At 32.0% G+C, this 72,089-nt stretch overlaps 3 protein-coding genes and 2 long non-coding RNA genes across 11 annotated transcripts in view; 1 reads left to right on the forward strand and 4 right to left on the reverse strand.

Moving 5' to 3' along the window:
* The first annotated feature begins 16,695 nt into the window (after nucleotides 1-16,695).
* Nucleotides 16,696-19,661, forward strand: LOC107959870 (uncharacterized). 3 transcript variants are annotated; one of them, XM_041114186.1, is made up of 4 exons: nucleotides 16,696-16,842; nucleotides 16,978-17,312; nucleotides 18,241-18,457; nucleotides 18,746-19,661. In XM_041114186.1, the coding sequence occupies exons 2-4, from the start codon at nucleotides 17,091-17,093 to the stop codon at nucleotides 19,228-19,230; spliced, it is 924 nt and encodes a 307-aa protein (XP_040970120.1). In that variant the 5' UTR covers nucleotides 16,696-16,842; nucleotides 16,978-17,090; the 3' UTR covers nucleotides 19,231-19,661. The 3 variants fall into 3 exon arrangements, with proteins under 3 accessions (XP_040970120.1, XP_016751528.2, XP_040970121.1); XM_041114187.1 differs by adding an exon at nucleotides 18,559-18,596 and having other exon boundaries at nucleotides 16,842-17,312; nucleotides 18,928-19,661; XM_016896039.2 differs by having other exon boundaries at nucleotides 16,832-17,312.
* A 9,041-nt stretch (nucleotides 19,662-28,702) lies between these two features.
* On the reverse strand, nucleotides 28,703-31,374 carry LOC107959871 (actin-58). Of its 2 annotated transcripts, none has more exons than XM_016896040.2 (5): nucleotides 31,079-31,374; nucleotides 30,528-30,597; nucleotides 29,855-30,248; nucleotides 29,014-29,627; nucleotides 28,703-28,927 (listed from the first exon to the last, which is right to left on the reverse strand). In XM_016896040.2, exons 2-5 carry the CDS (start codon nucleotides 30,585-30,587, stop codon nucleotides 28,862-28,864), a joined length of 1,134 nt encoding a protein of 377 aa, XP_016751529.2. In that variant the 5' UTR covers nucleotides 30,588-30,597; nucleotides 31,079-31,374; the 3' UTR covers nucleotides 28,703-28,861. The 2 variants fall into 2 exon arrangements, with proteins under 2 accessions (XP_016751529.2, XP_040970122.1); XM_041114188.1 differs by having other exon boundaries at nucleotides 31,019-31,274.
* A 633-nt stretch (nucleotides 31,375-32,007) lies between these two features.
* On the reverse strand, nucleotides 32,008-34,768 carry LOC107959873 (very-long-chain enoyl-CoA reductase-like). The gene is made up of 4 exons (NM_001327704.1): nucleotides 34,586-34,768; nucleotides 34,419-34,458; nucleotides 32,564-33,318; nucleotides 32,008-32,284 (listed from the first exon to the last, which is right to left on the reverse strand). Exons 1-4 carry the CDS (start codon nucleotides 34,652-34,654, stop codon nucleotides 32,216-32,218), a joined length of 933 nt encoding a protein of 310 aa, NP_001314633.1. The 5' UTR covers nucleotides 34,655-34,768; the 3' UTR covers nucleotides 32,008-32,215.
* A 17,950-nt stretch (nucleotides 34,769-52,718) lies between these two features.
* On the reverse strand, nucleotides 52,719-53,682 carry LOC107961472 (uncharacterized). The gene is made up of 2 exons (XR_001701301.2): nucleotides 53,388-53,682; nucleotides 52,719-53,028 (listed from the first exon to the last, which is right to left on the reverse strand). It is a non-coding gene; the product is annotated as an uncharacterized lncRNA (long non-coding RNA).
* A 17,210-nt stretch (nucleotides 53,683-70,892) lies between these two features.
* Nucleotides 70,893-72,089, reverse strand: part of LOC107959874 (uncharacterized) — a 3,305-nt gene continuing 2,108 nt past the window's right edge. For 3 of the 4 annotated variants that reach the window (XR_001700996.2, XR_005927333.1, XR_005927334.1), the window contains exons 4-5: nucleotides 71,452-71,726; nucleotides 70,893-71,153 (exon numbers count right to left, since the gene is read on the reverse strand). This is a non-coding gene — a long non-coding RNA (uncharacterized lncRNA). Of the gene's footprint in view, nucleotides 71,154-71,451 lie in introns of all 4 variants that reach the window. The other variant, XR_005927332.1, reaches the window with a different exon arrangement.

Below are 72,089 nucleotides of genomic sequence, written 5' to 3' on the forward strand. Positions count from 1 at the left end.
CGATATCTCTTCTTTTCAGATCCGCATAGGATTTCTATCTATCTGAAGCCGCCTTTAGACGATTCCAAATCAGTCTAACCTTATCTTCAGTCTCAGAAACCAACTTAGGACCCAAGACCCGACACTCACCCAACTCAGTCCAACATAGGGAAGTACAACACTTATGACCATACAAAGCCTCGTAAAGTGCCATCTAGATGCTAGACTGGAAACAATTATTTTAGGCAAACTCATCTAACGTAGAAAATCCTCCCAACTATCTAGGAAATCAATCACACAACTCTGAAGCATATCCTCCAGTATTTGAATCACCCTCTTAGATTGACCATCAATTTGAGGATGGAACGCAATACTAAAGTCCAATCTTGAACCCAGAGCCTTATACAATTTCTTCCAGAACCAAGAAAATAAGCGAGGATCTCTATAAAAATTTATCGAGGTAGGAACCCCATACAGTCTTACAATCTTAGAGATATAGAGCTTCGCTAACTTCTGTAAAGAGTAGTCCGTCCGAACTGGAATAAAATGAACGGACTTGGTTAATCGATCCACGATGACCCAAACAGAATCCTTCTTAGTGGGTGTTTAAGGTAACTCACTAACGAAGTCCATCGTCACTCGTTCCCATTTCCATAAAAGAATCTTAACAGGTTGGAGCAAACCCAAAAGCAACTGGTCCTCAGCTTTAACCTGCTGGCACGTCAGACAACGAGCAACAAAATTCGTAACCTCACGTTTCAAATCCTGCTGCAGTACAACTCATAAAGATCGCGATACATTTTATTACCATCGAGATGCATAGCATAGGGGTTACCATGTGCATCTATCAGAATCGACTATTTTAGATCCGAATCATTCGTTACACAAACCCTACCTCGAAAACACAGAACTCCATCCTTATTCAACCCAAAATCAGATGTATTGCCACTCTCAACTTGACAGAACCGCAGAACCAAAGACTAATCCCTCAACTGCTTATCCCGAATCTGATTAATCAAAGTTACCTTAACTTGCAACTTGACTAACAAACCTCCATCATCGAATAGACTAAGACGAGCGAACATCGCTCTCAAATCAGTCATCACTCTTCGACTGAAAGCATCGGCCACCACATTGGCCTTACCAAGATGATACTCTATTGTGCAATCATAATCTTTGAGCAGCTCAATCCACCGACGTTGTCTAAGATTCAACTCCTTCTGAGTAAGGAGGTACTTGAGGCTCTTATGATTAGTGTAGATGATACACCTCTCACTATACAGATAGTGCCTTCAGATCTTTAACGCAAAAACTATAGCAGCTAACTCGAGATCATGCATCGGATAATTCCCTTCATATGACTTAAGCTGACAGGACGCATAAGCCACAACTTTACCATCCCGCATCAGTACACATCCCAAACCAACGTGGACATATCACTATATAATACTAACTCCTTACCAGATTCAGGTTGCATCAGAATAGGAACCTAAGTCAAAATAGACTTAAGCTTCTCAAAGCTCGATTGTTGCGCATCAGCCCAGACAAAAGGAACACCCTTGTGTAGAAACTTAGTCAAAGGAGCTGCAATCAGAGCAAGCCCCTCGACAAACCGCCGATAATATCCCGCAAGACCCAGAAAAGTTCGGATCTCAAATACATTCTTAAGCTGTTTCCAATCAAGTATAGCCTCAATCTTTCTAGGATTAACTCAGATCTTCTCATCAAAAACCACGTGCCTCAGAAAAGTTACCTCTCGCAACCAGAACTCCCACTTGCTCAACTTAGCATAGAGTTGTTTCTCTCAGAGTATCTGAATCACTACTCTAAGATGCTCATCATGCTCGTCTTCAGTCTTAGAGTAAACTAGAATATCATCGATGAAAACCACGACGAACTGATCTAGATATGGTTGAAAAAGTCAGTTCATCAGATCCATGAATGCAGTCGGAGCATTCATCAAACCAAAAGGCATAACTAGGAACTCGTAGTGCCTATAACGAGTTCTAAATGTTGTCTTATAAATATCCATTTTCTTAACTCTTAGCTGATGATACCTAGATCAGAGATATTTTAAAAACACTGAAGCCCCTCGGAACTGATCAAACAGGTCGTCAATACTTAGAAGTGGATACTTATTATTTATAGTCAGTTTATTCAACTGTCAGTAGTCAATGCACATTCTCATGATACTATCCTTTTTCTTTAAAAACAAAACTGGTGCCCCACATAGAGAAACACTAGGACTAATGAAACCAGGATCCAAAAGCTATTGAAGTTGAGCCTTAAGCTCTGTCAGCTCCTTCGGTGTCATACGGTATGGAGCGATGGACACCGGAGCTATACCCGATAGATGCTCAATGTCAAACTCAGCTTCTCAATTCGGAGGTAAACCCAGTAACTCTTCAGGAAAGACATCCAAAAATTCTCTCACTGTTTTGATATCCCCGACAAAAGAGTCCCTAAAAACTGAAACACTAATGAATGCCATATACGCCTCACACTCTTTTCGAACTAATTTCTCAGCCACAGGAGTAAAGATCATATTGGACAGATAATCTTGATGCTCTCCGATCACAACCACCTCTTTATCATTCTCAATCCTCAGAACGACCTTCTTAGTCATGCAATCAAAGCTAACTCGGTGCTCAATTAACCAGTCCATACCCAAAATCAAGTTTAACTCCCCAAACAGTAATTCCATCAAACTTTCTAGAAATACAACCCCTTGCACTTCTAACGGTACATTCCTATAAAGTCTACTTACTCGAATAGATTGCCCCAATGGACTCAGTACGGTAATCTCACTAGTCACTCCACAGAAATCCCTAATTTTTCAGAAACAGTACTAGCTACATAGGAATGTTTAGAACCTATGTCTATCAGAGCAGTATAAGGAACATAAAAAACTAAGAACGTACTAGTGATCACATCAGGAGTATCTTTATCATCTCGATATTAAGTAGCATAAACCAGTGCAGACTGTCCCGTCGTAGTCTGAGTAGCACCTCTGTCCGGTACTCTCTGTCCTCAGCCCATACCATTACCACCCTTAGCCAGTCTACGGTCCCTAGGTGGCTGCTGAACAACCTTTTAAGGCTGTACAAAACTCAGTCCTAAAGCTTGCATTTGATCAGCACGCTGTGGATATCCCTAATCTAATACTCCAAAGACCCACACCTCAGACAAGTCATTAACCTCCTCCAACACTCACCCGGGTGGCGTCTACCACAACCACCATATGTCTGAATCCCAGTAGGAGCAACAGGAACCCTCACTCTAATAGGCCCATCAGGTCTGGCTCATTTCTTAAGCCTCTGAACAAAACTAGAAGGCTTCGAATCCCTCTTATTTTTTCCTCTCTTATGATCCCTATTTTAGCGCTCCACACGCTCAACCTCTTTGACGATCTTCGCTTTATCTACCAGAACTGCAACTCACTCTCCCACTGCAGAGCAATCAGAACCCTCAAATTGTCCCTCAAATCATCCTTAAAGTGAACGCATTTCTCATACTTGGATGCCACCATGCCACGAGCGTAATGGCTCAACCTTAAAAACTCAGCCTTATACTCAGCCACAAATTTATCACATTGCGTAAGATTCATGAACTCAAGCCTACGAGCATCAACATAGCTCGCCCCCACATACTTCCTCTAGAAAGCAGTCTTAAAATAATCCCAGTTCAGACGATCTGGTTGATTACCCTCATCAACCGACAACCACCACTGATATGCCTCGTAGCGAAGCAGAGAGACTACACCATTTAATTTCTGCTTTGGAGTACAGTCGATGTCACTCATGATCCTCTCGATGGCCTCCAACCAATACTCGACCATAGTAGGGGCGACTCTAGTGACACCCTTGAACAACTCAGCTCTATTAGATCAGAGCCGTTCAGTTACCAACCCATGGCCCCCAGATTTAGAATGGGGTCCAACGACCCTCTCCAACATCCTCAACATGGCTTGGGATAGTGCATCATCCCCAGCTAAGCGATTTTGAGACCTAATCTTAGTAGCAGGTAAAACCAATGTCTCATCCGTGTCTAAGTTTGGCATACTACTCAGAGAGAAAGACTCAACTCGAGCCCCCTACGGCCCCTACCACGTCCACGAATACCACGACCGCGAGTTCCACAAGTGCTCATTGTATATTCAAATTTGTCTACATTATAAAATTTTATGTATCAGTTCCAATATTTATTAGCAAATATTTTATACGCAAATTATCAAAAGTTCAGAATTATTCTAGAGGTTTTAGTCTCTAACTAGCTCAGTATAGTTTCAAAAAGTGCTAACTACAGTGTTTTCAGAATATTCTATCTAAGTTTAGAAATACTTACAGGATCAGCGCCGGAGACTCAGTGTACCACATACTTACTTAGAATGATCTAAATTATTTGAAAACCAATTCTTTTTATAATACAATTTTCGAACCCAAAAATTCATATCCTGAGTTTTATACCTGGCTCTAATACCACCAAATGTAACACCCCAAATTCGGTCTAGCCATTATGGTCGAATCCGGAGATGTCACAAAGAAGTGTTTTGAAAATAGATTCGTTTCGAATAAATCATTCAAGTTTTATAACCCATATTCATTTATGACTATTACCAAAAATGTTATTTAGATAATTCATTTACCAAAATATAATTTACTACGAAAATCATAAAAGTCGTTGTATTTGAAAATCTTGTTCGTATTTTCAAAAACCTTTGTTTTAGTAAAAACTAATGTTTTTAACTAACCGTCTCAGATAATGTGTTAAATCGAAAACCCAAATCCAAAACAAAACCAAACAGTACAGAGAGTCCATTAATTACAAAACTTCCAGAAACAATCTTTAATTAAACAAAATCTTTATTTAAAGTCAGTTCATAGTCTAGTGGTCACTATGAGACTCCGCTACACCGATTTGCCTAAGTCTGTAAATTATCTAAACAGAACAGACAAACAGATGTGAGTTTTCATAACCTCAGTGTGTAATCCAACAGAAATAGCCTTGTTATACATACAAAAATCACATATATAATCAGATTCATATTCGAACTTAAGTCTTTTACAGATACAGATAACAGAATCAAATATACAGAACAAGTATACAAAATCCTACCCCTATGCTCTACATACCAACTCCGACCATCCCATCACACCATGTGAGGTTAAAAACACCCACCATCCCTACACACCATATAGTGTCAATACGACACATAACAGATAGTATGTAGTCAAGCTGTCAGAATATAGGCAAAAAGTTGTCGTACAAATCACTTCTTCCTCATATACGATTCTCATCCCAATCGTAATTGTAGAATACAGATACAGAAATATCATGCTTAATATGCTTGCATACAAATATCATATATATAACAGAATAGTAAGACATACATAACGGTGTCTTACTCAGAGCAAACTATCAAAATATCAGTTTACATAATTTAGGGTTTGGTTAGCCCTTACCGCCCCTACGGTAGGCTCACAGTCGATCAGAACGACCTTTGCAACCTTAGGAAAAATTTTAAAATTATGGGCCAACCTGCTCGTGTGGCCCACATGGCCTGGCCCAAAACCCACACGCTCGTGTGGCATGCTTGTGTAGTCCTCCACAGCCACACCCACACCATTACACGGTCGTGTCTAGCGCACGGTCTTGCCTTCGTCAAACACAAGGCCGTGTCTTGCACATGGCCAACCACACGGCTAGGCACACGCCCGTGTAGCGTCGACAGTGCTCTTTTTTGGCTTTCGCCAAACATTGATTTTTAGTATTTAAGATACACACCTAGTTCATTTTAGATGCTACAGTAATCCCGAGCCTACCGAAACCTAAGAAACAGTATCCTATTCACCAATTAGCAATCAATATACGAATCGACATATAACCCAAAATAATGCACAGACCTTACCGACAACACAAACAACCACTAGCGTGATTTAGGTTGTCGGAGTAAAACTTCTCTACTCACAACCTTCTCCTACACCACAAATTTGCAGAAAACAAACCCTTAACTTACACACCACTTCACTAAAACAAAAGATATGGCTCTAACCAGTGTTTTGTAAATCAAGGTTACAGAAACCAAAATCTCACTTACCAGAATAATACGAAGAACAGCGAAATATCGATAAATAAAGATATGATAAAAATAGATAGAATCGCAGGAAATGAGAGGAAAACGAAAATGGCAGGGAACAAAGAAACTAATGTTAGATTGTTTTGGGGAAAGAGAAAAATTAATTAAAATTTTGAAAAGAAATAAAAATTTTAGATATGACAACATATCCCTTATTTTTATCCCACTAACCCACTAACTCACAATCACCTCAGAATTTTAGCTTTACCGAAACTCTATCAGACAACTGAGCAAAAATTAACACCCTCGCTCACACAGGGATTCGAACACAGGACCTCCAATACACTAACCCCTTACCACTCGAACCAGCAGGCTCATTCTAATATGAGTTTACCAAAGATAAAATATAAGGCCAATCTACCAAGGATAAGGCTAGGATTAGAAAAATAAAAAAATTCACAAAAATGAGACTTGAACCCAAGACCTCTCGCACACCCCCGAAATACTTAGCTACTAAAGTAGGTACACAATTGTGACAGATATTTACAGATACAGAAATAATTTAAGCAAGGCATTACAGTTTTAAGATTCTTTAAATTCTAATATTTATTAGAATTAGATTTCTACTTCTTTTATACTTCTTATGCCTATAAATAGAGATTCTGATGAAGCATTGTAATCATCCATTTTTATCAATAAAGTACATTTTTATTGCTTTCATATTTTTTTTGTTCTTTATTCTCTCCATCTCTCTTTATTTTATAACATTTTATTATTTATTGTATATTATTTTTAAATACACTTCAATTTCTAAATACGTAGTTTTCACATGCATATGCATGTAATACATATTCTACTTAATTATAATTTTTTTATAAACAATATATATAACTATTTATTTATTGATTGGATCGTGCTTATTATCAAATTGAATAAATTATCAATTTTGGATTCAATTGAGTTGAATTTACATTATTCCCCCCTCTCTTCTCTTTCCTCATGTAAACTATACAGCTGCAGTTAAAACAAACTCATAAGTGACATTAGGTATAGTAAAAAATTTTAAAAACAATAAATATATAATTAGATAATTACCTTGTTATATATTTTTAGGATTATTATTTGATACACAATTTTTCAATTTTATTAGAGGGGCTAAAAAATTATCATGTTGTCGCTAGGTGGCAAGGCCATTTTATGTAGGTTGTCGTCGAGTGTGGTACTACTCTGACATTATTCTTTCTGAGGTAGTACGAGGTTGCTATACCTCATTGGTCCTCTTATGATGGAAAAGGTGTTCTCAATAAAAATGGGTGACCTAACAGTAGGCGAGATGCTCGGGCGACTAGTCACTGGTCGGTGTGAGTCGAGGGCCATCCACTGATGCTTTTTAGGTAGCTCTTTGTGGTACCACCTGTCCATGCGGGATAAGTGTATACAATTTTAATTATAATTTATTTCAATGTATTATTTATAATTATAATTGTATTTAAAGAAAATAATGTTCAACTTTTGTTTTTGTTGAAATCGAGAAGAATTTTGGTTCACGGATTCAAATATTTTCTTTCATTATATAAATATAATCGAATATTTTATCTATAGTATTTATAAATTTTTTTATTGAATTGGTATCACTCATCAACTGTGTCCTAGTTCAGTTAGGAAAATTATTTTAATTTCTCTTCAAATTTAAAATAAATTATATTATTTGATATATTTTAGATTTTTTATTTAAAAAAATAAAAATATGCATATGATGAGATTTGAACCCATGCTAATTGAGTTAGTAAAACCTTAAATTTACTCCTCAACTAAAATTTTATTTTGATATTTTTATACATTTTATTTTCGAATCATATATTTCATTTTTTTATGTATTATATTTAAATACAAATATATATTCTAAATACATTATTTTCACAAATACATGTGTTAGAGTTTCTAGTTTTAATAAACTTCAAAATTTTAAGTAAAAAATAGAAATTACGCAAATTGCTATAAAATAAAAGGACAAAAAGTAAAGAACAAAAAAAATGGGAGAACAATAGAGAAAGCATATTTTATTGATCAATGAGAATAATTTACAATGCTTCTCCGAAGTCTATATTTATAGACATAAGAAATATAAATGAAATAGAACTCTACTTCTAATTACTACTAGAATTTAAAGTATATCAAAACTTATCTTGATCTTGATGAACATTGACATAGCACTCCCCCTTGGATGTCCATTGGTAGATAATGGGTCTTGTTAAAACCTTACTAACATAAAAACTTTTGGGAAAAAATTCCTAGTGAAGGAAAAAAGAATATACATATCTATAATACGCATAATATGTTGTCTCGTTAAAAATCTTACCAGGAAAACCCAATGAGACAAAACCTCAATTAAGGAAAAAAGAAAACAATGCGTATTTACTCCCCCTCATGAAAACATCACATAATATCTCATATTCTACATATTCAATCTTAAATACTAGCTTTTCAAGTGACCATTTGAACGTATCTGCTAAGCATTTATATTATCATTTTTTTGTAAGTCATGAGTGATGAAAATTTTGGAGAAATATATTTTGATCTCTTCAGAATTTCAACAATAATCATAACAAACTTGAATCATAATTCTTTTATAAAAATACAAATAGGTATTTTGGATTATTTTATAATCCTCCTTCAACTAATATTCACTAAGTCAAATTTGCCACATATGTTCAACTTATTTCAATTCATATAAATGAACAATTTTCGATAATTTTAATATGCTTCTAGCATTCTAAATCCGTCAAAGATTTTAATATAAAATTTACTATATAGTGATTCATAAAAAGTTGTAACAATAACAATCATTAGACGCAAATTAAATCTTTTATGAATTATCAGTTTAATAATATATCTAAAGGTTATTACATCTACCACAAAAGAATATTATATCTTTTCATACTCAATGCCAAAACTTAGCAAAAAAAACTTCATATTTTATTCCAGTTTTGCAAAACTAGTTCATTTGTACCATCACTGGCTTTATACATTTAGATATTTGGATTATTGGTCTAAAAATTTCACGAGTTTAATTGTACTTGAGTTGTGTCTTTCTATTTTGACCAATCTATTTCATATCTATATTTTTCAATAGATTTATTCAAGATTATCCTTTTATTTCATTATTTCAACAATAATATTGCATGAAAAACTATTGTTGACATATTTTATTATCGATTCCACATTTTCTCAAATTGACATAACTTATCAAGATTTCTTTATTTTCACTATTTTAATCTTCAGTTTCAGATACCTTAATCTCTTCTGGAGTTTTAGTTATTAGTTACGTCTTGAGTTTCTTATGGAACACCCGCCTCCACTATATGACCATCTAGAAGAATTTTAATTTTTGGAACTGATCAATCTATTATTTATTCTAACTGATTTTCATACTAGGACTTTGATTGAAATATTTGATTGTCCTACCGAGACCCCTAAGATATACAAGTTCGCAGCTATTTTGGGTGTCACCACACCAATGCCTAATGGGTGACAGCCACCAGATGTGCAAATGTCTGGACTGGAAATACTACAATAAAAATATATAAAATAAATAGTGGTGTCCGCAAGTGTACGAGCCAAATTATAATATAGGAAAGTTTACAATAAAACATTTCGGGAAGTATTCCGAGGATCGTACCCAAGGGAGATTAAATCAAACCAAAAACTACTTTCTATACTAACAAAGCTAAACAGTAATGATCTAAAATTATAACACAAAAAACCAAATCAAAATTAAGCAACAAAGATAGCATAAATCAAATGAAATTAATAATCGAAATTCACTCAATTGACAGACAGAAGATTGACTCATGTTAGTGTTCATAATTAACTTCAGAATTTAGGTTTTAATGAATCTGCTAATAATTAACTAGTTATTACCTTTTGGCCTCTAACTGATTAACTAATAGACAAAAACCACTTATCTAATTAACTAATTCTAAGGCAAACCCTAATTCTTCTGTCAATTAATCCTACCTCCGATAGTTAATCTTCCTACGAGTTTAGCTACTCATGGATCTAAATACAAATTTTCCTAACTTCAATTTAAACATACAAATCAAATATTAAACTAAAGACAAGGGAAAAGAGAAATTGATCTATTTCGATATGGGACGCACTCTAGAGCTGAAAACCCTTTAACAATCATCGAGATAACGTCAATTGCAAGTGAAAACCAAAGAAAAATTATAAATTTCTAAAGAAACAAAAGCTTGGAACCAAGGCAAATTCAAGTTTGAAACAAGAACAAAAATTATGCTAACTAAAACTAAATTGAAACTAACATGAAACTAAAATTAAATCTCCAAAATCTACTCTAAAAAAGGCCCCTTAGCATTCTGCCTTAATTAGGTTAAATACAGGCCATTAAATTGAATAAATTACATTGTGTAGATGAAAACACCTTCAGCAATATTTTGATCTCTGTCACAGTGGTGTCGCGACACCACAAGACCAATGTTACGACACTGAACTTTACAGGGGTTGCTACATTGCATACTGGTATCACGACACTAGCGTCGTACCTAATGTTCCTTGGCCTGAAATTGGTGTCATGCAGACTAAATTGGCTCATCAGTCCTACCCTATGCCTATATTGGCCCAATGAGTCATCATAACACCAAAATATGTGTAAAAATGCTTATTTTACCAAAAGTAAACATTAAAGACTAAAATGTAAAACTAAAAACAATAACACTATATTATCCCGAAAACAAGCTCATTAAGTATCGAAAAGAACCTAATTTGCCACCATGAATTGTGGCAGATCAACGGGTGAAAAATTGCAAGGGCAATTTTGTATCCAAACAAGCTCAAGTCTTTTTCATTTAGGGCATAATAGTCAATGTAAGGTTAAATGTTAGCAGACTATAAATACTAGTTTATAATCTTTTGAAGATAGATTTTTTGGTTGAATATTTGTTCTTTACTTTTCATATTTCTTAGCTTAGTTTTTCACTCTTTTTTTTCTTTTTGTTTTAGTTGTAGTATTTTTATTTCTTCATTTTTGTAGGAAGATTGTGGATGGAGATGTATTAGACACTCGCACTTCATCAGATTTTTATCTATTAATGAATATTTTTTCAACCCTTATCTTTTATATTTTATGCCTTCCATGTGTTTGTTAAAATACTTGTGTGGAATTTCAGTTTAATCATGTGTTGAATTGTTTATTGGTTGATTGATAAGTTGGTTACTTAGTTAGGCTATTATCTATGCTTTGAGTGGTTGTTTGTTCAAGTGTATTAAATTGCATATTACACTAGAATTGAAGCCTCTAGTGGAAGATTTAGATAGATGAGACTGAGAGGAGACTCTATTGTGTAGGACTTTGATACACTTATGCTGAATAGTGAGACTGAGAGGAGATCTATATGCCTAAGTGAGACCGAGAAGAGATCTTAGATGGTATCTTTTAGTTTAAAATGAGATCGGGAGGAGATTTCTAGCTAAGAGTAGCAAACAATATAATCATCATAGGTTTATTAGCTTAGTTAGAAATCCATGACTCATTCAACCATCATTTTAATTCATTTGCATTGTTTCTAGTAAAAAGGAAGAAAGTTAGTTTGGTACTTTTATTTGTTAATTTAGATTCAGCTCAAATCTTATTTTATTTTAACTTGCACTAATAATTTCCAACTCGATTAGATTAGTAATTGTTTAACTTGTAATTAACTTAATAAACACATTTACCAATTTGGCAATCCCTTAGGTTCGATCCTTGGAATACTCGGGTGTTTCATTGTAACACTATAAAAATTACAACTGACATTTCACACTTATAGTAAAGCCGCTAGATATTCAAGTATAATAGTATTGATTCATAGCCCCGGTGCACGCATGCTGGGTCGCGGTCAACTCTACCCGAACAGTGAATAGGATACCAACAATCCAATTTCATTTTATCAATTCACATTCAATATCATAATCTCATTTAGTTCCATCATCAATTTATATATATCCAATTTCACATAACATAATTCATATCACATATCATATATCAATTATATCACACTTTTTTATACAATATTCAAATCAATCCAATTTCTCGTCATTCGATATCATTCTACACCAACTTATCTTGTGCTTGTGAGCACATTACCAACCTGCGAAAATCAATACAAAACATGCATATATTTCTATTCACCAACTTCCCAACTCATTCAATAAATTCATACATCATATAAACACTAATTCACATAATTTCTTTACTTGTAACCTTCTCATCCATTCCCATTATATCATCAAATCCCTAATATCATAGTCATGCTAAAGACTACCAAAATGTGCCATTCAAGTGATACATGTGTAACCACCATCAAATACTCAGTTTCATATAACCATTACTGTACCAAGAATAAGCATTCACCAAGGTTCAAGTCAAAAACTACCAATCAAAGCAAGTACATACATTAACCCTATATACATTCCAAACCATTTGTAAAGCATGCCAAATTCAACAAGATAATTAACATAATAAACATCATGTTTCAATCTCAAAACTTCTCAGCCATAATCACTCTCATGCTATTATCATTTCATAATAGTTACCTAAAATATGTCATTAAAGCATTTCCATTTCAACCACTTACCACACATTTCAATTCATGCTTTTACTTAATTTCATGCCATAACCTTATTCAAGCTATCATATACCAAGATCATTACAAGTTACCAAAACTCAACATTGGCAATTATACCTGTTTGTACATAGACCAAAACACTTATAAACATTATATTCACATCCAAACATCCTAGACATATATTCCACAATCTAAATTAAAAAACCTTTAAGCATTTACCAATAGGTATGAGATAATGTGAGCTTCAAAAGTTGATTTGGCTTGACATGTTCTACAAAGCGACCTACAAGGAAAAAGAAGGTAAATGGAATAAGCATATCGAATGCTTAGTAAGTCCATATGAAAATAACTTAACATACCTTGACATTTCACCTAATTTAAGTAATTGAAACACAATTGTACAAAACATGGCATTCATTTGACTTCTTTATGCATACATATACAATTTCACAAGTCGCCAATAGGTTAGTTAATTAATACAACAAGACCATGATACTCAATTCATATACAAATACAATTTATGCCATTTTTTATCATGCTATTCAAATTTTCTCATGTTGAAAACATATCAATCCAATAATTTGATACAATTTAGCTTGACATAGTAGTTTACAATGATAAGGTAAGTTTAATGTATAACAAAGTAATATATTATGATCGCATGTAATGTACTATTCAATAATTACCTTACAAATGAATTCCATAATACAATACCATTTATATAATTTATTCATCATATAAGCATGTGAGCGTGAGACTCATATCATTTCACTGTCATTTCTCTTTTCCATTAATCCAGTAGTCTGATGAACTATAATAAATATATTCGGATGCATAGGTAACTATACCACACCAAATTTTCTTGTAAGAGCTCAAACTACAACACACCAAAGCACTGAAGTGCAAAGCCTATAGGCATCTTATAATCAGTATCAATACATCCCTTCACCATACCAATATAACTTGGTAATTCATAACAAATGTTGGATTTCGGTATAATCAATAATATCTTTGTACCATCACATATATCCCATACAACACGAACATAAATCTATTGGCATGTCTATTGGCATGTTAATCGTATCCTATCCTTTAATACGTTCACTCGGGTATTTTTACCATATACAATTCATTACAATCCCTGTAGCTATGTACACACTTTTCACATTTCAAATAGCAATCCGTTTACAATTTAAACTTTGTAACATCATCATATACACACTATCCAATAATATAACAATGTCACATCCATTTGATATCACGTATCTATTCATATTTGTCATGTAATTCAGATTTTATGATTTAGTCCATTTGATGCCAAAAGACATTATTTACATAACAATTCAACTAAAAGTAAAACAATACAATACAAACATATCATGAATTAATAAAGTAAGTCTCATATGACCTTTCCTGGAAAAAAACAACATCAAACAAGGTGTTAAGGACTAATTTGTATTTTTTTATGATTATCCTCTGATTAATTCAATTCTTGATCTATAATAATTTATTTCAAATTATCCAAACATCTTATAATAGCCTGTTATAAACATATATCAATTCAATTTCATTTTTTAGATGTCCCCTAAGGTTTTGCATTTTATTCAATTTAGGCCCTAAAACCGAAATAGTCATGACTTTCAAATTTGAGCTTTGATTTACAATTCGATTCAATTACATCCATTATGGAGTCTCTGCTATCTATCTTTATCAACATTTCACAACATTATTTTCAATTTTTATATTTTAGTCCTTTTTTACAAAATTGATAATTTCACTTTACAAAATAGTTATTTGTCACATTTATGCTTAAAATCTAACTATTCAGTACAAAAAACTTCAAGAATTCAAAAACGATAATTTTAGAAACTTTAACAATTTTCGAAAAATAACATATGAGTTAACTAAATCTAACTATCACGATCACAAAATCATAAATTTTACTAAAAACCGATCTTAATTTCCTTATCAATGAAAGACGAAAATGTTGAAGCTCCAAGTTCTCTTCTTCCTCTTTCATTCTGCCAAGAATGATGAATGGAAGAAAGTTATGGCTTTCTTTTCTTTTTAATTATATGGTAGACTATATATTTCATTACTTTAAGTTATAAATATTATATAATTTAATATTTTTTAACGTACAAAGCCATTAACTGTCCACTATCTTCTAAGGTGGAATTATTGCCACTTTAATCCTTGGTTTAATATTATTTAACCTTTTTAATAAATAAAAATCAATAGGGATTAACTTTTGTAACTTTTACGATTTAGTTCTTATACTTTACTTAGTCACAAATTCGACGAAATTACCTATCCAAAATTCAATTCACCTATATAATAACTTTATAAATATTTAATACGGAAACGTGGTCCCGATACTTCACTTTCCAACACTACTGACTTTAGAGTTGAAACACTTATACCTTAACAAACATTGAATTAACAAATTCGTCAGACCAAAATTTAATATAATACTATAATTGAATCATAAATATTAATTAATAACATTTAGGACTTGAGCATTGGAGAAAGGGTTTTTGAAACCACCATTTTCGACACCACTGAATTTTGGGTCGTTACATACATAATCTCATACACAAAGCAATTTTATGGCATGCCAACTATATATGACTCAACCCGACTAGTTAATATGGTACCAATGTTCAATTCCATTTACAATTTTGCACATATAACATTTCTCAATCATATTCACTATCACAATCCAATTTATTAACATATCATATATATTTCACTTCATTCAATAAATTGTCCACATCTCTTGTGAACCTCATCCACTTAAACACTTCCGGCTTGGGGTATCCATTTTATGCTGCTTAGGGATTGAAGCCAACATCCCTTTTCCTACAGCAGCTCTGCACACAATAAGCTCTCCCTCGATCTCCTCAAATTTTGCCATCATGGCCTCAGTTTTTTCCTTCAAAGTCACGGTTATAGCTTCGACAACATCATTCTTCTTAGTCAACTTCTTGGTGTAATCATCCATGGCGACATTTATAGTCTTTCGCATTGCATCTCGATTGGAATTGAGAGTCTCCATGACATAGTCCTCAAGCTTCTCTCTTATCGAGTTTAACTCATCAGTGCATCCCTTAACTACCACGAGTGTTTCCTTCACACCACTTATGGATTCCTCGAGATTGGTAACCTGACCTTCCAAAGTCGACAGCATATCCCTTGATCTGCTATTTTTCCTGGTCTTTCCACAGGTCTCCATCGGGACATTCTGTTCGTCTCTTCCTTTTGTCATCTCAATCGACACCTTCGAACACTGCCTCTAATACCAACTATCGTGGGACTAGAATTTTAGTCTGGCAAACTGCGCAGCCTTAGGCAATTTCTTAGGTTTAAATTCGCCTAAGTCAGCCTTACTCTAGAAAAATGAGAGAACTCACAAAAATTCTCTAAGGAACCAAAGCAAAGTGGAAGCAAACTCAAAAAAAGAAAAAAGAAGCCACGAATGAATAGAAAAATAGGTGCACACCAAGTGTTTGAGTAAATGCTCTCAAAAGTATTCTATTATTTTGAAGGTTTATAACTGAGTGATTAAAATGAGGGGAATGCCTCTATTTATAGTTGAGTTCTCCCAGATCCAATGATACTAATTGAATTAGATCAATGATTGAGATTAGTGTCTATCTACAAGATGAAAGTCCTAAAGGATTTAAACTCTATCTAATCTTATCCCTTAATATTTACATTAACCATGATAACTTTAGTTTTACTGTAGTGTTTAAGTAAATGGATTTTTCCATATGTTCCACAAATCGAGCCAATACAGTAATAAATACACGTGCACAACACGTGACTTAATAAACTAGTGCCATTTGATAAAAATCTAACTTATATAAAAATGGTTGTTTCCGTTATTGGGTCAATATATTACTTTAGATCAATATATATATATATTATAAGAATTAAGATTTAACACAATGTAACTTCAAAAAGAACACAACGTAATACAATAATTAAATTTTCTTAAATAAATCTTTAATTATGTCTGTTATTCTCTCTTATCACAATTACTTTTATTTGAGTAAAAAAAGAATGAAGGGTTGATAGCTCTCCATGCGTGTGGGGTCGTCTGCTCCATTGTTAAAAGCTCATAAAATAAAAGCAGGGCTGCTGGATACATATCATTTGGTAATTTCAACTTTTGTTTCCTTTTGGCCAATCATATTACTTTGTTTATAATAATAATAACCTGATTTCTTGTTATTGCTTCCTTCCATCTTCTTTCTTTCTTTCTTTCCCCGTCCCTCCATCATCTCCCACAAGAAAACACACCCTCACCCTGCCCTTCATTTAGATTACGGGAACGCGATGCTTGGTGTGAATTGGTAGAAGGGACTGGGGAAATTCTGATCCTACGCCGGCGGTTTGTTTTGGCGATGGAGTGCAGCCTATTGGTGCCACCCGAGGATCATCAGAATAATAGTAATAATAACAATATTAATTTGTGGGGGTTTAGCCATGAAAGTGAACATGATTTGGCTTTAATGGTTAGCGATTTTTTGGAAAATAACGCCGGAAGCGCCGGTGCCGATTCTTGGTGTAGTAGCGATAGCGATTCTGGATTCTCCGATCTTATCCACCTCGCCGATAAAATATCTGTTAGTATTAACTCTCTCTGTTTTCTTTTCTTTTTTATTCATATTAACTGGTTGTCCATAATTGGGTGTTTTTGAAATTTTATCTTTTTCATCTTTGGGGTTTCTGGGTTTTGTATTTTTTTTTTGTTGGTTCTGGGTTTTATTTTGGGAAAGAACTAGTTTATTTAAGGAATAAGGGTTGACCTCTAAAGTCTGCTCATTTTATTTGAGAGTCCTCATTTTGTTTTTAACTTTTCCAAGGACAAAATCAAGGTGCTGCAAATTTGAGATTGAGAGAAATGAATTTTGTGGTTATGGATGAGAATTGCGGACTCTTATCTTCATAATATAATCTCTATATGATAGTTGTTGAAAACTGCTATAGCTTAGGAAATCTAACCATAATATTCTAGCTTGAAATTTATAAGCTTTGGTCATTTTTGTTTAACAGTCACCATTTTGTTACCCCTACATCTGTTTAGGGAGATTAAAGAATATGCTAATTCATTAGAAACTCCTATATATCATATATGGTCATTGTTCATATCTGGATTTTTCATTTTTCTTGGACTACCCCATACATCCGAACATGGATATAGAGATATGATTCTTCAAATATATGAGAAAACCTAGAAGAAAATGTATATTAACATGTTGGATACATACTCATACCCGACATGCACCCAAGTCCGACTAACATAGGTTCATACTGTAAGTAACATAGTGATTTGCTTCACGTATCTGAAAATATTGGGAACTTCCCTTAAGATTGCCTTGTTAATGTGTTAATAAGTCTGCATTTTCTATAATTGCTCAACTCTATTTGGTTTCGAAACTGTAATCTTGTGAATTTTGATGATTCTTTGTACTTTTACTATATCAGTTTCCTACCGAAAGCATTTACTTAAGGTTGATCTATCTTATTTCCTTTTGGTCGGTCTTGTTGCAGTACTATAAGCACCCGGTAGGCCAATATGAGATTGACCTTTCATCTGTGGTTCATTCTCTCGTATTCTCCATCAGTGAGACAGACCTACACTTTGTGAAGTCGGGGCAATGTAACGCCAGCTGCATCAGGTATTCTCTGGTAAAGCTGTTGAGACTTTCCGGCTATGACGCTGCTGTTTGTGCGTCCAGGTGGCAGGGTAGCGGAAAAATTCCAGGAGGTATTCAAGGAGTCTCTGAATTCTAATTTTTGCTATCTCCTTCAGGTTCTTTGATTTTATTAGCTCCTGCATCATTTTTATTCAAGTTTCCTATTGCCTAGATGGTAGAAAAAGAGACCTCTTTCGAGCTGTGTTACATGTATCCAAGAGTTCATTTCTACAATTCGTGATGAAAATCAACTTCCCTTGAGATCTCTTAAACTAGTTCTAAAGTATATTCATGATAATTTCATTGCTTGAAAAGTATAAATTATTGTAATTTGACAAAACCATGCGCGACACACGCAGGTGACCATGAGTATATCGATGTGGTCAATTACAACAATGGTTGTTCTGAGCGTTTGATTATCGATATTGACTTCCGAAGCCACTTTGAGATAGCTAGAGCAGTTGATTCTTATGGTAGAATATTGAATTCACTTCCAGTTGTTTATGTGGGCTCCTTGACTAGGTTGAAACAATTACTTCAGGTTATGGTCGACGCAGCTAGGTCGTCTCTTAAGCAGAACTCAATGCCATTTCCTCCATGGAGATCGCTTGCTTATTTGCAAGCAAAGTGGCACTTGCCTTACCAGCGAAAATTCACTCCCGATGAACACAATATTAGTGGCAATATTCTTTCTGCCCATAAACAGTGCAATGGGCATTTAAGGAGATTGCAGTCATCACTTCAATCCGAATTAGAAGCAGAACGATTGTTGAAACCTGTAAACGTTGATTGTAACCGAAGATTGAAGCTTGACTGGAGGAGGCAATCATTTAAAGCCCTTTAACGTGTATAGGTTTTGATCTTGAAGATGCAAGTTCCTTTTTTGTGAGAGATGAATTGTATTGCGGCCTTTTGTTAGTTTTCTTTATTATTTTTCCCAATAGTGAATAAGCGGCGGACCTCTAAATGAAGGGCAGGTTCATATAGCTGACCGTGAAGACAATAACACGTCGTTCAGGTATCATCTCCGAGTTGGTGAGAGGCATACATTTGTGTTTGATTTTTTTGTTCCACTGATTTAGTCACAGGATTGGATTCTGTGAAGTGCTGTAGCTTTGATTGGTTTGAAAATGCTATCCTACACTAGTGGCATGGTCTTATAGATACTTAATAATTTTCCTTCTTAATATGGGTGCATAACTTTTGCAGCAGTCAAGAGCATATATGCTTTGGTTACAATTATAGAACTAAATGAAATTGTAATTAGTTGATGTTCCTGTTGTGTTCTTTTGCACTAACTTCTATTCCAATTTTGCATTTCAAGTATTTTTTCTTGGGATTTGATCAGATTGGCCGTAGTTTATTTGGTTTGATAATACTTGAAGCGATAGACATTCTGTCTGGTTTTAGCCATAACTGGTTCAAGTTGGGTTGCTAGTCTGTTAATTATAATCTTAATAATTTACCCATGTTGGATGTAACATTCAAACTCAAATTCGAGTATGGAGGAGGATTATCTCACCATGTTTGAATGCGTGTTGGTAGAGAACATAAAGAATGCCACTGATTTTACCTCACTCTATATGGAGAAACATAAAAAGGAAGTATTTGTTGGATGCATTCTGACATACAAAGATACTCATTATGTGGGTGAAATGATTTTTCTAAACAGAATATATATAATTTCATCTTTGAAGATTAAAACATCACAAACACATAATATATATATATACATTCGAGTTCTAATACAAAGTTGATGAGGGATGAGATGCAATTATGCAAATGAGATCAAAATAAGCATTAGATTATTCAGGTTGAAAAGTTGCCAAAAAAATATTTTTAAAAAGATAAAATATTCATTTTAAATATATTGTAAAGTTAAAAAAATATGTAGTTTGAATGATATTAAATCCATTAATATTAATATAAAAAATATAAAACTTAAATTATAATAGTCATTAAAAATATAAAACTTAAATTATCTTTACAAGCAACCAAGTTTTACGAGACATAACTTGAACATCACCTTGACAATTTGCTTTTATCAACAACCCAACTTGTGGAATAAAAAGAAAAAAAACAAATGAAACAATGAAAAACAATCCATAAATGCAGAACCAAAATGAACATACTAATGTAATGAAAAATATGAGGGACTTACTCTAGGTTGCCCTCTGAGCTTTGCCACTTTTCGAGAGTATTTCCTTCAGATCATCGCAGCGACTCCGGTGGTAATCTATCCACATGCAAAGTTGCCTAATGGCCTCCCTCTTCTCCTCTCCTAGGCCTAATATACCTTCATCCTTCTCTTTTGTTGCCCTCTGAGCTTTGCCACTTTTCGAGAGTATTTCCTTCAGATCATCGCAGCGACTCCGGTGGTAATCTATCCACATGCAAAGTTGCCTAATGGCCTCCCTCTTCTCCTCTCCTAGGCCTAATATACTTTATTTTCCAACAACTCAACTTTATTTTCCAGTTGCTTAACCGATTTCATCAGATTCTCCTTCTCGTTTTCTTCCTTGTTTGCCTTAATCTGTAGCTTCTCAACTTGTCCCTGTAACGTAGATTCTTTTTCCTTCTGATCTTTCAGTTGCTCAATCATGTTAGTCATTTCATTCATAAGCTGCTTCTTTTCGCTCTTTGTTTCTCCAACCCTATGTTTAGCAATCCTTAGCTCTTTTGATGTTTCTTCAACGCAGTGTTTGTATTTACTATAGCCTGCTTCGAATTTCTGGTTGATAGCTTCAAATCCAATCAAGGTATTATTCACGTTCCCCGAGATATCCGTGATCATCTTGTGATATGCTTTATTGTTTTCAGACAACTTGTTCTGTGTTTGATTATCTAGGGAGTCATGAATCAGAGGCCAAAATGTTTTTAGTTAAAAGTAAGAAGCATAGAAAAATTTGGCTTCAAAAATTTTCTCAGGGTTGAAGATATTGATACTTTTATGTAGTGTAATATTATGCACTTGGACAATGTTGTTACCATGTGGTGTACTACTAATTATGTATTTGGATAATATTATTTCTAGTACTCATTATGGTTTCGAAGCAATTTATAATTATTCAATATTCTTACTAGTACTCATTGTGGATAATATTTTTTCAATTTATAACGATCAATATTGTAGCTTATTATTGAGTATTATTATAAATAAATCATTGCAATATATGTAAAAACAATTTAAAATATAAAAATTTATTAATATATATTAATATATGTAAAAAACAACTTTTCCGGAAAATATTTTCAGGAAATCTGTTAAACAGCAGAAAATATTTTACACAGATTCAATCAAACACCAGAAAATATTTTCCAGTAAGTCATTTTACAGAAAAGTAAAACATTTTCCAGAAATCATTTTACGGAAAACATTTTACTGCCAATCAAACAGACCCTATAATAAAAATTATAAGTAATTCAAATGTGAAGTATTCCTATATTCAAGTGTCTTGATGATGATGATACCATGTTAATATTTTGGTGTTAACAAATACTGAAATCTTCTAGCACCATAGTTGATGCAAGGAAGAACCTTGTGTAACTCATGCCTAGAATATAATGAAGGCCTGTGTAATATTTCTCCGGTAAAAGAAAAAAAGATACTAATTAAAATATTATAAGAATATTTCTCTTGTAAAAAAAAATGTTATAAAATTTCAAGTGTTTTTTAATAGTAACCTTGGTGGATAAAGTTGCACATAATCAATCTAATCTTATTTTCTGCAGTTTGATTTTTCTCGTAAATCTGTGGTATTTCAAGCACTTGAATATGATTGTACATTTTGCGGATTGTGCAACAAATTCTTAAAATTTCTAATAAATATATCTACAAGATAATATAAATATAATAATAGAATCTTGATTCAAGAAATTGAAACTTAAACTACAAATAAATAAGATTAGTATAGGAATCCACATCTTTTTCCAAAATGATAGATTTGTTCAAAGTTGGATAATAATAATATATACTTGAATTTCGATTTTGTGTAATTTTATATATGAAATTTTGATTTCATTCAATTTTTGTAAATTATTAACACAATTATTTATATAATATCATTTTATATTTATATTTTGCATACATGAATAATTATATTTATCCAATATAAAAATGAATTGATGTATCTATTTCTTTAAATGTGCATGATTAAATCAAAATTAAAGTTTGATGTATACATATGAACCACAATTAGAGTTTCATGTTACAATCCGTTTTTTAGTGGTACCGGAAATGGTGGTTTTGAAACCCCGTTCTCCGATGATTGAGTCTGTAAATATTATTAATTAATATTTATGAGTTAATTTTGGTATTATATTGAATTTTGGTCTAACTATTTTGTTAATTGAATAGTTAGTTAAGGTATAAGTGTTTTAACCCGAAAGTTAATAGTGCCGAAAATGGTGGTTTTAGAACCCCATTTTCGATGAACAAGTCTATAAATATTATTATTTAATATTTACAAGGTTAGTATAAATTTTAATTAAAGTTTGGTTCATTAATTTTTCTATTTAGATAGTTAATTAGAGTATAAGGACTAAATTGTAAAAAATAATCGTTTTGAATTTTTAATTGGCTTAAGGACCAATTAAGAAATTGGACCATTTCTAGTGTACAAACGGTGGTGGATGACATCTAATGTCCACTAAATTGGTTAATTTCAATTAAGGTTAGTCAATTATAATTAATTATAACTTAATCTAAGTATAAAAGTTAAAATTTAAAAGAAAAATAAACATTTCATATGTTCATCTTTTACTCGCGAATAGGGGAAGGAAAGTAGGGTTTAGAAACTTAAGCATTCGTCTCTAAATTTGGTAAGGGATTCCAAGCTCTTTTCTTGTCATTTTTATATTTTTGAAGTTTCGAGAGCTTGATTTAGTTAACTCGTGCATTAATTTCTAAAATTGTTAAAGTTTATAAATGATGCTATTGATGAATGATTGAAGTTTTAGTGTTAAATAGTTGGATTTTAAGCTTAGATATGCAAAAGGACTAATTTGTAAAATGAAAATTGTTAATTTTGAACATAGGGACTAAAGTGTAAATATTTCAAAATTTATATGAAATTTATGTAATTATAGATAGTATAGGGTTATATAAGGATGAATTTAAAATTAGATTGAAAAATGAAACTTAAATGTGAAAGATATATCTATTTTGGTTTTAGAGACTAAATTGAATAAAATGTAAAACTTTAGGGGTCATAAAAAATGAAATTGAATTGATATATGTTTACAATAGGCTGTTAAAATATTTTTATAATTGATAAATTGAAATAAATTATTATACATCGGGATGTGAATCAATCGGAAGATAATACAGAAAAAGGAGAAATTGCATATTAGTCCTTAACACCTTGTTTACTTGTTGTTTTTCCAGGTAAGTTCATTTGGAACTTATTATATTCTATTATATTATGTTTGAATAGTGTGTTTATACTATTTAGTTTATATATACATGTGTAATTTCGATGATTTTGGCATCTAAAAGACTAAATTGTAAAGTATAAATTATACGACAACTATGAATTGATACGAGGTATAGAATGGTAAGGAAATGTTTATATGGATTATATGATATGTATAAAATGTTATAGGGAGATTGAATTGATACGGAAATGGTATTAAAGCCCTTGTGAACTTAGTAAACTATTGGAATATGAATGACATGCCATTAGGGTTTCAAAAGGAAAACGGGTGTTGTAATAAGTGATTAATTCGATGGCTTGAGGTCCAACATATGTTTTGGATTCTCTGAAGCTAGTGTTAGCAACCCCAATCCGAAGCTAGTGTTAGCAACTCGATAATGTTAGCATATGTAATCAAATTAGTCTCGAGTATCCGAGTTCAATTTACTTCAGTTCTCCGAGTGAAAGATAGAAATGGAAATGGTACTATATGAAAACAAAATGTTGCAACAAATATATATATATACATATGAATGAAATTATATGCATATGTTATAATTTGAAAATGAACTGGTTGGTACATGTCATATGATGGAATGTTAAATGTTTATATAATTGTATTATGACTTCATGACTTGTAATCGAACTAACCCATTTGATACATCTGTTGAAATGATTATGGAAGTGTAAGGTTGCCAAAGATGCCTAAGGTAAGTTAAGTAAATTTTATATGGACTTACTAAGCATTCAAAATGCTTACTCGTTATCTCTATTTTCCTTGTATATCTTCAGTTTAGCAGAACTTGTCAATCAGATCACCTCGGAGCTTACACTATCCAGCCTTTGATACGGTAAACTTTAATTGTATTGTATTTGGTTTTGTGACATTTATATAGGTTGTGATTGTCATTACCTAAATGATAGTTAGATTAGTCCTTGTTAAATTTTAAATTTTGTAAGGTTAATACCCACATGTGTGAAAGTTGTTCTTGGGGAATATGTTGAGATGTTTTGAATGGCATCCAAATGGTATCTTGAGTATAGATGGCATGATAATATGATGACATGAAAGGTTGAAATGTATAATTGGTTTGGTATGAGATGTACAAGTAGGAATGATGAGTTTTGAATGTCAACTGATCTATGTTGGATTTGTTGATTGAGGAATGGATAAATTATGGCCTTTTGATATGTTTTAAGTCGATTATTTGTAGGTTTGTAGTGTGGCTATAAGCACCACTGAATTTGAGTTGGTTTGACCATGTAAAAACCATCAAATTGTGTGATTTTTCACATTTTGGTAAAATGTATCAATACCATAGGCAAACGTATAGGTACTTTACCAAATTTTATGAAATTTTCAAACATTGGTCCTAAAAATAGTATCGATACTAAAATAAGTATTGATACTTTGTAACATAGGTATTGGTGCCAAGTTCCAGGTATCAATACTTGAGCATTTTATTTTAATTTTTGAAATATCGAAGCTGAAATAGTATCAGTACCTAATATAGGTATAGATACTTGTTCTCAAATTTTGAAAATTTTACAGATTGATCCTTATTCAAGCTCGGGTTGACTTAAGAGCTTTCGTAGGCTCGACTAAGACTCGGATTTTAATTATATATCATGATATCTAATTGTTTATAACATGATTGAATGTTTGAAGGATTTATTTATGATATATTTATTGATCTGTAATTTTAAATATGTTGTAAATCAGTCCTTGTTAAATTTTGGGTTGATTTAAGAGTGTACATAGGCTCGTATAATACCTGAGAAAGGTTGTAATTGGTGATTATTGAATTGAATTGACTATGATTGTATGAATTATGTGTAAATTAAATATTAATTTTCTATTTTTACTTGAAAATGATTGTAGCATCCCGTAACTTAAATCCGGTGATCGGGTCAGGCGAGGGGTGTTATATTTCATGTGTATAATTGCACCAAATTAAAGTTCATGTATAGAATTATACATTAAATTAAAGTTCATGTATAATTTTAATATCTATCCCTAAAATAAAATACTAATATTTTAAAATTTTAATCCAAATGGTTGTCCATAACTATAGGCGTGCATGGGCCAGGCTTGGTTTGGGCCGGACTCAAATAAAAATTCAGGCCTGTTTGCTAGGCCTGTGCCCAGCCCGAAAAATGGGCATAAAATTTTGCCCAAACTCGACCCGGATAAAAATGCTAAAACACGGGCCCGACCCGGCCTGTCCATATTATTTTTATATAATTTTAAAATATATATAATACATCAAAAGAAATATTTCCCAACAAATTGAAAATAAATTTTAAAAAATATGTATATTTAAATAACACTAAGATAAATGCAACTTAACAAGCAAATGCCTCTAAAATAATAACAAAATTAACAATAAAATAAGTTTTATACAATATCCAAACAAAAACAACAAAATAGTAGCAACATAATAGTAAAATGGTAACAAAATAGGGAGAAAACAACAATAAAATAATATTAAAAAATAAAAAATATTTTTTTTTGTCATTTAGTGAAGTTGGGCAAGGCCCGAGCCTGATGCCTTACCTGAGCCTCACCCGTTTTTTAAAAGGGCCTTATTTTTTGTCCAAGCCCATTTTCGGGCCTATATTTTTGCCCAAATCCTCCTATATTTCGAGCGGGCCTTCAGGTCGGGCCAGGTGACCCGACCCATGAACAGGTCTATCCATAGCAAAGTCATGAACTTTTCGCCTTAATAAATCAATTTAATTTTTATTTTTATTTATTTAATATTTAATTAAATAAGAGTGGAATTATAGAAAGGGTTGGATATTTATTGAATATTTAATATGCAAAGGCAATGACTTTACGCCTTAATAAATTATTTTAATAAATATTTAATTAAATAAGAGTAGAGTTATAAAGAGGGTTAGATATTTATTTATTATTTTAGGTATAATTACTAATATTTAATTTTAATTTATTTAGTATTTAATTAAATAAGGGTGGAATTATAGAGAGTGTTGGATATTTATTAAATATTTAATATTTTAGGTATAATTACTATTTGAATGATTAATTTTAAAAATTACTAAAGACATATGTCAGTATTTACCATTTTAAAGTTGGTGCTTATATATATATATATATAAATAAAGAGTTTTATACACTTTTTTTTATCATCGATTAAGATTAAATCTATGGTTAAACTTAAATATCAGTTAGTTAAAAATGACAATTATTTTTTTCCTTTGTATTATTCATCTTTTTTATTATTTTTATTTTCTATTTGTCTAAATTTGAAACATTTCATTAATATCTAAAATTTTTTTCTCTCTGAATAAATTAGTGGACAATACCAATATCGATCACCAACAAGTTAAAATTAGATCAAAATCATTTTGGTTGGTGACCGATATTAGTATTGTCCATTGATTTAGAGAGGAAAGAATTTTAGATATGAATTGAGTCTTTCAAATTTGGACAAATAGAAAATTAAAAAAAAAATTGGAGGAGATGATAAAGATATTTAATTTTAGTATTGTTATTTCTAATTAATTGATATTTAATTTTAATCATAGATTTTGAAAATAGTAAAACTTAATAACTATTGTTTGATTAGAAGTGAAATTTTAAAATTTTAAAAATTATAAACACTAACTAAAAATGACCAAGCTAAAAGTATAAGATTAAGAGTAATTATTTATTTCACAAACAATGAAAAAATTTTATTCCACAAACGAGATTAAAATTTTGCCACATGTCTTATTTATTTGAAAATTTTTAAATACAATTTAAGAATATATGGTACCGTAAAATGTTCGGAATTTGGAGGATCAAGGTTAAATCTATGGAGCATATCCGTTACACAACATTCATTGGTAGCTGTCCCTCATGTTTGTGGTGGAAGTGCAACCTGATCTTATAACCCTAGGCCTAGCTATAATCAGTTTATTGGAGCTTTGTTATAAATATATGAATTGGTTGTGAATTGTGGTGCATGGATCTAATTTCAACGCATAACCAACCAAATAAGGATACAACCAAAGCCACCCAAAACAGATATAAGTTGTATGTATGGAAACAAAACCTTCCAATCTGTTTACGTCATTTTCATGCATTTTATACACATTTCATTAACTTTGTCGATCAAAACAAAATATTTGTTTAAATTAATATTTTTTTAAACTAAAAGGTTTAAAGGTTCCAACCAATATTTGAGAGAGATATATATATTTAGTTGTTTAAAAAATTTATTAAGAAAAGATATATATATCCATGTACTGTGAACAGTTATTTGTTGTCCCCGAGGTTTGAACTTAGATGGGTTTTATAAATGAACAACTCTTGATCACTAGGTCAATCAAGAGAATTCAAGAAAAGGAAGAATTATTGGAAAAGTGAAGATTGTTTTAATCAATACGTGAGTTTTATACACTATCAATAAATAATAACATGATTCTTTAACATTAAATAAAACAAAACAAAACAATGTGAAGAGATTACTTAATAAATACTAATAATTTTATTTAAACATTAAGTATAATAAATATTGATAATTTCATACTAAAGTATAGGTATGAGGTTTATAGTATTTATTTATAATTAATTAATTATTAGTATGGTGGTGTGTGGAAGAAGTGCGGGCACTTATAGGAACATCATGAGAGCAATTAGTGCGAAAGCAAAATTATGAACCTTAGGGGTTGGAGCTAGAAACGTTGAGATTGAAGTAAATAGGGCTTATGTCTAAGGCCGCGTTCGCATCTCATGTCATATTATGCTTAATATTACTAGGACAAGATTGAGTAGTCCCTTTCATCTTCAAACGCCCGCATACTCATATTTAACATTCATGTAACATAGTGGAGACAGTATGCGATGGAAATTATAGTAAAAAGATCAGAAAAAGTTGTCTGAGATTCAAAGAATTGGAACAAAAATCAAATCACTGGCTTTCTCAAAGTTCATTGTTTCACTCCAACATGAAAACACACAGAAGGATAACAAATCCATTAGAACAAAGCAAAGTTCCAAGCTGCATCAAGAAACAATGAAACAGTACTTCTCTCTTTCATGGTATGGGCATTTTAGAAGCATTTCCTGTGGACGATCGCTGGACCTGATTCATCATACTCAGCCTTTGCGATCCACATCTGAAACCCAAATATCGACCAAATAAGCATGCCGCATTATCAGTTATATATATACATATATGCAAATCTGAAGTCCAATAACTTACTTGTTGGAAGGTGCTGAGGGAAGCCAAGATCGAGCCTCCGATCCAGACACTGTACTTTCGCTCAGGTGGAGCGACAACCTTGATCTTCATGCTGCTAGGAGCGAGTGCAGAAAGCTCCTTGCTCATTCTGTCCGCAATACCCGGGAACATGGTTGTACCACCACTAAGGACAATGTTACCATACAAGTCCTTCCTGATATCCACATCACACTTCATTATTGAATTGTATGTAGTCTCATGGATGCCTGCAGCTTCCATACCAATCAAGGATGGTTGGAAAAGCACTTCGGGGCATCTGAAACGTTCAGCACCAATGGTAATAACCTGACCATCAGGTAACTCATAGCTCTTCTCTACTGATGAACTTGTTTTTGAGGTCTCTAGCTCCTGTTCATAGTCAAGGGCAATGTAAGACAGCTTTTCCTTAACATCTCTCACAATTTCCCGTTCGGCTGTGGTGGTGAAGGAATATCCACGCTCAGTCAGAATTTTCATCAAGTAATCAGTGAGGTCTCGACCAGCCAAGTCAAGACGAAGAATGGCATGTGGGAGGGCATAACCCTCGTAAATAGGCACTGTGTGGCTGACACCATCACCCGAGTCCATCACAATACCTAACATAAAAACAGGCACAATGATGTTACATCTCTCATCTCTCATATACCAAAAAAATATGTTCCGCATTAAATTTAATTCAATTCCAACCGTAAACTTTCAAGGAGTTCACCAGCCCTCCAAGCCAATTCAAATTGGAAATTTTTTTATACACTAATAGCAGGTGATAATCAAGAATCAAAACAGACAGTTGAAACTCAATGGATGGATCATTTATGATTCTTACCGGTTGTACGACCACTGGCATAAAGTGAGAGCACGGCCTGGATAGCTACATACATAGCAGGGGCATTGAAGGTCTCGAACATAATTTGGGTCATTTTCTCCCGATTAGCTTTTGGGTTAAGTGGAGCCTCAGTAAGGAGAACTGGGTGCTCTTCCGGGGCAACACGAAGCTCATTATAAAAGGTATGATGCCAAATCTTTTCCATATCATCCCAGTTGCTCACAATACCATGCTCAATAGGGTATTTCAAAGTCAAAATACCTCTCTTTGATTGAGCTTCATCACCAACATATGCATCTTTCTGGCCCATGCCAACCATCACACCGGTGTGACGTGGCCGACCAACGATGCTAGGGAATACGGCTCGGGGAGCATCATCCCCAGCAAATCCAGCCTAAAACATAACATTTTTACAGTCAAATTACATCATATAAAAGAGCATAAACATCAACCTTAACTGATATAACGTCCAAGTACTGGAAACACACACAAATTCCCCCCACTGCAAATCCAGCCAAAACATAACATTTTAAGCTTACTTATACCATATAATCTTCTTCTGTTTTTTTTTAAACTTATCTCATATAGAAAAGCATAAACATTAATCATAAAACTAAGTGTTAAGAAAAGAAGAAAATTTTCCGACAATGATAAGAGCTTTCAAATGTTTTACCTTAACCATTCCAGTTCCATTGTCACAAACAAGTGGCTGAATATCCTCACCTTCTGCCATCTTCTACAACCTGCTATATATATAGCAAAAGTAAAACGTTATCTTTAGGGATGAATATACAACCTAGGAAAAAAATGAAAAAAAAGCTCAGATTCTCCCATAAATTCCGTCAATGGAATCTCAAATTTATATCAAATAAAATCAAAACAAAAGTCAATCTTTCTGCAATTTAATATATTTATCCATTCTTCCTTGATTTTCTTTCTTTTTAGGTCTATAAAGTCAAAATTCAAGCATCCTCAGATCCCATCAAGGAACTGAAATCTAAAGCACCCTCACAACACATCAGCCAAGGAAAAAAAACTACATCAAGAACACAAATTAGATCTTAAACACAAAAACAAAATAAAACCAATGCTTGAAATGGGATTGTGTTTCTTTATTTCGCTCAAAAAAAAACCCAATTCATTAAAACAAAGCAAAAAAACAACCCGTTAAAAGAAAAGCGAGAAACGGCCGGCAGATCCAACCAAAGGGCAAAAAGAAACGACCTTGGGAAAATCGAAGGTGTGTTTGATGGGGAAGAAAGTGAGGATTAGAGAGATTGAGGAACCGGTTCTTTGAAAGTAAGAGGCAAAGTGAAGGCTATGCAATGACAGGAGTATAAGAAGGTGACGAGAGTGAATCTGGGCCGTTAGATTTTTTTAGGAATGAGAACGCGTCATTGGGCTCTCAATATTCAACGCTTCTCCACTCATTTCCCACCCTTTGAATTATAGTAATAAAAATTATTTTGGTTTTTTAGTGGAAAATACAAAAAATTTTACTTGGTATTTCTCAAAACCTAATAATAATTCAAAATTTAAAATTAAGGTTTATTTCTTAAAATATAAAATAGTGTAATACAATTGCAGCCATTGAAATATGAATTTTAAGTAAATTATCCATTCAAGCATTCTATTTTTGTGGTCCTGTTTTTAAAGAAATTTATTGATTGAAGTATGCTACATTTTTGTGGTTCTATTTTTCTTTAAAAAAAATCATGGCAATCAATAAATGAGCTACACAATTTTAACTTATTTTTTGGTCACAATATTTTTTAAATAAATAGCTGTTACACTAATGAAATTAGTTGTCTGCACCAACCATTTTATATATTATATGAGTTAAGTCCTTAAAAGCATAGTAGTAACCAACTTAAATAGTTTTAATAAATTATGAACAAGTATCGGTCAAGATTTATAGGTGCATTCATTTGCAAACATTGGAAGTATAGGTTTGCTTGCTTGGAACGTTAAGAGTGTAATAAGTTTCACAATCACAATTTCTTCATTAAAATTTTAATTTAAACTTGTTGGTTTGGACTCTGTGCGTTAATAATGGAGTGGGAATCCAACTCCATGTATGCGAGTTGCAGTCCGAGGACGGGTTTTTGAAGTTTAGCTCAAACTTTGATGCCAATAGTATCAAGCACATTGAATGGCATCAACCTTGATCAATTGAATATTTATAGAAAAAGAAGGATCATCCTAATGCATATCAGATGCATTACATTATCTAAAGTGAAAACAAAAATGAATTCCTTGGTCATCTTATGTTCGTATCTAACATGAACTCGAATCCATGCTTCTGGAATGAAAACTTAATACTGAAAAAAGTCCATCGAGTAGGAAGTTTTACCCATCATTCTACAGGAATGGGGGAAGAATTACCCATCTGCGCGGGTACTTGGGCCTTCCTTCATTGCCGTCAAATAGCTGCGAAGAACAAGAAGTTAAAGGTAAGGGGAAACTTTAAACCGAAGACATGATAATGAGATTAACAGAGTTGATATTCTATCTATTAACAAGACATGAATATATAAACAATAACCTCCAGGCGAAATCCGAGTTCAATATAAGAGATGCGCATGCACTCACACGCAATGTATACTAACATATAGAATGTTATATGCAGAAAGCATATTGAAGGAAACCTTAATTGCCTGCACGAAACCTATATGGTTTAGTGGTTCAACTGGAAAGCTAAGGAAATACCTTCTTCAAACGGCGGTGCTTTGTGAGGGCCCAATTGGTCATGATAGAAGTAGCAACTATGAGAAATACATAACCTGCAACAGTCTGCGTAGCAATATTGAAACCGAGCCATTGGTAAATCTCTGTAGTGTAGTTTGCACATGTCACAATGTTGAATAGAAATCCATGAGGAATTTGATAGCCTCCGCTCCCATCAGGATTTCGTAGATTCTTCAGTATGATATGACAATATAAGTTTGACAGTTGACAAACCAATCCAAATCCAAACCCTATCTTCATTTGAAGATCACCAACAGGTGTGTAAAGTGGGTGGTTTACGTAGTAAGCTATGTAAGAACCAAAGAGCCAATAATAAGCACAATTCCGGAAGACATTTGAGAGTGGAGATGTTGCATGGCTGAAGCGGTGGACAAAGAATGTTTCCATAATACGTTTGAGGTAGTGGAAACACCAGTAATATACAGCATATGTTTGAACTGGGTGGATGACACGATCCTCTCCATAACCAAAGAACTTGTACATTGGAAAGTAGTAGAAGATAGGATAGAGGATCAAAGGACCCAAGTATTCAAAGAAGAAAAGTGTACTATATGATACTTGCGGACCCAGATCCTTGAACACTACAGTTAACTTGTTCTGTTTTTCATCAAAGTAATCTTTGAGGCTCTTCTTGTAGTTAAGGACGACAGGTCTCTCCTTTGATCCCGGAGGTACTGGGACTGTTAGTCTTTGTCTTGAAGGATAAAACTTTTTAGCTAGTAATTTAACATACAAAATGGGGTTAATAAGATTCTTATGACCAATGAAGCTGCCTACAAACATACGATCAGGAACACATCTAGGAATCACATTTGGGGGTTAAGGGCTCAAATTCCAAATTCATAGCAACAAGAAAACCAGGCAGAAAAGCAATGATCACTGCTATTGGTGAGTTTTTCTTTCCCATCAATGCAGATGCAACTCAAAACTTATCACTTCTACAAAACCATTAGAAACTTAAACAGGATGAAGAATTCAAACATAAAATCTACCAAGGATTTGAACAAAAATAAAAAAGCCTAACTGAGTGGAAAGTTAGTGACACTCAGTGACTCCGTAACCTTGCACATGAACTAGTGAGATGCAAGCAAATCACCCTAGATGTAACATATAATGCTATAATTATTTAGACCAACGGAACATGGGAAAAAAAAAGGCTTATAGCTATTAAAACATGAAACATAGTAGGCATCTTTGTGTATGCTTACATGAAATATCAAAACCAATTTCTGGGATATCATTACAAGCTCGGTAAACAGTAATATGATGCTCATCTATCAAATGAATATGACGCATACCTTCAATTATTTTTGTTATCTTAATCATATAATTAGAAACATAGGCTGGATAAATATATATATAAATGTTATATGCAGAAGAAAACCATAATTTGCATTAGCAATTTAGTGTTGGTACATGGCATCTAGAAGCATACACAACTAGGAATACAAAAGGTCTTCAATCGCAACGATAAGTGTCCATAATGAAACATCGCCTTATCTGGTGTTTCAAGTTACTTCCTCACTCAACAACCAACTACATTAGAACATCCATGCAATGCAATGCGCAAATGAAAAGATAATAGTAACCGAAACTCTAGCCCCCACATGAAACAGGAAAGAGTAAACAAAGCACATGAATCAAGAGAAAACCTTAAACAAAACAAGAAGATTTTCAGGGAATTTCCCACAAAAATTTAAATGTTTTACCAAAGCAGAGTTATAAATTCTTCCTTGTTCTGATAAGAACTACTTAATTGGCTAACAGAGTATGTCATTAAGCTAATTTTAAAGTACTAATAAAGCAAAGTACTTACTTCTCTTGTAAATTGCCTCCTGTAGATCAGCCACGGTAGCCTACAGAAAATAAAACACAATAGAATTAATTTATTTTCCTTCATTTTCCAAGCAAACAATCGGCCGAAAACTATAAACACGCATAAAATAAAATAAGATAAAACCCAAGAAAGATAAGAAGGGATACTGAGTCAGGAAGCTCGAGGCCACCATTGATGAACTCTCTTCCACTGCGTGAAACTAGAGTGACCTTCATCCTATAGAACAAAACAAAAGATACCCAAAATTTGTTAGGGGGAAAGGAACAGACCCTTGGAATCTTTTTGTGTACGGAGATCTCGAAGTTTATAAGTTGAAAAAAAAAGGAAAGTGAGAAGGTGTTTGTGAGTTAATGAAGAAATGGTATTAAAGGCGTATGGTTTGAAGGGGCCTGACGATCAGTTTTAGTGAGTCCAGGTTTCAACAGAGGTGATGTTCACACATCATCCATCTTGCCTACAAAATTACAGGTCAGATTATAATTTCCATCACGTACCACCTCAAATTATTCCGATGTCACGGCCAATTGTAAAACTCTTCACAAGTTAAAGGAAAAGTCTAAAACCAATAGTAAAATAGCCAACAAATATTCATTCAATATTTTTATATACCACTTTAGAAAAAAATTTAAATATATTATAAGCCCTAATACTCTTTATAAAATTAGAATTCAGTCTATATATATTTTATTTTTTAAGAATTTAATCTCTATTTTTTAAATTTTAAATTTTAAATTTAATTATTAACATTGTTAATTTTTTTGTTAAATTTATTAATGTGACATTTTGAAGTAAAAAAAAATTCTCTTAGTAGCCATGTTAACCTAAATTAACAAAAAAAATTAACCATATTAATAATTGAACTTGCATTTTTAAATTAAAAAGGTAGATAGACTAAATTCCTTAAAATAAAAATAAAAAACCTAAATTATAAATGTACGAAATGTATAAAAACTTAGAACCTATTTTAACCTAGATATTTTGTATTTTTTTATAAAAAAAAGCCATTATATATTAAAATAATTATCCACTTCATGAAGGCTAAATTTTTTTTTCTAAAAGTCCAAAAATAAAATAAAATTTTTTGAAGAGGTGAAATGTGGTTTTATAATTATATTAATTTAAAATTTCACAATTTTTGAAAGAATTAGATTGTAAAATTTCTATTTTTAGAGTAGTTAAATTAGATATATTTTTTTGGTGGAGAAAAAATAATTTTACATTTTAAAGTGATTACCAATAATTTCTCTTCATGTACTGAAGTACTCTTTTGCTCTCTAATTTGATCTATTTATGGGTTGAGTTATTATCCAAATTTGAAGGCTTAGCTAAAATTTGTGAAGAGTTTGGAAAAAATATTAAGTTTAAAAAATTAGCTTCAGCAAAAATATTAGTTTCATTTAAAATATGGGTCAGAGTTCAAGCTCAAATATTTTAGTCTCGAGTTTCATCTGACCTGATCCATTTTTTAAATTTGTAATATCTATATTATTATTTAAGGTTAAGCTAAGTTGGCTTTTTTTTTTTGCTTAATCGAAGAACAGCAGTTTAAAGAACTGCAGCAAAACAAGGCAAAACAACTAGAATAAAACAGTTCCAGCTAAAAAACAATAAACAAACATAGACAGAATACAACAAACAAACCACAAAAACCCCCCACTGAACCCTATCAGTAAAACAGACCACAAAGCATCAATAAAACAACACAATTCGCCCCAAAAAACCACCACACGACCTGCAAATTTACAGCAAGCACCCAACCACATAACCCCTTAAGTCACCACCATACCTTAAACATGTCCTGCCTTTTCACACTAGCAACCGCCAGCACAAGAGCCAACGTATTCCCACTCTTGTCCGCTAACAAAAGGTGACATTTCCCATTAACGACAACCTTAAATTGACTTCCTTAAAGAGAGGAAACATCAACCACGGTCTCACACCTTTATTCTCCAACCAATTAAGCACCTTCAATGAACCAACCTCGATGAATAAAGCGCATTTACCTTTCCATCCCATCTCAAAAAACATATCCAAGGTAATGCCAATCGCCCCCACCTTCGCAACAAATGAGTCTTTCGCTTTAAACGGGCCAGAAAATAAGGCTCTTGCCACCCCATCCGATCTTTTTAACACCCCACCACACCAGACTTCATCCTCACACGCTACACCACAAACATTGAATTTAACCCCACCATAACACGGAGGACACCAAAACTTTCCACTCAAACCAACTTCTTTAAAATTACGCCAACTTCGAAATGGACAAACCCACCAAATTCTCTCATCCACTTTCAATTCTTCATACACAGACTTAATCCACATCAAAGCCCGAGTCTTTGAAAGAAAAACCAAGCTGGACAATTTTGGCCACTTTCTATCGAACACCAGCTCATTCCTTGCTAACCACACTGACCAACAAGCTGCTGACATTGATATCAACCATAAACTTTTAAACACACCTGAAAAATATAAACTATTATAGAACAAGAAAAAATCAGGGAAATCCTCAAAAGGTCTCCATTTCACCTCCCACCAATCAAAAAAATTTTCCAGAAACTTTCAATGAAATTGCAGTGGAAGAAAAGATGCACTGCAGTCTCCGGTTCTCTACAGCACCAAGGACACCCGTCCCCTGTTTGTTCAAGCTTCACACCTCTTCTAATAAGAAACTCCTTCGTAGGAAGACGATCAATTGAAATCATTCATATGAAACTTCTCACTCTTGGGGGCACTTTTAACTTCCAAATTTTATCAAAATCAAAACTTAAATCCACCCCCCATCACTGAGCAACAATTCAGTAAGTTTTTTCACCGAGAACACACATTTACGATCATGAATCCATAATAATTTGTCCTCTACCTCAGGGGACAAAAACATACTACTCTTAGCTTCCCTTAACCAAGAAACCATATGCATCTCCCTATCCAATTGCAGACGAGAAAAGAAGTCAGCCCAATTGACCTCCATGAAACCATTCGACATCGAGAAATCTTTGACTAGCCCATTCTTATTCAAGGCTAAACGAAATAGCCTTGGAAATTCCACTCTCAAAGGCCTATCACCACACCAAACATCCTCCCAGAATAAAATTGAATGACCATTCCCCACCAGCCATCTAAATGACTCAATCCCCGTCCATCTTGCAACTATTGTATCTTTCGCATTCTCCACAATACCCCTCCAAACCACCGACATATCTTTTGAATTGTTCAATTTGAATCGCCAATGTTGCGCAGAAGTTCCATACTTTGCAGCAATTATTTTTCGCTACAAAGCTTCTCTATCCATCGCAAACCTCCAACACCACTTAGCCAATAGAGACTTATTTTTAACCCTTATATCCACCACTCCCGCACCCCCCTTAGCCTTAGGCAAGCAAATCTGATTCCGTTTTATCTTTTCCATTTTCCTCCGACCTCCAACACTTCCGCACAAGAAGTTTCATCTAATTTTATCAATCTTTTTTATCACTGTAATTGGTGCTTGAAAATTTGACATAAAATAAATAGGTAGAGAGGATAACATGGCATTAATAAGCACTACTCTACCAGCCCAAGAGAGTGACCTACTTTTCCAACCCGCTAACTTCCTCTCAATTCTCGCCACAATACCATTCCAAGAAGATAACTTCCTTGGATCAGCACCTAAAGGAACACCTAAGTAATTGAACGGTAGAACCCCCAATTTGCATTTACAAATAGCAGCCATTCTGACTACATTCTCAGGTTATCAACTCAGTTAAGAAAATTATTGAAATATTCTTTCGTAATTAAACTAAATTAAATAATATAAGAGTATTTTAGTCTTTTTATTTTAAAATATGTGCATATGATAGGTTTTGAACTCGAACTATTATATTAGTAAAACATTTAATTTACCACTAAGTTAAAACTTTATTTTAATAATTTTAAAACTTTATTTTAATAATTTTATACATTTCATTTCATTATGCACACTTTATTATTTCAATCCATTGTATATCTATACTTACTATTATTTATAAGCTCCTAATTAAGTTGATGTCACTTTTAACCTGGTCATCAACTCAATTAGAAAACTTACTAAAATGTCCTTTCGTAATTAAATTAAATTAAATTAAATTAAATTATTCAAGGGTAGTTTCAAACCTTACTCTTCGTTATTTATTATATGTTATTTTTAAACAAACATTTGTGGTCTAAATATATAGTTTCCACACACATACGTGTGTGATAAGATTTCTAGTATTATATTACGTTATTTTCATACATTATGTAATTTATAACATATAAAAATTAAATCTTTAGTGATATATAATATTATAAATTAAACATTAAAAATGCTAAGTTCGTATTTATATAAATTTAATAAATGAAAAATATATAAAATTTTTAAATATTAAATATAATATAAATATTTAAAAAATAATAATATAGGAAGTAAAATGGGTTGGGATAAACTATTTACAAATATAAATAATTTTGAGCAAAATTTTAAATTCATATTTTAGATCGAATAAAACTTGAACAAATATAAAATATATTAATACTATATTTAAACCCAACTTCATCTCACTCGTCAATACTTCTACCTAATGTGGTCAAGCAATTTACTTTCTTTTTCCAGAAATATCCGCTTATAGCTGTATTTTTTAAGCTATTCACTTCACATATATAACATTTTATTTTAATTTTCACTTCTTTCCCTACGTTGTAGTGGGTGTAACTTTTTCTTTCTTTCTATTTTCAGTTTCTCAAGGATTAATATTATTTTCTATTTTTAAGTTAAATTATATAATTGGTACCTCAAGTATTAATATGTTTATATTTTAATTACACAAGTATAAAAAATTTTAGTTTCATCACCAATATTATCAACATTAAATTAAATGATGCAACTTTTCCCTAGTTGACATATTAAATTAAATTTGAATGTCAACTCCTTAAAGTTCTTTAATCTCTGAGTATATATGTGTTGTCTTATATAAAGTCAATAACCCTTTTGATGGGTCATTTATCGATGTATATTTTAAATGCTCATGACTGAGTCCGTGATGAATTCTTGAATTTGTCTCACCATTGGTTTTTATTGTTGCAAAATTGAACATTCGAATACATTCTTTTAAAGGTTTGTTGTCTTTCTATCTGAAAGAGAGAAAATACGTAGGGCTCTACTATAATGTCTTAATAGCAAGGAACCTGCTCATAAACAGGTTCACTAGCTTATCGAATGAGTGGATGGATCCTTTTGGTAAAGACAAATACCAAGTTCTTGTGCTATCTCTTAGTGTCATTAAGAAGGCATGACACTTTAGTGCATTAGAAGCACCAAGAATATCCATTCGATTATTGTAGTGCGTCAAGTGATCCTAAAGTCGCCCTAACCATTATACATTTCCTTAGGTAACTTGAACGTTATGGGCATTTATTGTGCTACTACCTTAGAAGTTAATGGCTCGTTGAAGTAGTCTCATTCAAATTCAACGGACTTCAATTTGTGAAAGCATTTCCTTTCTTAGGCCTTGCAATATCTGGTTTCGAAAAGCTCTATTTGTTGTTGTGGATTTTGTATTTGTGGTTGGTATGGAGGATTCAATGTTGGGTTCACATGAAGCCTTAGGTTGCGTTGCCTATTAGGGAAAGATTGGACAATTTCTTCTTATTGAACCTCAAGTAGAGGATTTTGTTGTTGAGGGTTTCTGTTTGCCATGAGCTCTTCTAAAATTCTTATTTCTTTGATTCACTTCTTATTGCCACTCCTATTAGTATTCTCATCTTTTCTTACAGCTCTATAAATTGTTATGAACCAGGTCCTGTGATCTTTGCTCACCCTGAGGCTAGGGGGGGCATTGGGGTTGCCTTGAGGGGTGGTGGGTTTGCTAATTCAAGTATTGAGTATAATATCTAGATAGGGATATTGCATGTAGCTTGTATAATATGGGTAATAGGGATCATACAGGTTGTATGGATCATAGCGATGGTTTATTGTGATTGTTGTTGAGGATACTGTTGTCTGAGCTAGTTTGAGCCTGGTTTTAAGTCGTTTGAGGTTGGTCCGAGTTTGTGGGTCTTGCTCCCTTTTTTCTTCTTTTCTAGGAATACTTGGAGTGAATCATGTTTATTCATGCTCATCGAACTAAATGTTGATACCAAGAAGTAGCGTAGAGATCGCAATTGGTTCACCTTGTTTGAGTGGAGAGCCGTCAGGTGTTGATGGCATTCAAATCTTACCAAACAATATTGTGTTTTACTTAGGACATGGAATACGTAAGTGCTATGTAGTTTCCTTCTACGCAAATAGGCTATGTGTTTCCATGGTTTTAAGTTTGGTCATTACAACATGAAGATACCAGGCGACGTGGGTGTCTCACACAAACATTATTGGTTTTGTAAATGGAAATGCATGCAGTGGTTCATGCAAAACGGGTTTAAGGTGTTTGATTTTCAAAGTATGAAAAATGTTTATAATGCATGATGACACGTGAGTGCATTCCGTGCAATTATTTGGGCTACTTCATGCATTTCGTGAACTTAAGATGGTGTGCAGATACGGAACTACGTCGTTGCCCCTTGCCCTCACTACTTTTTTTTCTCTTATATACATTTATAAATTTAAATACGAATATTAAATTTTTATTTTCTCTTAAAAATGTTAAGTAAAAATTATAAATTTGTAAATTTTATGCTAAAGAGTCAATAAAACAATGACAAATCTTGATTTCAATTTATATTTCGCATTTTTATCATGGTTTCATCTCGAATGATGTATACTTGTATATATTTGATTTTATAGTTATTTATGAGTAGGAAGGAATCATAACCTAATTTCATTAAATAATAATAATAATAAGATAAGGTTCATTTTCTGGCCAGCTTTCTCAAAAGCTATTTTTCATTGTTTAAAATAATAATAAATTTTTATATATTTTTATATTAATATTTATATATTTTTATAATTAAATTTAAATTAATAAATACATATTTTATTATTTAAATTGCATTTGTGTTAGGTAAGTTAAGTCAAGATATCAAAATTATTATCTAAACTAAACAGACATGGACATTACTATTAGGTAGCATTTGAGAAATGGAATTTGGATTTAGATTTTAATTTTAATTTTTAGCTTTGAAATTTATGATTTAAGAATTCATATATTTTAAAATTATTTGTTTGGTAATTGAAATATTTGAAATTTAAGATTTTGAATTAATTTAAATTTATTGTTTAGATAATTTAAATTTAAATTTAAATTTGGATTTCAACTAATTATAACTTTTAAAAATATATGTTTTAACTTAATTATTTAGGAGGATTTTGAACATTGTTGTTTAAACCAAATTGGATCAGTCGATCGGACCAAAAATTGTCAAGGTACTAGTTTGGAGAAAGGTATTAGATCAATTGACTTAGTAACCTGTACAGATCAGTTGATTGGGCGGTTGAACCAATTTTTTAAATATTTTTATTTTTATATTTTTAATGATTTATTTAATAGAATCGGACGGACCAGTCGTACCAATCGAATTGATTAAACTGATTAGACCAACAAACCGATGGCTTAATCAATTTGACCACCAATTCTATTTTGAAAACTTTGATTTTGAATGAAAAAAAATCTTTTCCACTTTTTCATGAACAATTTAGGATAAATTAATTGTTTTTTTATCTTCTTTCAAAAAGATTTTTTTTTCTTTTTGAATTATGCATTAACCAATAAAATGTAATTTTCTATTTTATATTTTTATAAATCTTTTGGGTTAAAATATTAATATGAACTCTCAACTTAAATTAAATGCATGAAGCTTCGTCATTATTTTTAGAATTGGACCAAATCAACTGGATCAGAAACTGACGATGGTACCAATCCAGAATAAGAGGGGTCAAATTGGTTGATTCATAAACCAGTTGAATTGGTCGGACCGGCCAAACCGATAGTAAAATTGATTTTATCTTTTTTTAAATATTTTTATTTTTAATAATTTATTCAATCGAACCACTCGAATCTATTGAACCAAAAATCAGTGGTCTGAAAATTAATTATTATAAGTAAAATTAATATTCAGTCCCTTACATCGTTACATAATTGAAACTTTCATTACATAATTGAAACTTTTCAGAGAATATATTCTCTTATTACAAAAATACAAACCACAGAGAATATTCACTATTCATGCCAGAAAATATTTACTATTCACGCCAGAGAATATTTATGATTCACGCCAGAGAATATTTCTTGTTCACTCGTTTTTTTTCTTGCAAGGAATATTTATTGTTCACTCCAGAGAATATTTTCTGTTCATCTTCACTCATTTCTTTCTTTTGCATCATTTTTTCTTAGTCTTGGTAATGGTTATTGAGGTGGTATCGTCTGTAAGATCCACCATTTTGATTGAAGACGTTGAAGATTTCTTGTCTTCGGATTCGAAATCCATTGAGCTGAGCATTTCAGCCATGAGTTTTTTGTATTCCTTCCTTGTCTTGGCTTGAGCTAACACTGCACTAGCTGTCGATTTTGCTTGAAGGAATTTTGCTGTGGTTTGATCCGGGGCAGCGGACTAACATAATATCGGATTCTTGTTGAAAAAATTATCCAAATATTTTGAATCATATTTTTCATCATTAAATTTGTCCCACCATTTAGTTCTGAAGTTTCAAACTAATAATGGAATTCCAGTATATGGATCTCGTTCATAGAAGTAATTCCAAGAAACAATCCAAGAAATGCACAATTTTGAGAAAAAATGGATTGTTCTGTAAATGTGTTTTTGGTCTGGATCAGGTTGAAATTTGTCAAAGAATTTGGGCCATAAGTTTTGAATTTTTTCTGGTAGGATCTCGAAAGATGATGGTCCATACCAATTCCATCATTCTTGGAACCAGTTTAGAAATTTGAATTGGGTACCGTATTTGAAATATATGAGCCAAGAATGTCTCATATGTTGGTTGTTCATTAAGAAGGCATTGCACCATGCCATTTGGTAATCCCAATATGTAAAATATGGGTGGTGGTCAATTTTGGTTGTAAATTTGGCTGGAAATTTCTTTAAAGAATTTGGGTTTTGACCCCAATCCTTTGGTCGAAGAATTTTTAATATTTGGACTATTGAATGGGTAATAAAATTTGGATCTTTTGGGTCTGTGTAATGTTTGAACCAGTATGTTTTCATATGTTGGAACATTTTCAAATATTTATAGTGTTCCAATAACTATAAATGAATAGGTGTAATTAATCAAAAGATTATATTGTTTGATTTTTTGAAAAAAATTATAACTATTTAAATAATTTTATTTGAATAGTTATAATTAAATGAATAATTTTAAAGACATTATTATTCAGAAAGACACCTATTAATGAAAGATGTCTCTATGAAGAGACATGAAAATTCCTATAAATAGGAATGAGATTTCATTTGGAAATCATACCATCAAATTCTAAGATTTTTTCTTTCATTCCTTCATTTTCTAATATTATTAGATTATTCTATAAAGTATTACTGTAGAAATCCTTTATAGAAATTGAGTTTCTTGTCATATATTGCTCAGTGTGTAGTGAACTATTCTCGTCAGTGCAAAACGCAAATAGTCATTGGCTTCGTTGTATCCTCGAGGTTAATTTGCTTGGAACTCGTTTGCACACCGAAGATAGGTGGGGGCGAATATAACCTCAAAGATAGTGGCTTAACACACGCCTTGGAGCCTTGTCCTATTTCTTCTTCTATTCTAGTTCTGTTCGTGTGTTTGAGATTTTCCTCACCGAAGTTTTGTACTAACATCATAATACTGTTGGGGTTTTTGAGAATACAATGGCTTGAAATGCCATCCATTGAAAAGTTCTTTTGCAAGTATATGTGGAGGTTTTTCTGAAAATTCTTCCTCCATAATAATAATTTTTTTCAAAACTTTTATTTAGAAAATATTGTGAGGATTTTTATGTAGCAGTCTATAAAGACATTGCTATTTTTTTTGGAAAAACATCTTGGAGAGATGTCTCTTTTAAAATATTTTTGAGAGATTTTGGTTTGTGTAAAACAATCTCTTTTTTTTTTGAGATCTTTGCTGCTTCACCAGCAATTTGCTTGATAGGAGTTTCCTCTTTCATTTGAGAAAAGGCCAATGCCACTTATGGATATTGAGAAAGGGACTCAATCTATTTTTTTATTTGAGAACCAATTTTATTTGGATCTTGTGCATCTTGAACGAATGTATTTTTGGAGGATTTTGATGAGGATGGTGATCTCTCATTTTCTTCTTCATGGAAAATTTCATACCATAACTTAATTGGTTTTAAGGAAATTTAGGTTTTGGATCACTCTCCTATTTTTCATTTTCCTTTGTCTCGGAGTTTGGGTGGCATTTTTAAAGAAACTCTATGGTAAGAAAATCAGACAAAGAATTAGTTTCTCCTTTGATGTAATCAATATCAAAATTAAATATGCTCAAAATTGTCTGCCATATTACAAAAATCTATTTTGAGGTAATAGTTTGAACATTTCTTTAGAGAACTTCTTTGGCTGATTTGCAATCAATTCGTAAAAGAAATTTTTGATTTAATAAATCACTTTGGAATGTTGTAATGCATAAAACAATTGATAAATTTTCTTTTTTAATAGTACTATAATTTTGCTGAGTTGGATTCCAATATCTAGAAGTAAATTGGACTATTTGCTCTTTTCCCCCTTTAACTTGTTTTATAATCCCACCGTATCCTGTTTCAGAAGCATCTATTTCTACTATCTTGGGGGCATTTGGATAAGCTAGATATAAACAAGGAAGTGTTTTTTAATCTGGGAGATAATTTTGAGGATATTGATAATAGAATTATTAATGAAGTTTTGGGTCCTGAAAGGTATGGTCGGGTTAGATTTCAAGGATCTGGTGTTAACCCGACCCAATATTTTGGATCCACCTCGCACCAATACATGCCTTACGGGAGTCAAAGTCAAGCTGAAGTTCAAAGGTTAAAAGATCAGATAGTTCAGATACAAGCTAGCACAGATGAGCAAATTTCTCAACTTAGAGCGGAGGCAACAGCGAGGGAGGCGGAGGCAGCAGCGAGGGAGGCGGAGCAGAACAGGAAATACAATGAACTCGAGCAGCAGTTTCAGTCTATGATGACTATGTTCCACCAATTTCAAAATCTGCCATCATAGACATGTTTTCTTGTAACTTTTAACATTATTTTAAGAATATTTTGAATATTCATTTCCAATTTATATAATATATTTTTCGTATAATTTTGTATTACTTAAATTTGCGTGTTTTGGTTGGGTTGGATTTCATGGTATATTTGTTGTTTTTTATTGAGTTTCTTGCAGGAGGGTTGGATATAGGTGTAAAAATACATATTGCAAAACTGGGCAAATCAGTGGCGTTTTTTAAAAAAACGCCGCTAAAAGTACAGGTCTATAGCGGCGTTTTTTTACAAAAGCGGCCGCTAAAAGTACAAGTCTATAGCGGTGTTTTTTTTTACAAAAGTGCCACTAAAAGTACAGGTCTATAGCGGCATTTTTTATAAAAGCGCCGCTAAAAGTACAGGTCTATAGCGGCGTTTTCTATAAAAGCGCCGCTAAAGTTCTTGGTCTATAACGGCGTTTTTATAAAAAACGCCGCTAAAGGTCCTGGTCTTTAGCGGCGCTTTTATAAAAAACGCCGCGAACTTTTGTAGCGCTGCATATAGCGACGTTTTTTGCGGCGCTTGGGAAAACGCCGCTAAAAGTATTAGCGGCGCTTAGAAACGCCGCTAAAAGTTTGTTTTCCTGTAGTGTGTGGATTCTTTTTGAGCCTATCATATAATGGTTTACACAATTTGCTAAGACCTGGATAAAAGTCGATGACATGATTGAGGCTTTATCAATGATTTGGTCTGGGAATTTGCTAGCAAATTCTATGGACATTTCTATTGGGGTAATGGTTCCTTAGGTAATGTAATGACCTAAAAACTTTACTTTGGTTTGAAACAAACTTATTTTAGATTTAGAAACTACTAAACCATTATTTTTTATGACTTTTATAAAGATGGATAAATGTTTGAAGTATTTTTCTAAAATTTTCTGAAAACATCAATACATCATTGATGTATACTATTGTGAATTGAGAATATTGGTAAAAAATATCATTCATTATTCTTTGAAATTTGGATGGAGCATTTTTTAATACAAAAAGCATGACGTTCCATTCATATTGTCCAAATGGTATAGTAAATGTTGTTTTGTATATTTCTTCTTCTTTTATTTGGATTTGCCAAAATCTTAATTTCATGTCAAATTTTGAAAAAATATTTGCATTGCAGAGTTTTTGTAACAAATCTTTTTTATTTTGTATTAGATATCTAATCCATTTTAAGGCTTGATTGAGAGGTTTGTAATTAATTACTAATTTTGGCGTTCCTCTTTCGAGTTTTGCATTTTTTATTACATAAAATGCTAAACAACAACTGCTTTTCCTAATTAATTTTTTATTAAGAAGATCTTGTATTCTTTTTTACAAAATTCTTTGTTCATTTGTATTGGCCTTGCTTTTGTGGGTATTTGTCTTTCATCAAAATTATTTTCATATGGTAATGTTACTTCGTGTTTTTTCCTATTCCAAAAAGTATTAGAAATGTCAAAACAAATTGTTGATTCTATTTATTCTTTGATTTGATTTATCCTTTTTTGGACTTCTCTTTTTTTTTAATTGTTTAGTCAATTTTTTAAAACATATTTCTTCTTTAAGAAAAGAGATTTGTTTCTGTTTATGATTAATTAATTATTGATTTGTCCATTATTGATGGATAAAGATTTTAATAAGTTAAGATTTCTTATTTTTGGTTTTTCTACAAAAGGGAATTCTACTTTAGTGTTTAAAACTTTGGTAGAGATAGAATTATTTGTTACTTTATATGGTTTGAGAAAGGATATGAATAAGGTTCCTAATATGACATCTTGGGTAATATCTTTTACCATTAGAAAACATGTTTGATATTTTATACCTTTGTTGCATATTTCTGCATTGGGAATTTTGTAAGTAATTTTTAGTTTTTTTACCATTTGCAGCTTTAAGAGATTCTAATGTTTTGTGATAATATTTTTGTTGGAATTATCCCTTCTCTAATACAGTTTTGGTTTGCTCCTGTATTATTTATAACAATATTTATTTTTATTAAATATCTTTGGATAGATACTTCAGTTAGAACCATCATATATTCCTGTGTATTTTCTTCAAGTTCGAGTTCAGTTTTTGACAAACTATTTTCTGGGATTTCATGTTTTGAGGTTTGCGTTTGTTTTTTCATTTCTTGTTGTTCCATTTTGAGCAGAGAAAGTTCTAATTTATTTTATTTTATTTCTAATTGTAATTCAGAATTTGTAATTTGTCTTGGTTTTATTTTTTCATATTTATTAAATATTATATATTGTATATTGAACATTTGTGATTGACTAGAAATAATTTCTTTTTCTTTTTTGATTTATCTTTTAATGAGGATTTTAATTTCAAAATGTATTCTCTTTTAAGTTTTGGGTCTTGAATTTTAGCAATAACTTCAATTATGAATTCTTGGTCTTTGGTTAACATATTAATTGAAGGTTCATTTTCATCATCAGAAGATTGGGATGTTGTATGTAATTCATTTATTTGTAATTCATCTGTTTCGGTAGATGTATCATTTTCAAAAGAAGTTGTTTCTAAGATAATCTAATTTATTTATTTTTCTATTTCTTCATCTAGATTTAAATTATTAATTTTTCTTTTAATTTTGCAATATCTTGAGATATGTCCTGGTTATCCACATCTATAACATTTTATTGTTTTCTGTTTTTTGTTGTTTCTTTTTTTTATGTATTTTCTATATTTGGGTTTTTTATAATATTCTAAAATATTATTTCTACTATTTTTTTTGTTTTATAGGTCAACATATTTTTGAAGAAGAAGGTTCATTCCTAATGTCAAATTAGTGGTAAAATGATCCTAATTCCTTTCTACATTGATATCTTTCTTTCTTAAGTTGTTTTTATAATTTTAAATCTTGAAAAATTTTTAATCCTTCTTTTTGGGTGAAACTAATTAGTTTACCATATGTAAGTTTTTTCATACGGAATAATATCTCTGTAATTTTCTTTTATTTGATTTCTAACTTTTCCTCCTAGTAAAGTAGGAAGTCTTGCTTGGAATTTTCTTTTTCCAAAATGGTTGTTGTTTATCAGATCTTTGCATAACTCTGGTCATAAGACATCTTTATACCATTTAAAATCGGTTACTTTTTTGCACTTTAAATTTGACAATAATTCTGAATTTCTATCTTTAAGATGAGAAGGATCTCTTATAAAGTGCTTAGAGATTGAGAAGATTAAAGTTGCTATTGCATCTTGGATTTTTCTTCCTTGTTCATCCAAAATAATTCTTCATTGATCATCTTCTTTTATTGCTTTCCAGATTTCTTCTTGTTGGGTCTTAGTGAGTGCATGGTCCCACCATCCTTTTAATTGACCAGTAAATCCAGCAACTAAAAGATTGGCTATAGCACGATCACTGATTAATCCATTTTGGTTTTAGGTTTTATAAACATTTGAAACCATTGTCATTTGTTGTAATAAACTAAGAATATTATATTCAGACATTCTGTCTATATTGCATTCATAAATTGTATTAGCATTGTATTTATTCTGGAAAATGGGTTTTTTTCTATATTAAGATCAGGTGCAGTAAGAATATTATCTTCAGACATTCCGTCTATATTACATTCATAAATTGTATTAGCATTGTATTTATTCTGGAAAATGGGTTTTTCTTCTATATTAAGATCAGGTGTAGTGATTTTTGGATAATATAATCTTTTTGGTTCTTTCCAAGCTATTTTGTTAATTTGTTGTTCATCTGATTGGTCAGAGTCAGATTGTGAAGATTGGTGTAATGTATTTACTGAATGTTAGGCTTGCATTGGGGTATCAGGTTCAATTAATTTAGACTTGTAACTTTCCAAAGCATCAAGTCTATTTTGGATTTCTGTTAAGAAATCATTTTGGGATTTTTGGAAAGGATTTGGAATTTCATAAGGTGTAAATATTAGTTCTTTAGAACTTTTTTTGTTACCTCTTTTACTGGTTCTTTCTTAAACGGTTGACTTTCTACCAAATTTTCAATATAATGTTTTCCTATTGTATGAAGACTAATATTTGTATAGTTATTTTGTTCTACTATCATTTTAATATCTTTTGATGAGATTTTTTCTCATACATCAAGAGTTCTCGTTATTAAAGGATTTGCTTTTATTCCAGTATTTTTGTGAAGATATTGAACCTCTATTAATGGGGATGTTGAGATTCAACTTCTCCTTTATTAGTCTGCCATCTAGTATTATGTTTTATTGTATTAACAGATTCTGAATAATATTCTTGAAACCATTCAAAGAATTTTATATGAATTTTATGGGTATTCATAAATTCATAATATTCTTGAAGAATGCTTTCTTTTTTATCATTATAATTTTTAAAGTAATCTTCTCTTTTTGCTTATTTTTGTTGGAATAGAAGTGTTTCTACACCATTCCTTATTTATCTCAAAAGATTTTTCTAGAACAAATATTTCTAAATTTTCTCATTGTCTTGCATTATTAGTCATTGATGAATATGGTAGTGACATATTAGGTGAATTTTGGAGACTCTCTTCCTGTCTAGCATAAATAGGTTGAGCTATATTTGAGGAATTATCTATTCCTTGTAAATTGGTTCTAAATGTTGTTGGGATAGAAGAGACAGAGGCTCTAGCTGTCCTAAAATCTGTCGTTTGTGTTTCTGGATTTAACTCTTCTTCTAAATTTAACCTCCTAAAAGTTGTGCTGGTACTTCCTATTTTAAAGGAATGTCTTGGAGGCATTCTTCGTGGCCTGTTGAATATTAGTTCAACCGTGCCATCTTGGTGTTGGGAAATTTCACTTAATGAAGTGTTTCTTATTGGAGTTGGTGCCACAAGGTCTGTAGCACCCTCAAGTTTCCACTTATCAAGAAGGCTGATTTTATGACATTGTATTGTTCTTGAGATTGTGGTATGAGATCTTGAGGTATCTGTTTCTATTAATAAGGTTTCTCCTTTTGGGCTTTGAAGTAAAGCCTTGGTATTAACTACAGAATACATAGCTTTGAAGTGGAGTTTATAGACTGAAGTTAGTACCTTACAACCAGGAAGCATTTTGTAGTTATGGGTATGAATTTGGAAGGCCAAAGATAGTAAACTATTTTTTTCAGTTAAAGAGACAATAAAATTTGGATAACAATTAAAATGTATTGGGCTAGTACATAAACTTGTTTCTATAGTTCCTAATAATAAGTCATTAAACATGACATGTCTTTGGTCTCTTGAGACAATTAACATTGAGGTATTTTTAGTGGCTTCAACACTAAAAGCTTTGACACCAACTTGGACTAATCCAAAATAGACATATCTGTATTTTGTTCTTTGAGTTTATTAATGACGACTTTATCTAATAATTGGATTGTTTCATATTCTTTTTGAATAGGTAAACTCATTTTTTTTGCTTTTATAACGTAATTGTAAAAAACATTTAAATTTTCAAAAGTTGTTTTCTTGTAAACTTGATTTGTTGGAACTCTTAGAAGAGTCCAATTATCAAATCTTTGAGGAATATTTTCGTAATGTTCTTCTTGTTCATTAACGGTGTTGTTTGAGGTTTGATCGGGCTCTTGGGATTGATTGGAAACAAAGCTTACAAAAGAATTGGTTCTTCTAAGGAAGGGAAACATTCTTTCTTTCTTCTTTTTCCTACAAGGGGATTCTACTATCAGGATTTCTGGATTATTATAGTTGCCTACAAGGATACTTTGTCCTTGACATGCCTAACCCATGGCTAACTGGACTGTGCATCAATACTCAACAAAATAATAATATATTAATAAAGACAGTTAAATCGACACTCGAAAATATCGAAAATAAATTGAATATTTTCGAAACTTAGAAACACCTGCTCTTCTTTGACTCTGATACCAGATTCTCCCGATGATCTGAGGATCATAATCGTAATTTGTGAGTTGAAAATAAAATTTGAAAGATTGTTTGATTAAATTTTTGAAAAGGAAAATAATTTTAAATTTTAAATTTTGAAAACTTAAAATTTGGAGAAACGAGTTTTGATCTCTGAATTGGGTATTTCAAGTCGTGCCTTTCATTTTAAATATGATAGCCTTCTATAGAGGGCTATTGTCTCTTTACATCACTAGAAACGGGAAATTCAATCCCTTACATCATTACATAATTAAAACTTTCATTACATAATTGAAACTTTTCAGAAAATATATTCTCTGATTACAAAAATACAAACTACAGAAAATATTCACTGTTCATGCCAAAAAATATTTATTGTTAATGTTAGAGAATCTTACTGCTTCTGCCAAAGATTTCTACTGTTCATGCCAAAGAGAATAAAAAAAAATCTCATGTTTTTTTAATCAATGTTGGATATTGAAAATTTCAAGTTTAAAAATGGATTTTAAAATCCAAAATTTAACTCTTATGAAATTGGCTATGAATTTCCTGAAATTCAAATCCAACTTATTATCTAGTATCCAAACAAAGAATTTGGATTTTCAAATCCAAATCCAAAATTTTTTACCCAAATCATAGCTTCCAGTTCAAACATTCTAGGAAAAATTGGATGCTCTTCTGGGGAGAAAACTCAATGCACTTTGAAAACAACGAAAAACAAATACTGATTCTTTATTGTAATCAGTTTGGTTCTACTTAGCCTCGTTCACATTTTTCAACTGGTACTACTGTCTGCGTAACCAAATTTACTGAAAATCAATGCTCTTCTGTAAAATCCAAATCTCAATTCTTCTTTAAAATCTAAATTCAATTATTATCTCTATTAAATCCAAATATTACTATAAGATATCAATCCAATATTCGAGCCTCTTAAATATCCGCATTTAATAAACATAAAAAAATTAATAAATTTTTTTAAAAGAAAGTAAAGCAAATAAAGAATTCAAATATCCGATCCGTTATCCACAAAAATAAGTTAGCTTTGAATCTGTTGTAAATAGTAATTAAAATACCTTCATCCGAAAAAAAGAGCAGATATCCACAAATATCTGAATCTACATTATCCATCCCAAATTAGTGTCGCTTTGTGATTCCAGACAGAATTAGATACCGTAATTGATAAACTATAATGAGACACTTATTGAAATGATTCATAACTTGAAAAATAAAAGAAGAGGAAAAAGAAAAAGAGAAAAGCTTCAAACATTCACTAAAGTTGTGTGGGACATTTCGTCGAACATTTTAAAAGTCTAAAACGAACTTAGTTTCGCTTTGAATTTCACTCGATAATATACTCTAATTAAAATATTATAACTAGTCACTGGTTAGCCATGTCAAGTTTCAAGAATTCAATATTGTTTGGGACATTTCGTCGAACAATTCATGAGTGTCCAAATATCTAGAACCACTGAAAGCCAAAGGAAGCAGGAAAGTACTATAAATGGAAAGGACAGAAAGCAATAGAGAAAAAAAAATCAACCCTTGGAAACAACAGCGAAAACCAACTACTCATTCTTTAGCATTAGCAGCTTGTTTCTTCGTAGCCTCATCCGCATCTTCAACTGGTGGTAGAGTCTGCATAACCAAATGCACATAAAAATCAATGCCAGTTTTCGAAAAAGAATTTAGTGTCGCTTTGGAATTTCATTCGATATTACATAATGTACTTGACATATTATGATGAGTCACTTATTAGCCATTTCAAGTTTCACGAATTCAATAAAGTTATTTGGGACATTTCGTCGAACACTTTAAGAGTGTCCAAATATCTAGAAGAATTCTAATCCAATAGAAGTGAGAAAGTAGAGTGAATAGCAATAAATAAGAGATTACGAGAATGCTGTAATTGACATATTATAATGAGCCACTGATATCAGCCATTTCAAGTTTCAAGAATTTAATAAAGTTGTTTCAAGCAATAGTGAAGTGATTACGAGATCAGGCTTGTAGATATTGTGGACGACGGAGGCGCCGGCAAGGAGTGAAGCGATGACGACAACGCACGACCAGACGAGAGATGGAGTCCCCGTCGGCTGTTTTGCAGCTCCAAATTTTTGGTTCATTGTCCTTTTCTTGGAATCGCCGGCTGCTGACTACTTGCACTGAGAGTATAAGTATTTTTTATCCTAAGGGGCAGTTCAGTAACTTCATATTCCTTTTATTTTGATCATTACTATGTTTTTTAGAGGTTTTCTTAGAGATAATAGTAATGAATTATAATATGGATCCGGATTTTTGCATTATTATTGGAATAACATCATATTGAATAAGCGGATTAATTGAACCCAAAATTGGTTGGTCTAATGGTTCGAAAAGAGTATTAAATCACTTTTTAAGTAAATAACTTAAAATTATTTTTAAATTGAGAATCAAAATTAATTGAACCGATAAAAAATATCGTTTGAAACGATTTACTGAACTTTTTAAGTAATTGATAAAATTTTATCTAATAAACTATTTTTAGCCTAATTTGTAAGAATTTAACTCAATTATGTGGACCTAATTAAGTATTGAATCGCTTTGACTAGAAGTTAAACTATTTATTCATTTGGTTATTTGATAAACGTACTAAATTGAAAGTTGACCATTAAACTTATTAGGGTTACACAAGCAAATACACATGAAAATTGTAATCGTCGTCACTTACGGCTTCTGTAATTAAATAAAGAGGTCAAGAGAGAGAAATTAATTTGTCGAGTGTTCTTCTTTATGTTCTTTGTCAAGGTTAATGACGAACTCCAACTCCACATCAGGTATTTCTCAAACTTGTAAAAATCATATTATTATAAGCATCCTAAAATAATTGTTTATGCAATTTTAGAGATTAGATTTGCATGATATTTAGATCAATGAATTTTACATGTGGGACACTATTATGTAAAAAGTTGTGTAGGTACACAAGTTTAGGACACTTATTATCAACATCGGTCAATGCATAGTATCTAGGGACACTATTATGGCCATGTGTCTGTGTCCTCTTTTCATAAGTGTTGTCAAAGCCTAGCTCTTAAGCTCCTAAAAGCGACCACACTTCCACTCACATAGGTAGATCCCATCAAGAGTGTTCCCATAATTATAATACTCTAACATATTTATGTTATGGGTCCATTAGGAGTACATTACTCATCCTTCCCTTATCATTATGAGTACCTAGCACTTTAGTTTTAGGATAGATTTATTTACAGTGCTAACAGTCACATACTAACAGTCACATACTAATGATGTATACTTTGTCTTATTAAACTCAAGATTTGACGTTATACCAAGCGTTGAGTCAAGTTTCCATCATGGGTAACTCTAATTAATGGGCTTGAGTCCCATCCCTTTGAGGTCCTTTTTACTACATCTCTAGCAAGACTTTTTGTCAAAGGATCCGCCAAATTTTCACTTAACTTCACATAATTAATAGTGATCACTTTGTCATAGATTAATTGTTGGATATAGCTATGTCTTAATCCAATGTATCTAGACTTTCCATTATATACTTGGCTATATGCCTTTACTAGAGTAGCCTCACTATCACAACGGATAGAAATAGGTGAAATTGGCTTAGGCCATAAAGGTACATCATAAAGCAAATTTCTTAACTATTCTGCTTCTTTAAATGCAGCGGCTAATGCAATAAATTCTGTTGCCATGGTGGAATTATTAATACATGTTTGTTTATTGGAACCCCAAGAAATGACTCCTCTACCAAGAATGAAGATCCATCCACTAATAGATGCATGATCTTCCAAATTTGTAGTCCAACTAGCATCTGAATACCCTTCTAAAACTAGAGGATATCCATTATAACACAATCCATAGTTAATAATTTTCTTTAAGTATCTAAGTACTCAATTCAAAGTTTGCCAATGCAAACTACTTGGATTACTTGTGTACCTACTCAATTTCCCAACAGCGTATGCAATATCCGGTCTTGTACAAGTCATTATGTACATAAGACAACCAATTAGACTTGCATATTTCAATTGATCAATTTTCCTACTAGCATTAGATACTAATTTTATTTGAGGATCCATAGGTGTAGATGTTGGTATACAGTTGAAAAGATCAAACTTTTTAAGCATCTTTTCAATGTAATGTGATTGTGATAAAGCTATAGTGCTTTCATCTCGAGTTATTTTAATCCCAAGAATAACATTTGCTACACCCATATCCTTCATAGCAAAGTTTTTTGACAAGATTTTTTTGTATTTTCTAATTGTTCCAAATTCATGCCAAAAATGAGCATGTCATCTACGTATAAGCAAATTATGACACCTTTTCCATTTTCATATCATATTGTTTAAATTGATTCAGCATCTTTTCAATATCACGAAATTGTTCCATAATAGAACGACTATAATAGGCCAATTTTGGCCTGGTCTCGAAAAAATAATAACCGAAGCCAAAAGATGCAATCAGTCGAAAACAAGCCAAAAAGGGCCAAATTGAAAGACAATCATTAAATTGTGGCCACATCAAAAAGATGGAGAAAGCCAATGGGTTATCAAATTTTGTTGACTTGGTAAAAGGCTAAAAATAGAAAGATATTATTTTTATTTTATTTTATTTTATTATTAAATAAGTTAGGCTATTTTTAGTAAACCCCATGTATATAAATAGGGGTATTTTGTTATTTGAAAGGGGGGAATGATTTTTGAATCGATTACTTTTGGTATTCCTACTTCAATTTGGAATTGGATTATTCTCTCTTTTCCTATTTTCATTGGAATTGAATTATTTTCTTTTCTCTTTCTATTACTGGGAATTTTGTCCATTTCATTTCAATTTCTTTGTTTTTTTTCTAAATTCGTCCAATTGCTTTTAGCCCTTCTGTTTTTTATTTGTTTTGCAATTAAGTTTTCATTATTCTTAATTTTGGCCCTAAAATTTATTTTGACTACATTTTGGTCTTCCTTGAAGCTGTGTGTTTTGGAGGGTGGGGATTATTTCCCTTTTGGTCCCTCCTTGTTATTCGCACGTTTAAATTGGTCCATTTCCTTTTATTTATCTTTGATTTGCCCCAGAATTTTACTTTAAGGTTCGATTTAATCATTTTTTATTTTCGCTATTTTATTATCAAATTAGCTAATTTAATATATTATCGCTATTATTTTTATGTTTCTATTTATATTTATTTTTTTATTCTAATACTATTATTATTTATCTAATTTTATTTATCTATTTATATTTCTATTTATTATATTTTTATTTCTATTTATATACTAATATTATTTTCATTATTATTTTTCTTATATATGTTTTTTACTCTTGTTATTAACATTCTATTTATTTGTTTATTTATTTTACATTTTTTGTTATTATCTATTTTAACTTTTTATACAACGCTCATTTTAAATTTTTACACATTATTTACTTTAATATTTTCATATATTATGTATTTCAAACTTTTTTTACACATTATATATTTTGAATTGTTTATATATTATTTTTAAAGAGTTTTATATATTATTTTATCTTGAATGGAAAATAATCTTTTTAAAAAAAATTATTTTATATACTTTAGATCACTTTTATAATCACCCGCGTTTCAAAGAACCCTCTCAACATAAGGAAATATTTCGTGTTTGGGAGTTCGAGGAATCGTACCCTATCGTGCTGGGTTTCGATTTTTCGTTCAACTAAAATGCGGAATATCCTTTTGAAATTTCATCCATGTTTTTTTAAAAAATTAAAACGAGGCAATATTTTGTGTTTGGGGGGTTTGGGAGGTCGTGCCCAATCGTGCTGGGCTTCGATTTTCCATTCGACTAAAATACAAAATATCCTTTTGAAATTTCATCCATGTTTTCTCAAATTAAAATGAGGCAATGTTTCGTATTTGGAAATTCGATAAATCGTGCCCAATCGTGCTGGGTTTCGATTTACCGTTTGGGCCGAATAGCCAAATATCCTTTTTAAAAGTTTTAAGTGCATGTGTTTTGGAAATCCTGAGATGATCTTGTGTCGAGGGTTTAAAATATTGTATCCAATCGTGCTGGACGTAATATTTTATTCGTTCTAAGCGAGAGAATCTCAATATCCAATTCAAGTTATCCAAACGTTTTTAAAGATTGTTTTTTAAAATCTTTTCAAATTTTCAACATTAGGACGTTAATCGATCAATACGGTACCAATTTATGGCGTTGCGAGGATGCTAATCCTTCTTCGCACGTAACCGACTCCCGAATCCATCTTCTAGTTTTTCATAGACCAAAAACGTTGTTTTAATAAACCAAAATTGTAACGCCCCAATTTTCAGGAATTCTATGAATGTTGGCATAGGTTTAATTATGTTAGTGGGCCTTTAGAAGGCCCAAGCTTAAGATAGAACCCGACAATTTTGGTTAATTTTTGTTCCATAAGAAAAAGGGGGTGAAATTATGAAATAGAACCTATGTGAAAATGTTTGAAAATGCTATAGGCTAAATTGAAGTGGCCAAATAAATAGGAGTGCAAAATAGGAGGATTTGCATGACAAACCTCCCATTTTACATGAAGTGGCCAGCCATCATGTTGTTGTAGACAATATGAGCACTTGATATCCATAATTCATGGTACAAATTGATAATGGGTTAGGTAAATATTCCATGATAATGGATTAGGTAAATATTCCATGATAATGGGTTAGGTAAATGTTCCATGATAATGGTTTAGGTAAATGTTCCATGATGGACATTTCATGTCTTTTGTATTAAAGAATTAAATGGATGAAATATGAAATTTTATTAAAAGAAAAAGGGGTGAAAAGAACAAATTTTTGTCCATCTTTGTTCATCATAGCCGAAAGTTAGAGAAGAGAAAGGAGAGGAGAAAGCTCTTGAACGTTTGGTCACTTGGGGAAGAAAATGGAAGGTAAGTTCATGGTAGTTTGCTTCTATCTTGATGTTCATGAGTTCTTCTTGATTCTACCGTAACTCTTGAAGCATATTTTGGTTTTTGGTTGTGTTGTGAGCATTTGGTCATGAATTAAAATGAAGGAAATGGTTGTTGTTTCATGTTCTTTTGATGAAAAATGGAAGATAGGTGAAGTTGAGCCAAATAAATGAACATGCATGTGCCTTAGATGGTAAAGGGAAAAATCGGCTAACATGTTGTGCTTTAAAATGATGAAATGGAGATTATACTTAAGTAAAATCATAGATATGTGATTATTGATTGGTGGTATACATGTTTAAATAACATGCATGCAAGGTATGTGTGAAAGAGTGATTTGGTAATAAATCTGCTTGGGACAACAGCAGTAACGTGATTTTGGAAAATCACCATAAATTGTGGGAGATGAATTAGAAGCTTAATAAATTATGTAATTAAATATTATTGAGTCTAGTTTCAAATGAAATAAACGAGAACATATTTTGAATTCTGTACAATGAGAAATTTGATTAGTAATGAAGAGTGGACAGATTAGTCAAACAGTGAAACATTCGAAACTTTGAGAAAAATCTGGTATTAATTGGCCAGACCAAAAATTCTGAAAATTTTATGGATATAAGATATATGAGTCTATTTTCAGGGAAAATTAACAGCACTTGATTTGGAGTTTCGTAGCTCCAGTTATAAATGATTTAGTGACTGTTGCTCAGGAAGACAGCTTGCAGTGAAATTATGATTATGTGGTAAACATTGACAAAAATTTGTTAATGAGTTGCTTATTGATTTCTTATAAGCTTATTATGATCTGTAGGTGTGGTTGACCGAATATTGTAAGGGGTTAATACGTAGTTCGTATTTGAATAGTTAGATTAATGTGTTAGTAATCCAATTGTAGGCAGTTCGTGTGTGGATCTCGTCAGCATATCGTCGCAAATAGGTGTGTAACTAACACCCTCTTTCTTAGTCTGGATAGGCAAAAGTCAAAAAGCCGAAATGCCAAAAATCGGTATTTTGTAGATTTACGAGTGTGCGAATGCTCGTGAGGTAAATCGATTAATGTTTTTGGTAAGCTGCAAAATTTGGACTGCAAAATGCATGATTTCTGTGCCCTCGATATTTTTGGGCTTAATGGGCCAAAATTGGAATGATGGGCCAACGGGCCCAATTCGGTAAGAACCCTCGATACGTGATTCTGTTAGTACGTGAAAAGGAGGAATATGCATGAAAAACCCTAAAACAGATAAATTACTGAAATACCTTTAAAAGTGGGAAATTTACAGTTTTACCCCTAGTAGATAAATTACCGAAATACCCCTAGGGTTAAATTAACCTAAATGCATGTTTGACTGTTGTTATTTACTGCATGCCATGTTGTTATTATCTGATGCATGGGATTGGGATATTGACGGAGGAAGTACTGAAAGTGGCTTGTCCACGTACTGGAGGCTTTGCCTCAATTTACTGTTAACTGAGAGCAAGGTTGCAACTGTGGAGTGTTGGGCTGGGTGGGTTGAACTATTCCCCACATGGAGTGTAGGGCTGGTACGGGTGGAGTGTAGTGGTTGGTGGGTTAAGTAGTCTCCCCAAATGGGCTTGCATATGTTATTGATGTTGCATGTATTTTGAAATGGGCCTATGGGCCATACTGTTATCTGAATAAGGGGCTAAGGCCCAATTTATTATAATCTGAAAAGGGCTCTGGTCCAGTACCACTGTTACCTGAATGGGCTTAGGCCCAATAGGCTTGAGCTTACTTGGGCTTTGAATGGGTTTTCCTTACACACTGAGTTTCCCCAAACTTACCCCTTTTATTTTCATCCACACAGGTAATCCCCAACCATAGTGGGCTTGGAGCTGTGAGGGAATTCGAAGTGGCCACTCGTTCTGAAAGTTTGATTTTCTTCTGGTGAACTGGACATCCTTTTAATTACGTTTGAGGTTTTAGACTTTTAAATGTAATAAGGCCGCTTATTTATTTTTGATGGTTTTTATATGTTTTATTAAGATAGGTAATATTTATATTTAACTGTTGAAATTGGATAGCTTTAGGGCGCATTTTCAAAAACAGTAATTGATTTCAAAATAACACGAAAACAGGCAAAGCTTCCGCAATGAAGATATTTTTCAAAATTAATCATTTTTCCTAAAAAGGACTTAATCAAATCGGTTTCCTAGAAATATACATGACATTAAGGTATGGCAATGGCGGTTTGCATGTCTAGGATTGGATCCGAAGGGAGTTTGGTACTTAAGCAGTCCGATGGACTCACCTCCTCTTTTCCGGTTTCCTACCTGGTGCACAGCTTCCATTCACTTTAACCTATAATGAAATCATCTTTTAAAACACTCAGTAAGTTTTCTTTCTGGGTCGGAAATGTTTTGAATGCTTCGATGTGGCATGTCGGATCCGGCCATAACGTCTGGGCCGGGTAAGAGGTGTTACATTTAGTAGTATCAGAGCCTAGGTTGCAACAACTCGGCTGTGGAATGGGTTTACAAAAACAAAGATTTTTGAAAGAAAAAATTTTATAAAGAATGCGAAAAACTCGATTTTTAAAATTTAGATCTTTAGAAGGTGGCATTCCGAATCTCCGGCTCAAGTCTGTAAGTATTGCTCTGAACTCTTTTGAATATTTTTCTGACTTATCTGTCTGTACTGAAATCCTGCTAGGATACTCTAGATAGGATGATACTGAAACCATAGGAAAATCTGATAAGAGACTGAAACTGTAGCTAGACTTCGATTCTGCGAAAACAAACTCTGAACTACTGTTTGATTCATAAAACATCTTAATAAACACTGAAATATTAATTGATGCATAAAAATTCGTAATCAAGATAATACGATATGAGTACAAGAGGAAGTGGACGGAGCCGAGGAAGTGCTCGAGCGGGATCTTCGTCTTCGAGACATATGCCGGCGGTGGATGCACCGGTACCACTGGCAACAGAGGTAGAGTCTCATGACCGCGGTGCCGAGGATGATACCCTGTCACAGGCAATGCTTCGTGTTCTGGAAATGGTTGCCGGGGCAAGTACGGGCAATGGAGTTCGGGAACTATTTCTGAAAGACTTCGGGCTAACGGAGCAGAGATCTTTAAGGGCGTGTCTGGTATAGCCCCGAATGTGGCGGAATATTGGTTGGAGGCCACAGAACGGATTATGGACAACTTGGACTACTCTAAGGAGATTGTGAGTGGGGTATCTATACTAAGTCCTTTGGGTCACTCGGTTAGGGTAGACAAACTGTATAGGGATGTACCCTTAGAAACTCAAGGTAGGATTTTCCCTGGAGATCTGATGGAGTTACCGTTCGGAGAGTTTGATCTTATTTTGGGAATGGACTGGCTTGTTAAGCATAAGGCGACCTTGGATTGTGCTGCTAAACGAATGGTGTTAAGGACTACAAAGGATGAGGAGGTTATGGTGATAGGTGAGCGAAGGGATTATTTGTCCAATGTGGTGTCGGCTTTAAGAGCCGAAAAGTGGATTCGGAAAGGTTGTGAGGCCTATTTGGCATTTGTAAGTCAATCAGAAGAGGAGGGATTGACAGTGGATAAGGTTAGGACCGTAAAGGAGTTCCAAGATGTTTTTCTGGAGGAGCTTCCAAGATTGCCTCCGAACCGAGAAGTTGAGTTTGGAATAGATTTGTTGCCTGGAACAGCGCCTGTGTCCATCGCATCGTATAGGATGGCACCGAAGGAGTTAGTAGAGTTAAAGGCTCAAATTCAAGAGTTTTTGGATAGGGGCTTCATTAGGCCAAGCGTGTCTCCATGGGGAGCACCGGTGCTATTCGTGAAAAAGAAGGATGGTATGATGTGGATGTGCATTGATTATTGCCAGTTGAACAAACTGACGATTAAGAATAAGTATCCACTGCCAAGGATTGACGATCTGTTCGACCAGCTTAGAGGAGCTTCTGTATTTTCCAAGATCGACCTTCAATCTGGATATCATCAGTTAAGAGTCAAGGAGGCAGATATCCATAAGACGACATTCAGGACTCGGTATGGTCATTACGAGTTTCTGGTTATGCCATTTGGACTGACGAATGCTCCTGCAGCATTTATGGATCTGATGAATCGTGTGTTCCAACCATTTTTAGATCAGTTCGTAGTCGTCTTTATTGACGATATCCTGGTATATTCTGAAACTGAAGCGAAACATGATGAGCATCTCCGTCTTTATTGGAATACTATAAATATTTGAAAATGTTCCAACATATCTCCTAAATAACAAAATCTCTCTCTAAATAACAATATTCTATCTCAAACCATCAACTATTTACTCAAATTCCTAATGAAAACACAAATTTCTAACCAAATACTCAAAATCTTATTAGAAACCCGGCTTTGTAAATATTCTTACAAAATTGTAAAATTTATAATGCCAAAAAATAATTTTATAAATTTTATAAATAATTATTATGATTTTTAATATTTTTTTATTTTTTTAACATATCTATTTATATAACATTTTATATCTATTCTACCTATTAGTGTTACACAAGCAAACACATAAGAAAAGTGTAATCGTCATCACTTAGGGTTTATATAATCAAAGGAAGAGGTCAAGAGTGAGAAATTAATTTATCAAGTGTTCTTGTTCATGTTCTTCTTTGTCAAGGTTAATGACAAACTCCAACTCCGCATCAAGTATTTCTTAAACTTGTGAAAATCATATTATTCTAAGCATCCTAAAATAATTGTATATGCAATTTTAGATATTTGATTTGCATAATATTTAGATCTAATAGATTTTACATGTGAGATTATGAGCCTGATTTAAAGAATATATGATTTTCCATTAAGTTTATATCTTTTTAAAGAATTGGAACTTTGTTTTAACTCTAAAGAACAATCAAATATCTAAAGAAAGAAATGCGTTTTTCTTTAGATAAAACAAGTTGCAATTAAACTATAAAAGAAAAAAAATCATTTTGTACATGATGATTATAGTGCGAAAATTCTTGGGTAAGCTTCTTAATATGAGCTTCTTGTAAACTTTCATAAAAAAAACAAAAACCAGTTATTCCAATAAACTTCTAGCAACTACCAAATGATGCCCACAAAATCAACTAAAATTTTGACAAAGACAAGTGCACCTATCAATTAATAGTATAGCAATGGTGAGCATAGATGTTGTTCCTACGAAGACTAAAAGTACTAATAATTACCGTGTTTTTATTATTTAACTAATAAATTGGAGTGAATGATTAAAACTAAAATTAACTAAATTAATTAACTATCAACAAAGAACAAATTAGGAAAATAATCGAATAATAACCAATAAACGAAACAATACCCAGGAAAGAATTAACCTAGACTGCATCTGTCATTATCAATTTGAATTAAACAATTTATTCACTTAATATCTTGATTCGTAGAAATCCCTAAATTATGCTAATATCTCTCTTCAAGACTAAAAGCAACTGACTCTAGTTTGATTAACTGAAATTTCTTTCTAATTAAAACTCCTACTATCGCATTAACTCAATCTATGAATTCTCCTATTAGATTTGACTTTAATCCAGTAGATTTATGTCGTCCTATTTCTAGGATTGCATGCAACTCCATTCAATTATGCTAGATCTACTCTTAAACAGGGTCTATTCATCCTTTGAATTAAGCACATCAAACATGAATTAATAATATGGAAATATTAAATCAAGAATTAAGCACACATAGCTGAGAACAAGATTCAAGTATTTATTGCATAAAATAGAAATCAAAAGACATAATTCATTATAGGGTTTATCTCCCCTAGGTATTTAGAAATTTAGTTCATAATCAAGAATAAAAACGTCTAAAAGATAGTATAACCACAAGAAATAAAGAAACTTATAATAAACTTCAAAGAAATCAAAAGAAGATCTTCAATCTTGATGGAAATGCTTCCGAGTCAGCTTCAATGGTATTTTCTAAGTTGTTTTCTTCAATAATCTTTGACGGCTCTCTATCCTCTTTTTATATTTGGTATTTATAGGTCTTAAAATGCCCTAAAAACCTAAAAATTATGTAGACCCAATTAAGTATTGAATCACTTTGACTATAAGTTAAACTATTTATTAATTTGGTTATTTGATAGACGTACCAAATTAAAAGTTGATCATTCTACCTATTAGGATTACACAAGCAAATACACATGAAAATTGTAATCGTCATCACTTAGGATTTGTGTAATTAAAGGAAGAGGTCAAGAGAGAGAAATTAATTTATCGAGTGTTCTTCTTCATGTTCTTCTTTGTCAAGGTTAATGACGAACTCCCAACTCTGCATTAGGTATTTCTTAAACTTATGAAAATCATATTATTCTAAGCATCCTAAAATAATTGTATTGTAATTTTAGAGATTTGATTTGCATCGTATTTAGATTTAATAGATTTTACATGTGGGATCATTAGCTTGATTTAAAAGAATTTTTCCATCAAGTTTATATCTTTTTAAAGAATGGGAACTTTGTTTTAACTCTAAAGAATAATAAAATATCTAAAGAAAGAATTGTGTTTTTATTTAAAAAAAGGTTGCGATAAAATTGTAAAAGAAAAAAGATCTTTTTGTACAGGATGATGATAGTGCGGAAATTCTTGAGTGAGCTTCTTAATATGAGCTTCCCATGAGCTTTCATAAAAAAAATAAAAAAAAACTTTTAACCAGTTATTCCAATAAACTTATAACAACTACCAAAACATCAACTATTTACTCAAATTCCTAATGAAAAGCACAATTCTCTAACCAAATACTCAAAGTCCTATTGAAAACCTAACTTTGTAAAAATTCTTAAAAATTTGTGAAAAATTGTAAAAATATATATATTAATTAAAAATTGTAAAAATCATAAAATTTATAATTTTTTTGGCATTATAAATTTTACAATTTTTAGTTATCAATTTTTTTGTAATATTTTAAGATTTTTTTACAAACTTGAGTTTCCAATAGGATTTTGAGTATTTGCTTAGAAAATTGTGTTTTTCATTAGGAATTTGAGTAAATAGTTGATGGTTTTGGTAGTTCTTATAGAATATTGTTATTTAGAGAGAGATATTGTTATCGAGAGAGATGTTTTGTTATGTATTATATAAAGAGATTTTGAATTGGCAATGCGGCATGTTGGACCCGGACGTTAACTGATGTTGAGAGCATGAAAAAAATAAAAAACAAAACATGGTTAGAAAGGGAATCAAACCAAGGTCACAAGGATGAGAATACTAAAATCTAAGCACCAAGCCAAGGACTATGACATGTTAATGGAAAGTGCAGTTTATTGTAATACATAACCAAATATATCCTAAAAAACAATATATCTCTTTAAATAACAATATTCTATAACATCTACTCAAACCATCAACTATTTACTCAAATTCTTAATGAAAACATAATTTTCTAACCAAATACTCAAAATCTTATTAGAAACCCAACTTTGTAAAAATTCTTATAAAATTGCAAAATTTATAACGCCAAAAAATAATTTTTTAAATTTTTTAAATAGTTATTATGATTTTTAATAATTATTTATGATTTTTTAACATATCTATTTATATAACAACATTTTATATAAATAATAAAATCTATAACATATAAATATATTTATATAACAAAATCTCTATTAATCCTCACACATAAAATAACTTATAATTGATTGATTTGACAAAACATTTCACTAAAATTTTTTATAGCTTACAACAAAGCTCCTCCTCTTTGGCGCATAAGAAGATCATTATTATTATGGGTGAGCAAAATTCGATTCGACTCCATAAAATAAAATAAAAATTAAATTTTGAGTTAAACGAATCGAGTTATTCAAATTAATCGAGTTATTCAAGTCAACTCAATTTTTTTTTCAAATTTCGAGTTTGAATTAAGTTTGATTTTCGAATTCGAATAACTCAAATAATTCGAATAAACCGAAAAATAAACTATAATATTTTACATTTTTACCCCAAACTCTCAAACTTTTTTATTTTTCCCCAAAACTTTTACTTCCTCCCACTTCCCCCCAAAACTTTTATTCCCCTCCATCCCCCACTTCTACCCCAAACTCATTCCCCTCCCCCCTTTTTTGAATATTCCCCCCTTAAAATTTTACTCCCTCAGCCTCCAAAACTTTTTATTTTACTTCTAAACTTTTACTTCTCACTCTTTATTCCCAAATCATAAATTAAAATCATTCAAAAAAATCTCTGAATCTAAATAGTAATAATTTTATTTATATCTACTATTTATATCATTAAATTAAATTTTATATTTTGTACTATTTATATTATTGAATTGTTTAATCATATTGAATCTTTATAAGTTTTTGTTAAAACTGAATTATTGATGATGTCATAAAGTATTCGTGTTAAAATTTTAAGTTGATGTCATAAAATATTCGTGCTAAGATTTTATGTTGGTATCAATTTCACATTTTAACTTTAAGATAATTTTTCTTAAAAAAATCACATTTTTTACATTTAATATATTTTTTTAATTTCAAAAAACATAGTGACAAGAAACAAAAGATAATTAAAGCAACTAAGCAAGTAAAGAAGCTAACCCTATAAAAGATTAATAAATAAATTATGAGGGGATGAAAGTTAATAACAAATTTGATTACAGTGGGCAAATTTGATTATGGTAGGTGACAGTGATTACAAGGACCCAAAATCATTTTTTTTATTTTAACTCGAATAAATATATCCGATTTGATTTGAATTTCATCTCACTCGACTCGATTCGAAAAAATTTCAAATCGAGTTAGGATGATGAAATAAGATTCGTTAACTTGATTAACTCAAAATTTTTTTTCATTCGATTCGATTTGATCGAATGCATATCCCTAATTATTATGATTTTATTTTATTTTTTCAATGATGATGGGTGGATAGGAGAGTCACTATTCCCCGATTTAAATAAATATGTTGTTTTTATAAAATAGTTAAGGATTTAGGCTGTTTTTTTTAAATTTACCGATATATGTTGATTTTGGAGATAGAAATGAAAACATGTTTTTAGGCTAACGGTAACTTTCCCCCAACGGTCACAATTCCAATGGCTACAATGCCCCAATAGCCATATTTTTTCCTATATAAATCCCTCCAAACTTCATTCTTTTCAATTCAAACTCAATTCTCAATTCTCAATTCTCTCGATAATTTTATTTTAGATCTTTCTTTGAATCCTATTCTTTTGATTTTATTTTATTCCTTATAACTTGTAAAATGACCAATCACCTTATGTGTTTGAATGACAAGCACATCTCCGATATTCGATTACAAATGGTAAGAAAATATTATTAAATTATTTAATTTTAATTAGTTAATTATAATGATGTTAACATTATTAATTTTTTATGTTTATATACTTAGGCTGAAAACCGAATTTTGGAGATGTACATACGCAATTTAAGCAAGAGTGCATCAGTTGTCATTTATGGACACTTGCGAAATATAGGATTCTTATACGTGGCTCACATGCTTGAGGGGACTAAAATGGATTCCCCACTTATCAGTACTTTGGTGGAAAGATGGAGATCAAAGACACACATTGTAACACCTCTTACCCGTATCTGTTGCCAGAATAGGGTACGAGGCATTACCGGAATTTACTGAACATTTTCAGATAATTCCAGATCATTTATTATTCATATATTTGAAAATAATCATAACGTCCTTCAATTGGGCCCTCGAAGCCCAAAACATACATTAAACATTCAATTCACATTCATGTCACATAAATATACAATTCAAACATTCAATAATTCAATTCAAGCTGCACAAACTTACTTCATTGCTTGTTCGTGTTTATAATTTCACTAATCCGAAATTTTTTCTTTTCCATGTTCAAGTCTCATATTTGAGCCGCCCGGATATTTATAAATAAATTTGATCATCATTTTTATTTATTTCATATTTTGATACATTCAATTAATGCTCTAGGAAAAATTACCATTTTACCCCTAAACTTTCGATTAATGACAATTTCATCCTTAGGCTCAGAAAAAAATAAAGTTCTTGTAATTTAATCCTTGTTTCGAGCCTAATTATTCTTATATATATTGATAACAGCCCATGAATTCTATAAAATAACAAAATTTTCAATAATTTCAACACTTTTCAATTTAATCCCTAAAACATGTTATCACCCGATCTTGATTTAAATTAATAATTTCATTCAATTTTGTAATTTAAATAATAAGATAATCCATTTGATACAATTTGGTCACTTCTGAAATTTTTACAAAATTGCCCATAAAGTTTTCCTTTTATTCAATTTAGTCCCTGAGCCTAAAATATGCAAATTAGCCATGCTAGCTAAATATTCATCTATGTTTCCTCCTCCTCCTCCTTTCCATTCCACATCCTTGATGTATATATCATGCTTATGAGTAACATTAATAATTTCACTATTAACTTATATGTATATTCAAAGCTATCCATCCATGTCATAGTCACTAAATTATTTTTATCTTAAGATACAAAACTCCAAATTAAGATCTACTAATTTTCCCTGAAACAAGACTCACATATCTTCTTACCATAAAATTTTAAGAAGTTTTGGTTTAACCAATAAGTACAGTTTATTCTTTAAATTTGGCATAATTGTAAAACAAGCCCTCAACCTTTGGAGGCTTTTGGATATATGCCCCTAACCTTCTTTTTTTTTGAAACCAGCCCTTAACATAAAGGATTTTTCAGACATCAACCCAGTTGAAACGGTAAATGTCAGTTGACCATTAGTCAACAGTCGGTCAAAAAATTTGGTCTACGTGGTGTTGCTGTTGACCTATGATGTGGTTCACATTAAAATAAATAAGCTGACGTGGCAAAAAATTAAACAAATTTAATAATCATAAAACCAAAAAAAACCCTAAATCCCCAAACCCCCAAAATTATTTTCCCAAATTCTAAAATCCCCAAATCGTGAAATTCCTTAAATCCCTAACCTCTGAAATCTTTCATTGAATCCCTAACAATCTTCAAGTCCCTAAATCTTCAAATACCTAAATCGATAGCATTCCGAAATCTTTTTGAAATCCCTAAAATTTTTACGAATCAAATCATTAAATCCCTAAAACTATTAGGAATGAAATCGTGAAATCCCTTAGAACCAAATTGTGAAATCCTTAATCTTTCCAAAAATTTTTATTTTTCTTCCTTGTCGTCTGAAATCATGGATTCACATAGTTCGAATAGTCAGCCTAAAGGTTGGGTAACGCATGGTTCGAAGAAAAAATCGTCATATGCAAATGTTGTTACTTCATCGTGGAAGGAGTATGCATACGATAGACCAGCAGTAAAATGTCACTGCAATAAGTTAGCTCCAAGAGACACTTCATGGAGCGATTTAAATTCGGGGAGGAGGTTTTATGGTTGTTCAGATTTTCGGGTAAGTAAAGAATTTTTATTTGCAAATTGAGCTTGAGCTCAATTTTGATGATTTTATAAATCTCAGTATTTGTTTTGTTTTCATTTTGGATTATTTCAATTTGGCTGAATTGGGATTTGTTTGTAGGATGGTGGTTGTGATTTCTTCAAGTAGTACGATGGGAAAATGTGTGACCGTGCGACTGAGTTACTGCGTCAATTGCCTGATAGTGAATGAAATCTTTTGAAGGATAATTTAGCACTTAGAAAGAATGCTATGGATTTGGTTGCATTTGATGGTAACCATAATGGTGGCAGTAGTGCTGTTGACATTGAGGTTGAAGGAGGTAGATCAATTTGTGGTGTTGAAGGAGAAGTAGCATTAAGGAAGAAAATGTTGACCATGAAGCAAAAAAATTAAAGTTATCAAGAAAGAGAAGTCAATGTATAAGATGTTATTTTCTTGCTCTATGTTATGTATTGTATGCATCACCATAGGTTTCTTTTTTGGCAGTACTGGTAAGAGGCATATGCAACTAGCAGTTGCAAATGTTGATTGAAAAATATTGGTTGTTTTTTATGTAATTTAACATTATGCTTGGAAGTAATGACCAATATTTGTTGTTTATGCCTAATTTAATTTAGCTTAATAAATAATGCAGTGAAAATAAACATAAGACTAAAAGGATAAATTTGATCATTTAAGCATATGATTTGGATAAATGTACTTTACAAAAGCCACTACAAGAGAACAGACTTTTAGCGGCTTTTTTTTTGGCCTTTAAGCGCCGCTAAAACTATTAGCGGTGTTTTCACAAGCGCTACAAAAAACGCCGCTATAGACGACGCCGCAAAATTTTGCGGCGCTTTTTTCACAAACGCCGCTAAAGACCATGACCTTTAGCGGCGCTTCTCCCGCAAACGCCGCTAAAGACCATAACCTTTAGCGACACTTTTTTTTACAAACGCCGCTACAGAACAAACCTTTAATGGCGCTTTTCTCACAAATGCCGCTAAAGAATGTAACCTTTAAAAATATACATTTTTATTAAATAATATTTATTTTCTATATTATATTTTATTTTTGAAACTTTAAACTATATACTTTTAAGGATAAATAAAAAATATTAATTAAATTAAATTTTCTATTAAAATTTTAACTTTAAAACTAAATATAAAAATTGATGAATTTAAATTTAGAATTTAAATATTATGTTTAAATAAATGGGCAATCTACCAGCAACAGAAAGATAATACAATTTATGAAAATTTATGTCGATGAGAATTTTTAGATAAATTTTAAGCACATTTACATTTATGGAAAGAAAGAAAAACAAAAAGCTCATACCAAATTCAAAGTAACAAAAATGGAAGAAAATGCCAAAGAATCAAAGGGAATGTCGCCCAATTCAAAGAGACAGCACTGAAGATTACATATGTCTGGTCCTGGTGAAACTTGGGGCTTCTTCAGCTTTGCCAAGAAGATTACATATGTCTGCTCCAAAAAAGACAGAGCGATGTTAGATACATAAACATCTTACATAAATGTACATGAGATACAGAAGTAAATTAAGGATGCTTATTCTAACTTGTCCAATAAGGGGAATATCCAGTTGTACAAAAGGGGAAATGACTTCCACTTCAACACCTGCCTCTTCCTATGTTTCCCTTATTGCCTCTTCCTATGTTTCTCTTACTAAGTTGAACGCAAAAATTAACTGAAAAAATTACAACAGCCGACTAATACATGCAGACATAGCCAGAAAAGTACCAACATTTCACCCCAGCCATACCTTCATTCTTAGTTTCTTGGCTCGCTTAGATATGTGATCTTGAGACAGCTCTCTGCTTTGCTGATCCTGATCATAACAAAATTGACAATTTTTTTAAAAGACCGTAGTTTTCAATTTTTGTTTGCCTTGCCTATGAGGATGACAATGAAGTTCAGCTTCATTCACAATGATACAACTTTCATCACCTCCTGTTTTATCTAATGGTGGAACTGTTCCACTTTCTTTCCTACCAACAGCACTCCCTGAGCTATCCATGGTCCAGTTATTGGATTGTCCTGCAAAGTTCACGACACGAATTATACCATACAACTTAGCAGAAACAGACAAAGATAAAAAAAAACTGGCATATATTACTTGTGTAAAATTTCCCAAGAATTTATATATTTAAAGCTGACTCAATGTATACATTTAAAGATGATAATACAATAGATGTAATAATTGAACAAGATACTATCTTACTGTAATATTTTTGTTATTTATTTTACATAATAAATATTTAAAACTATTTAATATGAAGCAATTTTTTCATTTTCACAAAACAATTTAGAAACTGGAAATTTTTTTTCTGGCCAAGATTTGTAAAACTTAGTGCTAGTAGGCAGATGTAGTAGCCTATGCATCGCATTTTTATTTTTGTT

The sequence above is a fragment of the Gossypium hirsutum genome, chromosome A05, assembly GCF_007990345.1.
Source record: "Gossypium hirsutum isolate 1008001.06 chromosome A05, Gossypium_hirsutum_v2.1, whole genome shotgun sequence".
In the NCBI taxonomy this organism is placed as follows: Eukaryota; Viridiplantae; Streptophyta; class Magnoliopsida; order Malvales; family Malvaceae; genus Gossypium; species Gossypium hirsutum.

What these genes read in the sequence shown, in the direction of transcription:
- LOC107959870 (XM_041114186.1), top strand. Translation starts at nt 17,091, where the DNA reads ATGGAGTGCAGCCTATTGGTGCCACCCGAGGATCATCAGAATAATAGT. An exon ending in ACCTCGCCGATAAAATATCT is followed by an intron (nt 17,313 to 18,240) that starts GTTAGTATTAAC and finishes GTCTTGTTGCAG; the next exon opens with TACTATAAGCACCCGGTAGG. An exon ending in TAGCGGAAAAATTCCAGGAG is followed by an intron (nt 18,458 to 18,745) that starts GTATTCAAGGAG and finishes CGACACACGCAG; the next exon opens with GTGACCATGAGTATATCGAT.
- LOC107959871 (XM_016896040.2), bottom strand. Translation starts at nt 30,587, where the DNA reads ATGGCAGAAGGTGAGGATATTCAGCCACTTGTTTGTGACAATGGAACT. An exon ending in ATGGAACTGGAATGGTTAAG is followed by an intron (nt 30,249 to 30,527) that starts GTAAAACATTTG and finishes GTTATGTTTTAG; the next exon opens with GCTGGATTTGCTGGGGATGA. An exon ending in CCCTCAGCACCTTCCAACAA is followed by an intron (nt 28,928 to 29,013) that starts GTAAGTTATTGG and finishes TTTGGGTTTCAG; the next exon opens with ATGTGGATCGCAAAGGCTGA.
- LOC107959873 (NM_001327704.1), bottom strand. Translation starts at nt 34,654, where the DNA reads ATGAAGGTCACTCTAGTTTCACGCAGTGGAAGAGAGTTCATCAATGGT. An exon ending in GCCTCGAGCTTCCTGACTCA is followed by an intron (nt 34,459 to 34,585) that starts GTATCCCTTCTT and finishes TATTTTCTGTAG; the next exon opens with GCTACCGTGGCTGATCTACA. An exon ending in GGAGGCAATTTACAAGAGAA is followed by an intron (nt 33,319 to 34,418) that starts GTAAGTACTTTG and finishes TTAAATTACTAG; the next exon opens with CTAAAAAGTTTTATCCTTCA.